The following is a 72,089-nucleotide window of genomic DNA, read 5'->3' on the forward strand; positions in this document are numbered from 1 at the left end:
ATGAAAATTAACGGAAAATATGACTTTTTTAATTCGATAAGTTCCGCAGGTGCGTACAGAATTCAGAAAGGCTCACAAAAAGCGGCCACCAAGGCATTTCATTCTTCAAGAAACTCAACATCTTGCAATGATTTCCACCTAAGATTAGCCTCAATAAAACAGTGAGCAAGTATTGCTTTTATTATATAATTCCTTGCAAAACTATTAATTTTGGACCGATAGAACTAGTTAAACTCGGACTTTTAAAAATAAAAGTCCGGAAATAAAAGTTAAATCCGGACTTTTATTCTTTAAGGTCAAAATAAAAGTTCGCTTGATAACAAAGAAACGGCTTATCCGAAATAAATTTTTTTTAAATTTACATACCATCACTTCAGCTCAATTCCTATTGAATTGCTCTATATTTCGGAGAGTCACATCAATAGTGACGATAGGCCACCATATGGAGTTCCACACCCCTTATTCACAGTATGGCGCTTATGATTGTTGGCGGCATAATCCACCCATCACCCTATCTAGTTCAAAATTTGGTCCTTAATATCGACGCCTGCTGTTTCCAGTTTAACATTATTAAAGGTTCCCTCCATATCCAGAAAAGTAGCTAGGATATTTTGCTTGCACTCATGTGTTTTCCCAACCCAAAGGACCGTTTCATGTAACGTAGTCTCGGCTGACCACACTTTGGAAGATCTATTAGTCCTCTTATTTTGAAGATAACATGAGAGGAACATGTTGATGAACTCTGACATCTGAAACTTCTCCAACCACGTCACAATATGGCACATACTTGATTTCTTATCAAACATTTTATGCACGATTTTTATCAAACAGAAACACTGTTCGACTAGTTCAGGCATTGTTTCAATCAAGTTGACCATTAAGAGTACAGATTACGAAGGAGTTTATATTCACAACATTTTAAATTTGATAACACAGATTGTACCCTGTAGCCTGTTCATTGCACACGTGTGGATGTACACGCTTATGTATTTATATTTTTTTGTGAGAGAGAAATACAATATTTATGTATGTATCTCACACAGCTTGTATGTGCATAAAAAAGTCCTGCAGGAAAACCATTTGGAACCCTCAATTCTATGACAAACATATTTTAAAGTCTTCTGATGTCACAGTTCTTCGAGCTTTGCTATGTATCAAACACAATTTGTTCTTTCCGGTATTTCGCCTCATTTCCCTTCGCAAACTGCTTAATCTTAAGCTTCAAACCTGGCACAGTTTGCCCTGCCCCAAAACTGACTTTTCTACATTTAAAGAATTCACTCTCAATTTTTCAGCGCTGTTTTAATCTTCCTATACAGAACTTTGCTCGCCTATAAAAGATCTACTTGATATCTAGGATCACATACCCAAATCTTAATCTAGACTGGAAGGTTCATAGAAATGATATATTTAAACGTATCTGACTCGATTTTACATCTTTAAATTTTCCCTCCAGGGCACTCATGTAAAAGTATTTTACATACACGCCGGCATTTCCCTACATCCAAGCGGATTAATATCGAAAAGCTACACTTCACCGCATTGCACGTAAATTCTGGCCAAGAGAAAATCCTTCAACTAGCCGTTAATGCAACTGAAGGCATTTAAATGAATTAACAGCGCTTAAGGTCTGAGTGCGATGATGATGATGGTGGTGATGGAAATAAATCAAAATATGGCTGAAACTGTGGTGGGGAAAGCAGAAGAGCCCCATCGAACCAATGATGTGGTTGTAGTAATCAAAAAGATCGACAAAACAGTATACCAAAGCTTAAGAAGTCGACCCTGGCAGTCCTATAAAGACCCACTGTGCACATACACATTACTACTACTTTTACTGGTTCCCATCTATCTGATTCTGTTTCTTAGCACACAAATACGAATATTACATAATGTAATTTCTATGTAAATTGTGAACTCATGCACCTGCAGGCGACTCCAAAATCATTACAATGAATTCAGACAATGTTATTAAAAAATGCAAAAGGAAAAAAAATTTGACACCAACTGCTGCCGTTGCTGCTTTAAAATGCAATTAATTCTCTCACCTTTTCGCATCACTACGAGTATTCACTAACGCTTTGCCGCCTAAAAGTATACCTCGCAAAATTAAAATTCTCAAAGAAGGCTAAAAATAAAAAATTTAATTCATCCAAATGTATACAAATGTTAAACGTACTGTAAGATAAAATAAGAATCGAAAAAATAGTATCAGCTCACGCTGTTTCCATATCAAAGCAAACTTTTAGCTCCAACTAACGCACGTGGAAGGCGAATCTCGAGTAGATTGTGCAAAGGAGCTTTTTCATCTTTTTAGATTTGAAACGGACCAATGCGTTGAACCATACAAGTAATTCCCGCATATTACCGCGTGCGCCTTAGAATATGCTGCAAAGGCAGTATGCGAGATAACATTGCATTGAATTTTGCATATTTATAGGAGTTAAGAATTGCAAAGTACGATTCGGCAAATTGAAAGCGAATGCTTAAACAAATAGTATGGGTCTGGGTATTTGACTGAAAAACCAACAGTAAGCAAGAGGTGTGTGTAATGCTGCAGGGTTAAAAGCAGTAAGGTGATGGTGAACTGTAGAATTGCAAAATTGGCGATAAGCTCTTGCTAAGTACAAAATACAGGATCAGTGTAAAATATAAAAAATGAATGTGGAATTCTTAGGGCCGTTTTCACCAACACTAATGAAGTTGGAAATTAACACGAAGATTGAAATCCTTTAGATAACTTTATTTGAAATTTTCGTATTGACCAACACAGGGTGACAAACTTCCAAATAAATCGATAATTGTGAATATTTGTTAGAAAAAATCTTAAATAACCCAACAAAGCATCTGACATTTGCTTAAACCTTTTCCGTATACTTACATATTTGACAGTCAATGCTTCATTTACCCTGGAGAAGTATACCCTGCAAAAATCGTTGGATCATGTGGTCCACTGGAGTACTTACCATTGTACTCCACTGTAATGCAGCAATGGGCCAACTCACATTTCTTCACGAACATATTGTAAGCCGATCATTGCTCGTTTTTAACGATTGTAATCACTACACGATGTTTATTGGACTGTGGGTACTCAATGGATTACTCTGATGTAATGCGGAGCTGGAGTATATGGTCCCATCCTAGGACATCGAAATGTTAATTGGACCATATTTTTTGTATGAATTGTGGTTAATTTTGGAGCACTCGGTTGGTCCATAGCGAGTACTCCATACATGCATGCATGGAGTACTCGCGATTTTTGCAGGGTATGTTATCGAAATTATCGTTTTCTCCATGCTGACTGCAGCTTCGCGTTTCAGTGAAGTGCAAGAAAAAGTTAGCTCTTTGGCTAGTTTTATTGTATTCATAATAGATTTTTCCGATTTGACCTACAAAATAATTAAAGTTAACGATTTAACCGGGTGTTGGTAAAAACGAAAATGGCAAATGAAGCTATCTGATAGATTGCTATCCTCCAGGTAAAGTCGACTCTAACTGGAGATGGTGAAAACGGACCTTAGTGGTAAACATTTTCATTTGTAAGAAGATTGCGCTGCTAACTATCGATAGTCTGATAGAACTCAGAACTTTTGAGTTTCCGACACAGAATTAGAAGATGTGCAATCACAAATGCCTTAAAAAACGTAAACGGTATCTTAACCCAGTTTATGAAAAGATAGGTGTACGACCAATGGCTTGAAAAATACAAAAGGGGCTCTAAACGTAGTTTGTTACAAATATAGAAATCCTCTTTAGTTCTGGGAGCGGATTTCAAGTGTAAAGTGATTTCATGAAAACATTTAAACACTCCCTCCGGTATTTGACTTGAAGTGATATGCGTAAGCGTTAAAAATCTCGACTGCGAGACCGTTAAAAAAGTTAGTGAATCACGCTACTGAAAAGGCACCCTGTAGTAAACGTTCATCCTCTATCGCTAAAGTGCAATAGTTCAAGGTGGTATTGTTGGAAATTTTTAATTTTGCCACTGCCTGTAACCAGTGTTGCCAGGTGATGAAAAAAAGAAGCTAGATTAGCAAAAAAAAAAGGTTAGAAAAAGCTAAAATTAGAAAAAAAAGAAACTAAAAAAAGGCCAGAAATTTTTTTGGTTAATTCATAAATTTTTTTTTTATATTTTAGTTTAAATAAAAACTTATAAACATAACTTAAACATAACTTCTTGTTTCAAAACATATCAGGCACATTTTCCTTGACTAGCACATGGAATTACTTTAAATGATTGCATATGTGTATATACACAAAAAAATATTACAAATTAATTATTTATATAAAATATTCCCCGTCTGAAAATTCAGAAGAGCTTAAGTCTGCGTATAAAGTTTGGCTATTTACCATAGATATGAGATCATCGGTAATTTCAAAATCATTACAAAATTTCGATAAGCGTTTTAACGAGCATCTAATATTAAGCAGCGCATTAAGCATTTTAATTTTTAGTTTGTTCCTTAATTTAGTTTTCAGAATTTTCATGCCACTAAAAACTCTTTCAACCTCCGCGTTACTGAGTGGTAATACTAAAAAACTAAATATGAATTCGACAAGTTCTAAAAAGGGAGGTTCGTTTAATGCATTTTTACATTCTCGCGACCAAAATTCCATGGTGGAGTGTACATTTTTCCATTGTATAGTTATAAGTTTTCGCCACTGCAGCTCTTCGAATTTCAGCAGCTTTCAACGAATTTTCAGCAGAAGAAGAATTAATCTTTTGTAGAGAACTCATATTATTAGGTATTAGGTGTTCACATGAACTATTGAAATTATTTTATTTTAGAAATTATTAAAAATACATTCGGATTAAAAAAGGCTAGAAAAAAGTCACGAAGCTAAACCCAAAATTTCGAGGCTAAAGGCAAAAATTAAAGGCTAAATCTAGCCTCGAAAAGGCTAACCTGGCAACACTGCCTGTAACTACTTTATCCAGCACACCTTACTTACTTACATTTATACAAAAAAGATTTAGCATACCATCAGGCGCAAGAACGCGTAATCCCTAAATAGCATACATACATAGGTAGTAAAAGAGCGGTGGTAGAAATGCCACCTAAAACTTTTACGCCAACTTTCACATTACTGCCGCAGTTTTTCATTTACAGCACTTCCTACATCTGTATCATCTCGCCTTGCTCTATCCACCAAGTGAGTTAATTCTTTGTGCAAATCCAGGTGTGCATTGTACAAACGCTAAGCTCTGTCTGAAAGTCAAACTTGACTTGCTTGCTTTAATTTCGCTTTCTTTAGCTATTTTTACATTTCATTGTTTGTGTATTTGCTTGCAGCGTAAGTTTTAAGCGTTTCAGTAGCACTTTTTTATGCTGCGCTGCAATTTTTCCTTCATTCTTGCGACGGAGTCGAAATAATCGCAATTCTGCAAGTTTCGCTGGAAAAACTTTGCGAATAGGTTCCAACTACAATAAAGTGCTAAGGTAAAATTACATGTAGCAGAGGTTGTAAGAAAATGCATGCAGTGGCGTAGCAAAGGGGGGAGGGGTGGCGGGGGCGGGCCGCACCGGGTGCCACCTTTTTTGGGGTGACACCCACCCGGTCTCTCAACTTTAAGAACAATGTACAAAAAAATCGTTAGCACAAACATTTCTTTTTCTAGGATTCCCTCACTAGCTCATCTCTTTGTATAATTAGCGGATTTCCGAAACTGAGTCTGACGCTGTCTTGGGGGATTCCCCGTCCCAAACTCGCGATCTTTGACGTCTCATTGCAACATTTCTCATTTGTTTCGTGAAGTGTGTTGCTTGTTTGGTTGGCGTGAATTGTTAAATTGTCTTTTCAACATCGTACAAACTAATGCTTTGCTTTTGGCGAATACTGAAGAACTGAAATTAGCTACATCTAAATTTCCTGATTTTTATGATGACGTCTCAGAAACCGAATTAGTTTTGGAGATACCAAGACTGCGGCGTGACATTTAAAACCCGCTAATGTTACGGAGATTTTTTAAAGTTTATTGTAGAATGGGATTTTACAGAATCTCTTCCTAATCTTATGATTGCACTGAAATTGTTCATGACGGTTTGCGTGTCCATAGCTTCATGTGAGAAAAGTTTCAGTAAATTAAAATTAATAAAAAACTATTTGCGGGCAACAATGACCGAATAGCGGCTTAGCAATTTTGGTATACTAGCCATCGAACACGAGGCAATACAAAATATAAATTTCGATGAAGTAATTGCAGCTGTCAAAGCTAGAAAGAAGAAATTTTAATTGTATAACAATTCCTTTTCTGTCTTAGTTATTATTGTGTTTTGTTATTTCTTCAATATTATAAATAATAAATGATCCATGACCTTTATCATATACAATTTATTGCTTTTTACTTTCGATGGGGTGACACCACCAACTTCCGCACCGGGTGCCACCCAAGGTAGCTACGCCACTGAGTGCGTGATAAGCAGCAAAGCTGCCGCTTCAAGAATTGGCTATTTTCGTCCATCGTCAGCAAGATAAATTCAACGAAAGCCTAATAAATTTGCCTTCTTAGCCGATTAAGGCATGAAATAGAGCGCATGCAAATATCCAATGCAAATGTACTAGGTACGCGGGGGTTGGTGGCTCACGCCTGCTTTCTTGATATACTTTCGCCTAATTAACAATGTGAGAGTAGTAAGCCATGCAAAATACGCCGTCAGTTGCATACTCGTACTTGCTTCATATGCATTTTGCGCTCTTTTTATTTAGGCACTTCGCCTCTGTGTCCTTTGCGTTCTCAATAAATTTCCATTGTGCACGCGAAACTGCCAAATAAACTACAATCAAAAGCGGTATTTACCAAGAAAAACAAACTCATCAGCCCATTTTCCATTATCCACAATACAAGTGCAGCAGCCTTTGCCTCCCTCGCGATCTTGTTAGCATGTTGAAGGTGCTGGCGACATCACCTGGCCACATGGAATTTTAAGTTGCAGACAAATGATTCAAATATAAAATACAGCAAATTCCCAAGAAGATTGTAGCTCTACGGTATTTTGACTGAAGTTACTCCTTCGCTTCTGACTTCATGTCATTAGCTCGCTGTTCATAAACTTGCATCAGTAGCTAGGTTTAAGTTGGTCTGAATTTTATTATACATTTTTTTTTTTTGATTCTTTTAACACCTGTGTGCCTACCGTTCATCTTGCTGCAAAAATTAGTGAATTTAAGCTTGCCGTCAGTTGCGTTTTACCTAGCGCAAAAATTGTGTTCCGAAAGCGCCAGCTGCTCGCCGTTTCTATTGTCTTGGTTGCAACAACAATTATTTTTTCTAAACAACTTAATATTTCGACTGCAGCATAATTATGAAGTCCAAACCGTAGAAATGTTTAAAAACTACTTTTTGGTTGGAAGCTATTTATATTTTTGGACGAACATCGAGATGTTGTAGCAATTAGGGGATTACATATTTAATATACATGAAGATTCTCCGCAATGAATGCACGAAAGAGAACGGCGCGTTCATCGCACTTTCTTTTTTGCATACTGAATCCGGTCACTGTACCTGCTTTCAATGAAAAATTCAATTTTTTGTCGGCCATGTAAAATTTATTTTATGTCGGTTAGCAGTTTGTTTTCTTTCTAAGCAAGCGATGTATAAAGGGATTGATAAAAATTTATTAAAATAAAATTTTAACAAAAATAGGTACATCATTGACTTTGAAAACTCCCCGACGGGGAATTGAACCCCGGTCTCCCGCGTGACAGGCGGGGATACTAACCACTATACTATCGAGGATGGCGATTAATTGATGTCAATTAACGCATTTAAATAGAGAGCAATAATTATAGATACTGACTACTCTACTGGATTGAATTTAAGATTTTAGAGTACGTATCATTGTAAACTTTACCAAGTAGCGCAACTAACAGCTGATCACTCAAAATTAGCACACACGCACAAACATGACTAATGGCAATATTACGGAAATCTTTAGGGAAATTCAAGTTAAATTTTTAAACAGACATAAAATGTTATAATTTTGGAATATACAGCGTCTAGGACACCTTAATTGCAGTAATTGAAAGAAAATGTTTGCTTATACTCAAGTATTTAATTATTTTTTCTAAATTTATCTTTAATATTGATACAATGATTCAAGCATGCTTAACCAACGAAACGATATCATTTCGTTACGATAATTAACTTTAATAAACGAAACAAAGTCATTTCGTTTCGTTTATTAACGTTAAGAACGTCAAATTAACGAAATAATTTTGTTTCGTTTTCTGCCATATCAAAACGAAATCAAATCGTATTGCCAGCACAATTCAAACACAAAGTATCTCGTTTTTGTTAACGTTTTTAACGTTAACGAAAGCTTTTCGTTTCGGTTAAAAACGAGATACAATTTATCTTGATAATTTCTTTATCGATAATATTTCGAAGTGTTTCAACGGAAACGGTGGAAATTTTTTAATAAACGATTAGCTTAACGTTAAGGTGCATCCCTGCAATGATTGAAGGTATATTAATCGAATGCAACTCTGCTCTTCCTACTGTTCTTCATTCCACTCCATTCGAGTGCCTTCTTTCACTGAATTCGAGTGCTTTCCACTCTATTCGCAACATAACCTCAATTCAAGCTGCCAAACTATATAGTAAATAATGGTACGTATGATTTTAAAGATACCCTTGTAGTTTAATGAGAAAAACTTACAAAAATGTAGCAACTGGTATTAGAAACCAAAACTGTTAATCAAAGTCAATTAGAATAAAATGAAACAAGATACCACTAATATACAAACATACCTACATAGATAGTCAATCAAAACGTGATGGGGTAAGTAATATCCTAACCATGACGCAATAAAACCAGGCAGTTGATATCAACAGTACAATAAAAATTTGACGCCCCTCATAATCCGGTCATGAATTTTAAAGGAGTAGAAAGGCAAAATTGTTGGTACCATTTTGTTACTTTTTTTAAGTACTTTAGCAATATAATGTTCCGAATAGAGCCAAACTCGATATATCTCATACAGTAGAAACGGGAACATGACAGAAGTGATTGGAAAACAGAGACAATAGGAAGAAAAGATAGAGAAAGTTGCAGATAAGTGGGAAAAGTAAAGAGGAAGATTGAAAGTTAGAATAAGGGTAATGGTTTGAGAGAAATTAGTAAAAAGAGGTTTACAGGAAGAGTAAAAATATTACACGGATAAGATTAAGTGTAACAGTGATAGTTAGACTTGTATAAGAGCAAGAGCAGGAAGAGTAAGGGACAAAAACCAACCTGTTAACGCTTCGTTTACATAGATAAATGTTGAGTCTCGTGGCCGTGTACCGCCGATCCCTAGCTTTGGTATTTCAAGCCTCCCAGATACTCTTCCGCGGTTTCATGACATTGCTCCACGTCGACAATCACCTCATTGAGGCCAAAAGTATGTTTCCATATTCCTTAGTTTTGGACAATGGTATACTCTGAAGATACAGCCATTCAGCTGCGTTGACTAAAACCTTTCCATTTCCACTAAGAAAAAGAAAATAAACCCTCCCACAAAAGGAAATACAGGCTGCAGTCATTGTTTTCCTGCACGTTACTTCAAATATCAGAGAGGCATTAATGTAGTATTTTTTATAATACTGAAAAAATCAATAATACTGATAGTCAACAAGCAACGCTTAGAATTAGAAGGGCGAGTATTGTTAAACGCTACTCCATTTTGTAATAATGTCTTCACCATTCTGGTTTTATTGCGTCATAATCCAAACCAAAACAATATTTTATTAAAAGGAAAATTATGCACATTAAATAGATAAAATACAAGAAGATAAAACGGAAAAAGTTACCAATACAATGAAGAGGTCTACACCAAAACGCAACATTTACATATCTTGAAAAAAAAAAAAAAAATCGACCTTTCGAAGCAGAGCTCTTCTTCCACTTGCAGACTTCTACCGAAATTTCGGATAGCGACGACTTGAAACCAGCATGCAGGACTATCTCTCACCAGTTTCTAATTAAAGTAAGCATTAAAACTATTTTTTAACAAGGTTTTAATCCCCTTACTACCCAAGTCGCTAATCTGGAGATTATATAATTTTTGCAAAAGGCTTATTTTTTTCCTATTTGTTTGAAGATTAACATTAAAACAACATATATGACATTAATACAGGTAAACAGCAAATCAAGTATGAAGAGAGGAATAAAAATCCAATTTAAAAAATGTTTGCGGCTGATAGAGTTATTCACTTCGTGCATAGTTTTTGTAGTTGTAATGCATATACCTATTACTTGTAACGAATTTAGGGAAATTCCGCTTATTTTCAACCTTCTGCAAACGTTCGAACCTCTAAATTGTTGAATAAATAACTCCAATATTAAATAATGCAAAATGGTCTTTATTATACTGCTTTGAAAGTACTTCACAATAACTCCTACTTCACAACCAATCGCGTGTTTAAATGAAACTGCTTAGTCATGCCTCAGCTTACGCTGCTTTTAGACGCTCGGTTTCCTCGTTCAACCATTTCTGGTAAGGTCTAGTAATTTCGTGAACTTCATGCTTGGTTACCAAGCATATACATGTATATTTGTAGTTTGTAGCTATATGCGTGTGTATTTGTGAGTACTACGTCGGCTGATGATGACATGCGTGTGTGAGTATCTCTCCGCAGCCCTGTAAGCATGTGTGTAAATGGTGATTGATTTGTTTACATACATACGAATGGCTGCTTTGTATCAGCTTAGTGATGATAGTATCGCTTAGTGATGGTAATATTCGTCACAATACCAATTGTTTAATATTGGATTGAGAAGCCTAGAAGGAATGACCGATCTGTTCAATTATGTGTTCTATACTCACTCATCATACCAATAAACTTTTCATCACCGATTGCGCTTTTTTTTCTACCCTTCGATTAAGGTTTCTATGATTTTTCCAAATATTTTTCTCAAGACGATCGGTAGATATGTATAAAGTTTTGAGAGCTTCTGGGTTTTTTAAAATTTTTCATGCATAACCTAGGTATCTCGATTTGGGATTTTTTTAAAAGAATCTTAATTTTAGTGTGAAGATTGTATGTTTTTTATGATAGTTTATAAGCCCGAAAAATCAAGTGAACATAAGCGTGCTGAAAATTGTGTCATGCGAACACACTCATTTTGATGCACCTATGTCAATAAAATCTTATAAATAGCTTTTTTTAGTATATATTTCCTGGTGTGAAAAACTCAGGGACTTTCTCACTCGAATAAGGAAAAAAATGGGGAAATAGATACAGTTTCGGGGAATTTTTCTCTCAATTAAATAGCGTCACTGATCCTGCACTGTTCGGTAACCGAACCCGAATAAGTCCAATATTAGCTATGATAATAACTTCGAAGAGCAGTAAAATAAAAAAAATAAAATATAATATTTACAAAAGATATGCTCAGATGCTTAAACTAACTCCCCGACGGGGAATTGAACCCCGGTCTCCCGCGTGACAGGCGGGGATACTAACCACTATACTATCGAGGATTTGCGAATAATGTGTCAAATAACAGAATTAAGCATAAATTAGAAATAATAGAAAAACATGCAATGAAAACAGTGGGGGATTCTAGTATATCACCGCCAACCACTCAAAAATTGTAACAAAATTATGCGCTAAATTTAATTCAAATATTTATTGTATATAGGTATGTAGGTATTTCCTGATTTACTTATTAAATGGAAATAATAAAAATTTATTTAAAAATATGGCTGCTGCAGCAACCATTTTGTTTAAAATTGTATTTAAAAACTGAAAATCGTTCAATCAATACAGTAAAATACCAGGCAAACAAAAATACCCGATAAGCATCTCACGGATTTCGTTCAGTTAAAAATGTAATAAGCTAAATGCATACTCATATGGTGGGACATATAATAATGTATATATATGTATTAGGGCGGGTCGATTTAAAAATCGCTCATTGCTCTGTGAAAATCGTATTCTAGGGATCAAAAAAAGAAACTTTGCCGAAGGAACCATACCTGTAAAACGAATTCTGGTGTACCCAATTTTGGTCGAACTTTTGGGTAGGGGCAAATTTTGAAAAATCCCACTTTGACCCATTTAGAGTGCTCCAATCGAGTCCAAATGTATGACCGACCCCCACTTACTTTGGAGGCCCGACCCACCAATGCCAGTGGCACAGCCCCTGGAACCCCCCTGGGGGTTCAGCATACAAACATTTCAAAAAATCGCCGATTTTGCACTTTACATGAAAAATCAGCTAAATGGCTATGTTTTTGCTTTTTGGAGTTTATTTTTCTCTTTAGAAATTTATTTAGTCATATGTAAATGAAAAAATGAATTTAACTTAGTAATAGAAAATAAATTTAAAAAAATTATTAGAAATTAGCGTTTTTACAACCCTTTTAAAACCAAGGCATCACTGTGATGCATTTGCATGTCGTAAACATAGTTGCGTGTGTTTTTTATTCAACCGTTTGCCCAAAGGCAAAGTTTCTTATTTTGATCCCTAGAAGATGATTTTCACAGAGAATTGGGCGGTTTTTTTGCCTCCCCACAAATCGACCCGGCCTAATATGTATATATGTATGTACATAGCAGCTGGCTCAACAAAATTCACAATGAGTTGAATTATTAGCAGTGCTAGACCAAACGCTAAATGTTGTATATGGCAATAATGTACATTTTATATAAACATTAATTTAGTACTAAATTTTATGGATGCCTTGTTTTGAAAAATAAAGTTTTAATTCAACAGTATTTTTAGTGGCACAACTTTCCGATGCCTATTTGTAACAAGAATAATCGTATATGCTATGATTTTTAAATATGCTTTGCTGTTTTTTTCTCATATGAAATTCGAGTATATCAGATCCTTTGTATATCAGATGTGTTATGTTATAATCAAATAATTTATTGAATTATTTTAAAAAGTTTGAAAAAGGATTTTCAGAAAAAAATTGGAAAATAACAACGCAAGAATGGTAGATATCAATAACAAAAAATTTGCCGCTTCATAAATGTCGAGTTTTGAACATAGCTCCATGTAGTCATTATTAAAAAAAATGCTACATAATACTATGTTCAAAAAGAAAAATAAATTGAAGCAATTTCGATTTAAATTGAGTGGTACTCATACAACTGTATTTAGCTTACACAATAGTATTTTGATAGCTGGTTGGCGTATCTCTACAGCAACAACGTACCTTTGTTCAGACTGTCAAAATGTGCGTGTTGGTATTAGGCGAATGGAATGGAATGAAACCATAAAACTTTGAAATTTTTGTGTGTTGTAAGAAAATGTGTTCAATGTTTTGGTTTGATTTTGAGTTTGCCATCTTCTATTGACGATCCCCAGTCCAGTGAAATGAAAAAGAGAAAATAAGTTGATGAGTTGAGCCAACCTTATAGATGAGCCATGCGTAAAACTGACATTGAAATCTACTCAATAAGCACACTTTTCAAGGTTGCATTTGCAGTTTGAAACAATTTATTAAGAAATTTTATTTAAATTGGTAATTTATTATTACGATTTATTGTATGATAAATTGCGTAATAAATTGCCCAAATGGTATAAATTTCCAATTTGATGTGTGTTTGTACCTAGTATAAGACTCTAAGGGACTGTATAATAACACCTTATGATTTCCATAAGGCTGGTTATATCAGCCGTTTTATACGGACATGGATATGGCTGGCATACAAGACCTTAAAGTATACTAAATTGAGTGAAACATCGTAGTGGACTGAAGTGGAATAGTGGATTTGTAAACTTTTTCAAAAAACGTATTAAATTTACTACGATCGCTGTAAGCTTCCAACGCTGACCAGCAACAGTAACGTAACAAGAACAAGTTAGAAAGTCGTAATTTCGGGTGAAACCGAACATTACATACCCAGCTGTGCACTTGAAACACTGTTGTTGTTTGCCTTCTGTGGATAACAGTGTTGTAAGGCTGCTTTATAAGATCTTAAGGAAAAGTGGCCAAGTTTAAACAAAATTTCAATGTAATATCTTAAAGGGCTTTATTTTACGGCGTGTTAAACTTCCAAATTTTCTTATCCTAAATGCTGGTGGTGCCACGCCCATATGCCAACATTTTTTGGAATTTATGTTTTGCGCCATAAAACCAATCCACCTTCTAAATTTCATTAGCTTAGCGGTTTCCGTTTTCTAAATTTTCGATATCGAAAAAGTGAACGTGGTTACTGTCTGATTTCGCTCATTTTGAATAATAACCTATTCTGGGCCCAGATAAGCCCGTATACCGAATTCGATGAAAATATCTCAATATTTGCTCAAGTTATCGTGTTAATGGACGGATGGATTAATCAATTTTTTTCGATACCTATGATTTTGATATATGGAAGTCTATATCTATCTCGATTCCTTTATACCTCTACAACCAACAGTTATTCAATCAAAGTAATGATACCTTGTGTACAAGTACAGCTGAGTATAAAAATCAGCATGTGTGGTTTCTACATACATATTGTAACGAATGTTAGCAGCACTGAGCGATGGTATCGTCTCTAAGCCGATGCTAAGCAGTGACGTGAATGCACATCAATAATTCAATCATTATGTATCTACATAAACGAAACAATAATTGCGTCTACATATATGTACCATGTACGTATACGAGCAGCGGAGAGTCAATGCACAAACACAAGCATATATCTGAGATACTCCTATAAGTATGCAATGAGAAAAACTATAAAATTGTGCAATTGTAGTTACAGCTGAGAAGTGTGAGAGATGCTGGACTAATAGATTCTGGAAGCGCCTAGAATAAGCGAAGGTTGAAATCAAAGAGTATAAAAGGCGGCAATTGTAGAGGCACTGGAATTCAGTTTGATTTGAGATTTCGATTAAGACGCTATCTAGCGAGCAAGAGCAGTATTATTTTGAATAGTAGAGTTTCATTTGCGCTATCAATCAGTTTGGTTATTAAGCAAGCTATTCGTTGCACAGTTTGAGTGTTATTGTGAAGTACTTTAATAAAGGCCATTTTGCATTATTTCATATTGGAGTTATTTATCCAACAGTTTAGTGATTCGAACTTAGCAGAGGGTTGCAAATAAGAGGATTTGCAAGTAAATTCGTAACAATATATAGATATGTATGTACATACATTGATACATATGTATATGCTTAACAAATTTTTTTTCGCATAGCTATAGTTTTAGATTCTGAGGATTTCTGTAGGCAAATGGCTATTTCGATTGGATACAGGGTTCAAGCTTAAATAAATTGATCGTCTAATAAATGTGAAAAATTCAAAGCAGTCCTCTCTTTACAAAATTTTTTTTTTTATTTGTACTATTTTGTTTTAATTCAAAGCCTGATATACCTCCTTCTTCTCTTCCAATTTACGTCGAGCTGTTTTTAATTTTTCCTACGTGCTACATATATAATAAAAAGGGAAGAATTATTATTATTCAACTAAACATACATACATACATGCAAAAACATATTTTAGGCTTGGGTTCCAAGCCTAGAGACAGTATACCTATATATTTAAAATTTTGAGTAGAGAGGTAATCGATCTGGAATTTTTGTTTTATACGAGTTGAAATCCACTACACTGAAATAAATACCGCACCCTGTACACATTTGGAGCAACATTTTTATGTAGACTATCGCTCTCGATCAGATTTTAAACTGTATTGCTTTGTTCCTAAAACGAATACATACATACTTCAACTAGCTACAGAATACAGCTGCTTTTGAAAGATCTGCTGTTCAAAATTTCTGTTTGCTTGATAGCTACGTGAATCAATTTATCGATCGCCGGCGAGCATGCAGCCGGCATGCATTTCTATTGTGTGTGTATTATGGCGTTATTCAGTCATATATGTAGCTATAGCGATAGTTTACTCAACAAAATAAAATTATGCAATGAATTTAAAACAATTGTACATTTACCACATTTTTGGCTAATATTTCCCCTTCTACCTCATCTGCCTTCTATGAGAAATTATCAGAACAGACTATTATCTTCCACACGCATTTCATAACAGGGCAGTTCACGATTACCATACCATAGGCAAAGCACATAACAACAAAATACCTACATGCTAATGAATCGGTCAAAAATCTTTCATAACGGAATACTAAATATCCATTGCAATCCTGATCTGATATTCCCTGCAATAACTCTTTCGGTTAGATTGGCAATGGTCTCAACTTACGTTGTTTTCTTGTGCGTGTGTATGTATATGATTTTCCAATATTGTGCAAAATTTTGTTTCAGTTAATTCGCAACTTGCTTTTAAATCTCTTTTTTTACTTTACAGAAAACACCTCATGGCGACCTCGGTTTAAATTTCCGGGGTACAATGAAAATTATTTTAACTCTACCACCAAATTGATTTTGGAAGTGGCAACATTTATCACTGCTATCTTTTGTTGGGTTAAACAAATAAGGAGTTGGATTTGTATGCGTACAACTTAGTCCCACTTGATAATTTTTTTCAGAAAATATTCTCGAACTTTTCTGGAAGCGATTCCACAGAGTCATAGTAATAAGGTACTAGGTAGAAATGTATAAAAGGAAACAAATATTGAAATAATTTCTCGAAAAAAAAAAATGTTTAAATATGTTTGCCATTTTTTTCGCTCTAAAGCAACGAAAACCGTTAACCCTATGTAATTTGACAAAATCTCAAACTTTTCTTGGCTTTATATTCCATAACCCTTGTGCAGAATGTAATATGTGCCGTCATACGTTGAACTCATCTTAATGCGTTCAATGTAATTACGCCATGATTTAGAGACACGGGGTTAAAATTGAGAAATTCCGTGCGAAAATTTGCCAAAGGTCGATGTTCCCTTTTTGCCTTCCAATAGGAAGAATAGGCCCAGCTTTATACGCACACCAAATATTATTATTTTTTTACCTCTGAAGCTTACTTAGTGACATAAAAAAATGTAACGCCCTTTAACAGCTTTTTGCTTTGTTTAAAAAAAAAAAATTGATTCACTGATACCCCAAACAGTTTACGCTATAAAAAGTTGTTAAACGTCTCACGATTTCGTTGATATATCATATATACCCTTTTTATTTCGGAAGTGAGATAAATAAACATTTCAATTCTGTTATATGAAATATACTATATATTAAGAAAATGTTTGAAATATTACAACAACAAAAATGCTATAGAACCATTAATGTTTCAAAGACAAATATTTCAAAAGGTAATTTTCAAAGAAGCTCTCTTTATAAACGCAGCTCCTCATATTTTCGGTTAACTATCATTTTGGAGCCTTGAATATCAGTTTTTCTAGTTTTTGTTATCTTATGTTACTCTGTGTTTCAGTTTCTTGCTTTCTCTATAACGTTTGTTATTTTATGACATACGTACAAGTACGCCCTTTGCTATGCTTATGCTTGTATAGCTGATTTGACACCTATTTAGTTCATAGCAGAGTGGCGCAGTGGAAGCGTGCTGGGCCCATAACCCAGAGGTCCGAGGATCGAAACCTTGCTCTGCTAACGTGTAATTGAATATTTTTTAAATTTATTTTTTATACTTTTTACGATGTTTTTTATTCCTTGCTTGTTTTGTGTTACTTAATATAACTAAGAACTTATTTATTAAGGTTCATATCCATTGTACATTGCTATCGTTTTAAGGATTTGCTCTGTAACCCGACATTGGTGATAAATATACCTATATTTTTTTTAAACCTATCTCAGGTTCGATTATAAGGGCCGTTTTCTCCTGAGAGCTTTAAAATTTATCTACCCTACAAAAACAAAATTCAAATGTTCATAAAAATTGTTTTAATCGGACAGATAATCCCTAAAATTTAATTGAGAAAATGGAAAATGCTAAATGTAACAGTTGGTTGTAGCTTGGCTGCCTGAGTAAATTTGATTTCCTCGTTGACCAAGCATTTACAACGCTTAACGATATCTTCTTTTCTTAAGAATGGTGCAACGAACAGGCATTTTGAAGGCATGGAGGGTACTTTACCAGAAATTCGTCCTCTTACCTTCCGATAAAGCTTCATCCGTACTCGTAGTGGCTTACTGTTGATCTTGTATTCACAGGCTCATACAAGAAAGCTGAGTAAAAGATTTTTGCTGCAGCTCGCGTGAAATGGAATCAACTTTTTCCTCGTGTTCCACGGCCGTGAGGGTGACGGACTTGGTCGACATTATATTCGCAATAAATAAATAAATATGATTTATAGTCACATTTTTTAAAGATGTGACACCAAATGCTAGTCGATAGACACTGAACTGCATCGGGAGGTATAAAAATATATAAAAGCTTCGTTCGGCTGCTTGCTAAGTTGCAGGAAGATTACTTCACAATGAGGACGAAATCGATAAATCAGGGGCACGCAGGGCGGGGCACTATCACCTCTGTTGTCGACGCTTGCCATCAACAGACGGTTGAGGAGGTACGTGTCAAACTCATACCACAAGCAGATGACGTTTTAGCGGTGATTGCTTGCTCACAATTAGCTCTCTCATATATTGAGCGCCTAGGGCTATACATGCCTGAGCATATGGTCGAGTTAACCACCAAAGAAAACGGATCTGCGCCCATATTCCAGCTTTCGGTAACGCTAAAACTCCATCACCAATAATATCTAAAACAGTGCAACATTTAGCACCAAAAGGCCATAATGAAAATCATAGTTAGGTTGTTATTCCTTCGGATCCCCGTTGGACAAGGTGGCCCCAATTGATAACACCAAGGGAATTCAAACCGTTTTCCCGCTGGACTATCCAGCGTAGCCGCTGCGTTTTAATTCGCTGGACTATGTTGATGTCTGCGTATAGCTCGTACAGCCCATTATTAAGGGCCAGATTACGTAGGATGGCGTGACACTTGGCGTCGTTCCCTCTATATAATACCAACAACGTCATAACAGCATTCAGGTTTACTGTCACTCACTGAAGTGAATGAACGTCCTATATGATAGGATATTTGGTTCACACGAGAAAAAATGACTCGTTGCGTTACACATAATTCGCCCCTTAATCTTCTTCGGTACTCGCCGTCTCCAATGTCGTCCTTCGAAAGGCCGCCGCAACATATTTTGGTCTATATCTTAGAAATTGGGCGACATATGGAACTAAAACTCACTTAAAAACCATATACGAAACCAACGTAGCTGTAATTTTTATAATTGGTTCATCCGATCTTTAGTTATAAAGTTACCAACAGATTTTGCATTCGTCTTTATATATAAGAATAACCTTTTCGAAAGGCTACCTAAATAATAAATTTAAGACGAATCGCGTCATAAATACGATTTATTAACATATCTAGTGTCCTAGTCTACTTATCCGGCTCTTGTAAAGCTGCAAAAATTATCGATCGGCATTCGATGTTTTCGATAGTTTGAAAATTGCTATCCATAGTTTTGATACAACCGTATTCTATAGCATTGTGATTTTAATATATTTTTTAATATATACATTAGGGTGGTTCTTATAAATCACATAAACGTTTGTCACTAGTCTCCACACTTTATAAGGTAATACCAGTCAAAAATATCACATATATACTTTGGTGCCGATTTGAGACATGTTATGGTCCACTTGGGAGATTCACGCTTTTGAACGTACTTGTGGCCAGTGATAGTTGAAAAGGTTAGGATTCACCCTAACTCATGGTCGCCTGGGGTGGTTGAACACTATCTGTGCTAATTTCGTGCGGGTGGCATCGCCAAGAATTCCATCTCATCAGCTGACTTTGGTCTTCTTCCAATTCACTGGCATTTGAATTTTCAAAAGGAGATGACAAAGGCAAAACGTAATCAACACAATGCGCATAATTCTCTCACGACACAAAAGTTGCCTCTGAATCCCATACGCTTATCATCAACCCGACGACTTTGAAATCTGAACAGGACATGCGTGGCCGGGACATGAGCCAACCATGGGGTTGAACAAAACGATATAGCGATCATAATTGGAGTCGCTTCAACAGAATATCGGAGTATCGATTTATCGGTGGGATCCAGATAGCGGAAGCCATGCACGGAAGCTGGGTACTTGGTCTTTTTTTCCATTTTTGGTGAGTCACGAGGAAAGTCGTTTTGGTGTTGGATTGCTGGCTTTTTTTGCTGCTTTCGTCTGCGTGGTGACGTCCAACTTTTTCGATAATTACAGTTTGTACGTAAATTTGGTGGCAATATACTAAAGCACCCACGTGGTGTTATAGTTGATAATAAAGGGCGTGTTATTGTGTTGAATGCAAGGTGATGCGTGTCATTATATTCGATCAAAATGGCAATGGTATACACAATTTTGTTTGTAGTAACCATTTAGAATTTCCAAATGGTATTGCGTTAATGAAAAACAAGAGATATTCATATGAGATAATCGTGCACCTTGCCCTAAGGTTCTAAATTAGGAAGGGCAGTATTAGCGGTAAGGGCGTGACAGATTATCCCATTGGTCTGGGAATAAGTGCAAATGAACTGTTTGTGATCGCGCAACAATGCGTACCATCATTAACAACACCATCCCCACGCACAACCACCACCATCACCACCAATATCTAACTACCACCAGCAGCGCCAATATTGCGCTCCAAAACTGCCATTATTAACAGCGCAACCACCATCGCCAGTGCCACCACAACCACTTCGGCGCGCCAACCACGAGCGCAACCACATCGGCAGCGCCAGCCAAAACCGCGCGATATCATCACCAATAGCGCATCATCTCGTCACCAGACTTACCACTACCACCAGCTACACCAACAACAACAGGACCGCCGAACATAGGCCTGCTGCAACAGCACCAGCTACAACAAAAACAGCAGGGCCGCGAACATAGGCCTGCTGCAACAGCACCAGCTCCAACAACAACAGCAGGGCCGCGAACATAGGCCTGCTGCTACCACCACCGACAGCAACAAAAGGCGGCACAACAGGAACATTTACCAGCTACAACAACCACAGCAGGGCCGTCGAACATAGGCCCGCTGATACAGCCACCAACTACAACAATAACTACATTTAAAACGGGGTGAGTTCGATCCGAGAAACGGAAAGCCAATATTTTTTTTATATATACAATTCTGAGCTCTCCTGTAATTACATTAGCGTAAACCTAGAAATTCTGAAAACTATTGGCATTTTCTTTTCTGAAAATAATGTCGCCCTCTTGGTACTTCTCAGCTCTCTCGTGAGTTTGCGCGTTCCTTTCATAAAATATTGTTTACTAAATAAGAAAAGGAATCGCATTACCTATAAATAGAGCCATTTTGCTTAGCGCCAGGTGACTCTGTTCAAAAGTTATAGTTTAAAAGTGCAGCATGAGGGTAGCATTTTTTCCAGAAAATAAAACGACATATGTCTACATAAAGTTCCAGATTACAAATAGCATAATCCAAATTGTAAACCTTTACGCGCGCAATGAATACTGTCTATCGTTATATTTAGATATTCGGCGCCAGTTTTTCAGGCTGACTTTAGCATTTTATTGTATGTAAAAAGGAAGACAAGCACATTTCAGTATACGCGTGGGATACATTTAACATTTTAGACTCGTACATGGCAGACCATTAAATTTCGAAAATTTTCAAGAAAAGTAACACACTTCGGCTTATTTCAGGGTAGAATAACACATTTCGTTATTTTTGTTCAACTTGAATAGACGTCGATACGAAAATTTGCTAGTCTTCCCAAGATTGGACATGTTCGAGTGTATTTTAACGAACTATGCCAAATTTTCACGTGAATAGTGAAGAGACTTAGTCTCCTGCGGTAATTGGAACAACGGTAGTTTCATTATTTGCCGTGTGGTTGTTGTTGTACTTCATTAACGCAGAAATTTCATCTTTTTGTGAAAAATCTATCGCTCACTCAGATAAATGAACCCCACCATCTTAACTTATTTATGTAACATTTGATTTCACAGATATTAGTTACCAGAGTATACGAACAATCAGAGCAATACTTTCATCATATTACTATAATATATGTATACAATATAAAACGGTCCTTTGAATTTATTAGTTTTCATCATCGGCTTTTCGACATTCAGTTAATTTCAAAAGTATTCACCTGGTGATTAATGCATAGCTATTTCCCGGAAATTTTTCCAGGACTAGTTTATATCTTATCGGAAGGTTTAGTTTTCTGGACTCAGTTTAGAATGCTCTTTTGTGGGTGTATTTTCGCCATGAATTGAGCGAAAAGACAGAAGGGTTTTTTTGATTCGTCCGTGGAGGATGTATTGGTTGCATCATCTTCCATTTCCTGCAAAGCTAATTCAAATCTACTTCGGATTCCAAACTTCGGACATTTTGACTACTACAGGTTTACTATGTAATTATGCTGCTCACTAACTCAGAATATTCATGTTAAGCACCAGAGCTTTATAGTTTGGTTACAGAGGCAGGTGCCACCTAGAATTTGATTTATAAGAAAAGAATTTCACAGTTGTAATATTTTAATTTGTAATGAATAAGTTATAGGTCTAGTTATTGTAAAGCCTATTAAAAAGAAAATAAGGAGAAATGAACATTTCCTAGATTAGAGGTAAGGAAAAGGGAAAGGGAAGATATAGAAAGTTAAAATTACTATTATACTAAATAACATTACAATTAAACTAAATAAAATAAAAGTTAAATTAAAATAAAATTAAATTAAGATAAAATTACCTTAAATTAAATAAATCTAACAAATAAATGAACAAAACCAATAAACCCAATAAACGAAATAAATAAACATAAGAAGGGAATACCATAAAGAAATAAAAAGCGTAACTACAACAAACACAACAAATAACTTATAAAATTCATTCCGGAAGTAGATAAAACTTTACGTCCTGCTTTTGCTTTGACACAATGTTAAAAAACAAAACAATCAGTTAAATTTGTACTGCGTTTATTTGTGATAATGGAAGTACGGCGTAAAATTTTAATTGAGACCGCCCTTATACCTTATGTTATTTTGGGAACTTTTAAAGTATCACATATGAAGGGAAATTGTCATAAGATGAATTTCTCGCATCATTTTTTTTCTTTTTATGAATTGTTAGTTTGTAGGCTGGGAAATTTGAAAATAACTGTAGTTCTCCCTAAACAATTTATTACACTTAGAAAATAAGAGCATTAAAAGATATACCGCCTAAATTTGTAAAAACTTCAAACCCTTTTTCAAATTCTGTTTTGTCAATACACCTTTTTGTTTGCTTTTAAGTTAGGCATACTCTATAACAATTGCGCTTAAATATAAGTTACGTGCATAATGTACCGTAAATAAAGGTTTGTAATAATGGGAATGTTGATGTCCTTATTTATTTAGAAGGCATAGGTAATGCAGGTAAGGGCCCATTGAGAATTAGATGCGTCGGTGGCCATGTTTCTTGAGGGTGGGACAAAGCACCGGGCGTCGAAACACCACCCGCGGCGCCCCTATGTATATTTGGCCTTTCTTGTTTGTTTTACTTTTCAGCTGTTTTTTTCATTTTGATTTTCTGCGTTTGGTAACCGTTTATTTCCGGTTAGGTAAACATTTTTTTTTGCGTCTAGATTTCTCGTTTTTATTTTTGAATTTGGTTTTTGAATGTTTAACGGTCGGTCCATGACATCCGGTTCGACCGGAAATTGTTTTACAATAATTTGCAGCGTTTTGAATGAGTTCTGCGCTTTTTTACAGTTTGTACTGAAGAGGCTTGACAGGAATTTTTTCTGTTTATGGCGCAGGACAGCAGGGTTGGCAAGAACCTCGCCCAGCCGACATGACTAGCCACAGTGCATCACTAGATCATGCCGACTGCCTTCCTTGCTGCTTCCATTGAAAATGCGTACACATAACAGATGGTTTAACAAAAAGTTAGAAGAAAAAATAAACTTCGAGAAATGCAAGAAGTTGAATGGAAATTTACAGCCTCATTCTGTTTAGCGAACAAGACTGCGTTGGCAATATCGTCTGCTAATGGTACTCTGAAGCTCACGTTGTCGTTTATCATCTAGCTCTACGTTATTTGTCAACTTTACGAAAGCAATTGTCAAATTTTTTTTCGTCCTTTGTTTCCGACACATTGTTTTCGCTTTCTCAGCAGCTGTTCGTGATAGAGAATGCCGAGATCGTGTTATTGTTTTGATTATAATTTTGTTTATTGTATTGCTAATCGTGCCATAGATGAACGACGATAGTTTTGGACACGATAGCGTCAAATGTAATGAGGCTGTTAAAGACCTTTTCAAGCAAATCGCATCATAGCTCGATCCCTGGTCGATACACGCAGTCGAAACGAACTCTTTTATTATTTCGAAATTATGGCTGCCATAAGTAGTATGTTTGTTTGCTAAGGCGGAAATGCGCTGACTCTTTGCTTGATGACTGCAGGTACTTCGTTTTGTCCTCATTCACTATCAAACACATCTTCCGTTTTTTTTGTTTTGAAGGGGTTATACGGCATAAAATTGTTTGTTTAATTAATGAGGACCACCTTAATGTAATTGCGGCGGCGGCGTAGCCAGCGCGCCGACAAGGTGATCGGCGTAAACCTCTGAATTGAATCGCTGGACTTCAAAGTATCCCATTGCCCAGAACTAATGAATGGCTTGTAAAGCGGAAATTTAAAAAAAATAATATTGGGAAAGGTTTTGTTTATATGTATATAAGGAAATCGACGTTTCGGCCATTTCGGAAAGATCCGCGGTTTTTGCCGCAAAATCTCGTGGATCGTTCAAAAAACTTCGAGAGTAGCTCCTTGCGGAGAGAGGGAGAAATACTTTAAATGGTCACAGTTTTTTAGCGTAGTTTCACCGAAGGAGATGCTCTGGACTCTAATATCCGTCGTCGGCACGATTTCTTTAAATCATTTGTGGCTACATGCTGGTCACGCACAAAGGCGACTTACGGTTGCTATAAATTATCTACTAATAGTTTTAACGATTAGCATCAATGCTGACTTATTGTTGATCGCGCCAGAAGGGTTTTTTCGGCTGTTTTTAAGAGCTACAATTCCCGACGTGCGAACAGTAGCAATACCGACCACCAGTCGCTACCATGCATCCTGGTCCTTATACCATATGCCAGCACAGAATCCATAGGACTGCGACTTCGAACTCATACCTTCGTCGACGATTTTTTCCTAGAAGCTCTGGGTGTAGCTCCGAAAACTTTCTGACGGATGTTTTTGTTGCGCTAGTACACCTAAAAAAACGCATTGAAGCGTTACGGAGTAACTATTCGGCCAAGGATGCCGCCCTCGAAATCATAAGCAGTCTAAGTGGATATCATTGCGAAACACATGGGTGAAAATCGTATAATCCTTGGCGCATCTACATAATTTAAACTTTACAAAGACAGTGGATTAAAGTCTTAAAATGTAGGCCAAAATTTGCAGACGTTTGTGTTCGATATATTGACATCAATACTCTCCGTTTCCAGCCTTATGATATAAGAGCTCATTATGGATGACCGCCTTCAGTGTTCAGACTAGTTCGACTATCCCCTACGTTAGGCTAGTAGAACACCCGGTCATTTGTACGACTGTCTTGAGAAAGCTTTTGCTTCACCATTTTGACTGTTCTTGCGAAGAAAAAGCCTAATCTGGTTAAAAATTTTCCTACGTATTCACATTTGTAACAGAAGCCGTCACGTGTTGGTCATATTTAAACATGGTTGATAGGCTATATCCAATGTGATTCACTCCAAGGGACTAGTTGGGGATAGGGCCGCCAACTTTAGGAAATGTCAAACCGAGAGACTTGAGTGTTGAATGATGAAGTGTGAAAATAAAAATTAAGATTTCAGACGCTATTTTATAGCTCAGCTAATAAAGTGTTTTTTCAACCCCTTCTCATACGTGTTGAAGATATGTATATGCAACTTAAGTATGAGCTGAGAATCATTTCAAAGGAGAATTTAAACCACTGGAGCCTACTAAAGGATTTTGCATCACTGATTTCGCTTATTCTTTCAGCCAATCGGGATATAAAATTCGGCACCTTTTTCGAAAATTTGCTTTTTTACCAACTTGAGGACAATTTGAAAATATGTTCGACTTGGGTCATTTTATTTGAATTCATTGTTCCTTATTAATTTTTTGAAAAAATTATGCAAAGTGAGCATTTAAATTTTTTAAAAAACTTTTCTTTTAGTGTTTTGTTTTAATAACTTGGTGAATTCGGAGATGCGAAATCCGTGTTAAGCTGGCGTTGAAAGCGCCTGTTTTCTCAAATAACTTTTGAACGGTTAGAAAGTGTTAAATTTCGCAATTGGATTTTTATAACTGGCAGTGATGCGCATCCCTTGATACCCCTTTCGACCATATCGAGATGAACTATAAATGGCCTAGACAGTCTCAAAAGAGTAGAAAATATAGTAACGCGCCGAATGCCGCCAAAGTCAAAAATATCGGCGCGGCGGCGGCGTGCCAAAAACGTCACTAATCGGCGGCGTATATCTCTAATATGCATGCGTTCAAGCCATGAAAGAAGCATTCAGGCATTTGAATTGATTGTTGGTTCGAAAGTGAAGTGCGGTTATGGCCGAGCGAATTGTTTGTTTTTCATTCATTAGATATACATAGTGATAGAACGATACGGGTACTGAGTGAGTCGTATCGATATTTTCCCAAAAAATACTAGAGTATTTCGTATTTCGTATTTTCCGAATAAATGAAATGAAATGAAATGAGTAAAGTATCGATACTTTTTCCCGATACTTTACCAAGAGCCGATGGCCTACATGTTTAAGATGAACACAGTTCAGTCCACTTACACCATAACTTGAGCATAAATTGAGTCCGTCAACGATGTGTTTAAAGCTTCGCATTTAACTTAAACCGACTTTTTGATAATGGTGAAATGGAAGACGATTTCTGCATAGGAATTACGGCAAAAACATAAAAAAGGTCCTCAGTGATATCCACAAGTATTCAGCGAACCCCGTTCTTATAGTTAAATACCTTGAGATGACAGAAGGGGAAAACGATCTCCCTAAGGAGACGCGCGTCACTCTACTTCAAGTTTGAATTCGATACTGAAACTGGCTAAACTCTTACCTATCCAGAATCAACACATGACACCAACCATCTTTTCAATTGAAATGTGGAATCAACGCCTCTAACACCCCTTTCTCTGTGGTTCACCCCTGTTGAAACTGCAGGTTTCTTTGGAATCCCGTTATTGATGACAATTTGTGAGTGGTCGCACCTATTGGATGGGGCGAAGCATTGCAAGGCAGATGAATTTTCACTGGGAAGCGTTTCATGGGAGAAATACACTCGGAGTGCTGGCCAAACTACTGCCGAGAGCGACGTTTTTTAGAAAAAATTTTCCAACTGAAAGTTTTTTTTTTAAACGGTATAAGTCGATCAAAAAACTTTAAATCATTTAATGTTCGTGACGTTCCTCTTTAAAGGTATTCTTAAAATATATGTAAGAGCAAGCAAATGGATATATAATGTTCGGTTTCGTCCAAACCTTGACTTCCTTATTTGTTTTATATTAAATTCAAAACATACGATCTCATTTAAAAAAAATTATTTTGGTAAAAACAAAGCGTAAACTTAGTTAGTTTTTTTTACTCGACCTCGAGTAAATTTTTGGCTTGAATTGCCTAATTAAAATTTCAATGGCCTTAATGATGAAAAATACAAAATATTTATACAGCTTTTTAAAACGGCATTTCTATAGAAATATCTTATTATGTATATTAGCTTTATATTTTTATTAAAAGAACAAAGCGTATACTTCATTAGTTTTATTTGTTTCCAAACTCTTATTATGTTTCTTTTTACTCGACCTCGAGTAAATTTTTGGCTCGAAGTGCCTAATTAAAATTTCAATGGCCTTAATGATGAAAAATACAAAATATTTATAAATATTGATGGCCTTACCACAGTAAGGGGCGCTGCTGTGGCGGACGGTTCTTTCCCCGTATATAATACTGGGCAGCTGAGCCGCCTTGTTGGGTAGGTGGTCGTACGACCAAAATGAACGACTCATTACCTAATTGTAATAAGGATGATGATAAGAGGAATGAGTCGCAAGCCAAGGATGGCAAATACGCATTAAGCGATGCGTCGGACTCTGGGAGCGAGAGTAACGCTGATTCAATGAACTCCATGTTGGAAAAGCACACAAATTAAAACGGAGTAGAAGAGTGGAGAAGAGGAAGTAAAAGAGCTCTCTTGCAGTACCGTGCAGCACTAAGAATTGTCCAACGCCTGGGAGAAGTGGTCGCCCCAACAGAAGTGGAGATCGAGCGCTTGGAATGGGCCCATGAGGCGATAGAAGTAGGTTGAAGGCATTTGAAAATGTTTGCTGCGAGAAACCCTCGGTTCTGCAACTGGCACGAGGAGGAAGAAGTGTCGAATGGCAGAATGAAGAGGCAACGTTTGGCAGAAGGCGACAAGAGGCAGAAAGGACCCAGTCCCAGAGGCGTGAGGCAGGGCAGTCACATAGACAATACAAGTAGGCCTAAAGCTATAAGACAGGTAGGCCCCAATAGTGAGGTAGCAAATACCTCGAAAGCTGCGAATCAGAGGGAAGTTCCAACTACGGAAGTAGGAGATAAGCCAAATGGAGATAACGCTAAGACTCCGGCTTTCTCTTAGGTGCCAAACGGAGATAACACTACGATTCCGGCCCTTCCAGAGAAGATGAGTTATGTGGCAAAGCAGTCAGTGACTGTGGCGCTGGTTGATCATAACAGTCCTTTCGGACAGTTGACTACTGAAAAGTGGATATCTGTAAAAAGGGAACTTATTAGCTTAATGCATTAGATGACGCGGGAGCAACAAAGTAAGCCCTTACAACCTTTGATTGTGGGGGGGGGGGGGGGGGGGGTGGTATAATGGTGTGAAGATGATAGCGTGCGACAACATCGCAAGCTTGCGGTGGCTGGAGGAAGTAGTTCCAAACATCCAGAGGCAAGGCAAGAACGAGCGGTTTGAGGTGGTGGATAAAGCGCAAATCCCCATGGTACCAAAAGTTAAGGTATGGATACCATGCGTGATGAATTCGTAGGATACATTGCGACTTCTGCAGAATCAGAATCCGAACATACCGACACATGATTGGAAGGTATCTCGGCCTACGGAGGATGGTCAGTTATACATCTTGCAAGTAAACAAGCAGGCGGAGGATATACGCAGCTTGGAAAAATGTCATTTGGTACAGGCAAAATTTATATGCGACTCAGGAAAAAAGTCCCGAGGATAAAAATCTTAACACGCTTGAAGTGGGCGAAGTCGAAAAGGACCTCAAAAGCCTGAGAGAAAAAAGAGAGGTGGAGGTTAGCCGACGTCACCACGAAGGTGTTACAAGAGGACCAACCGCCAAATCATGCTGTGACTCGCACAGAAGAACACCCGGCACAACAGTTACGAGAGGCTGAAGAGGGCCTCGAATACTCCAAACAAAAAGTGCAAGGGGAGGACGACGACGTCACGACGAAGGTGCTGGAGGGGGACAAACAGCCTAATGGTGCCGCGAGTCCTACAGATAAACCTCCAACACAGTAAAGTGGCGTCGAGCGAACTACTCCTAACCCTTGAGGAGGGTTCCTTTGACGTGGCGCTGATCCAGGAGCCGTGGCTCTCATCGGGACGAACGGTTTTTGGACTAAGCGCGCGCGGGTTTGGCGTTTACTACGCGCAAACGGAAGGACGGGTGCGAGCTGTAGTAATGATAAGGAAACAGCTGCATTCATATATGCTGCGTAATTACACTACTGAGGACCTCGTAGTGGTGGCCGTTGAGCAAAAGAATAAGTAGGCATTTATCCTGGCATCCTGCTACATGGCCCATGCTGCGGAGGTTCCACCGATGGAGTGCAAGAGGCTAGTACAGGACGAAGGGTGCGGTTGGTCATTGGCGCGGATGCAAATGCGCACCACAATGCGTGGCGACGAGCAGATACGAACGAGAGAGGCGAATCTCTATTTTGTTACATCCTGCAAACCAATTTGCAGATAGCCAACAGGGAAAATGTCCCTACATACATTGGTCCAACATCCAGCAATGTTCTGGATATTACATTGAGCTCCGAGCGCGATACATCAAGGTATGATTGGATTGTTCTTGATAGACCATCCTTCTCCGACCATGCGTATATCAGCTTCAGCATCCCTCTAAAGAGGGTAGAGAAGGGAGGAACCTTTAGAAACCCTAGGTGAACGAACTGGACTAAATTCCAGAAACAGTTAGAATTAAACTGGGACAACCCAAAGAGGTTGCCAATGTGGAGGAACTGGAGGAGTCTAATGAATTCCTAATAAGGACGCTTATGACTGCGTATAACAAAGCTTGCCCTCTAAGAAGATTCAGAGGAAAAGCAAAGCCGCCATGGTGGAGCAACGAGCTGAGTCTTCTCAGAAGACAGGTAAAAGAAATGTTTAAGCTAGCAGAGATCGCGGAAAGCGAAGCGTCTCGGGTACAGGGAGTACAGGGATCTATTAAGGATCTATAAGCGTAAAATTTTCACGGCGAAGAGAATCCCATGGATAAGTTTCTGTACGGACATAGAGTGCTCCAGCGAAACAGCACAGATGGTTCCAAAGTAGTGGAAGGAGTAGGGTCTGCGGTATACTGTGCTGATCCGGAAATAAACAGATCCTACAGGCTGCCGGATTACTGTAGCGTTTTCCAAGCAGAAATAGTAGCCTTAACCCAAGCAGTAGAAACTTTTATGTTGACAGTCAAGCAGCAATTAAGGCAATAATCTCGCATACCACAGCATCTAAATGCGTGTTAGAGTGCAAGCAGTCCCTGGAGAGAATCGGGACAGGGAGAAGCATACATGTTTATTGAGTCCCAGGGCATATGGGAATAGATGGGAATGAAAAAGCGGATGAACTACCTAAAAAGGGTGCATCCCTTGAAGCTTGCTCCGTAGACGTCCCAATTAGACAGGGCATGATCGACCAAGCAGGAAAGGTGTGGATTCAAGCGCGGGGCTGTAAAGTGTCGAAGATTATGAGTAGGTCTTACAACCTTAGACTAACAAAGTTGCTTCCATCATTAAAAAGAGGGGACTGTAGACTCACGACGGGTATTCTGACTGGACACTGCCTTCTGGCGTCACATGCATTTAAATTAGGCTTGGTCAGTGATAGCAGATGTAGGAAGTGCGGGCTGGTGGAGGAAACGATCGAGCACGTTCTGTGCTCGTGCCCTGCGCTTGCCAGGCTAAGACCTCACCTATTAGGAGTGCTACAGCTGTCAGAACTAGAAGCAGCAAGTGGCTTAAGTCCTAAGAAGCTTCTAGTATTTGCCAAGAGGACGGAGTTATTTTATAACATAGGTCCTGGTTTTTGATATGGATTTTCAGTTTGGTCGTTAACACAAACTTTTGGTAACACTATGAACTTATTCAGTCTATGTCAGGTCCTCATGGACCGGCCAGTTGAACCTAACCTAAGCTAACCGGTGTCGATACTTTTTCTAAAAGTTCTATCACTAGGTATGTATTCATTGTGCTGTAGGATTTCTCTACTCCTACAAAATGTTCTTCTGTTTCTTCTTCTTCGTTGTCTTCCTTGTATTGTACTTGTACTTCATTATTATGCCTTTTGTCAACTAGTCATTCTCGAATTTTCAGTAACCTTATTATTTGGTCTTTGCTTTGGTATAAGCTTGAATGTGGTTGTTTTTGTTCGCATTTTCTTCGGGTTGTTTTTTATCGTTTGTTAATTCAACTGTACTTGCTTGTATTTAATATCACTCTTTCAAGCATTCTGTTTCAATATTTTGTTGTTGTTGTTGCTATTTTATCGTCTACAGTTTTCTGATCTGGCATCATTTGCTGAACAATTACATTTATCGCATTATGTGAATAGTTTTGTTGGTAACGTAGTTGTTCTTCGTATGTATTGTTATAGCTGTTGTAGTTGTTGTTACTGTTATTAATGTTATTGTCTGCAGTAATCTCGTGTTGGCGCCAATTGTTTTTGTACCTAATTAATGCAATTATTGGTAATTTGTTAACTGTATTCACAGCTCACACAGTACAAACAAACTCAAATTCATCGCAACACTTTAGTCAACGGGCTTGTGATTTTGTGTTGTTGTTAGCATTTGCCACACTGATATTTTGCCTGAAGCTGGTTTACTATATATGTATCAGGAAGGAAATAAGGAAGTTTACAATTTGTACGTTGGCTTGGAATTGATATGCAAACAATAATACAATCAGTCTGTTCTGCTATGTGAATTTTGCTAAAACTTATTTTTTTTTGTTGTAAAGTATTTGACATTTTTCAGGGAAGTCGTTACTCATACCGTAGAGGATAGATAGAATAAGAGACGCCATTTCAATTTTTATTTGTAATGTACCTGATTGGCGGGTATTAGAAAATTGCCTTCTACACAATTTTAAGAAGTTTATATTAATATTTATTGTGATTGTTGGAAAGAGGATGAATTGCTTAATTAATACGATCCTTTAAAACAATCAAATATACCTCATGAAAATGTGTAGAAGCAATTTAAAATTACCCCTCAAATGGGACATTACAAATAAATTTCGCAAAAAGTGTGAAATGGCGTATCTTATTCTCTATCTATCCTCTCTGCTCATACCCAAGGCGAATCTAAGGGTATGGAAATTCTAGCAACTCCTATCGAAGATTTAAAGATACCTCTCCAACGCTTTCTATAACTCATTAAATGATCACGCAGACAGCGATTCGAGAGAGCTTTGGAAGAAATTATATCATTTTACGATCATCGCCAAGAAAAAAACGACACCGATATCGCATTCTAATGGGCAATCATCCAATTAAAGAGCATACCTGAGAGCTGCATACTGCATTTAAAGCACAGGCAATTGTTCATAATATGACAGTGTGATCTGGAATTGGTCATATGTTTAGACGTAGAAAATCCCATATTGCAACTTCGTGATTCTAAGTCCCCTACGCTCAGAATCTCACTGATGTCTGGGCTTCTCCTTGTGGGAAGAACTCTTCAGGAAACAGGACATCCATATACTGACGCTGACTTAGAAACCTGATTCACGGGTGGATCGAAATTTGATGACCGAAAAACGGGGGCTGGTATCTATTGGCCGAACTTCAAGAAATATACACCAATGCTACCCCACTATATCCCAGGCAGACATACATGCAATAGAAGTTTGCGGTAGATAATGTCTGTGGAGAGACTTATCTTTGAGAAATCATCATTATGTTAGACACTATGCTGTCTTGCGTGCCTACTCCTTACCTAGTGGACTCGCAAAGGCGCACATTAGGAAAACCAAAAGTAAACGGGAATCAAAGCAATTCAGACCGCACAGAGCAAATATATGCCAAATTGTTTATACACCCAACAACGATAGTCTCAGAAAAACTCTATATGGGACACTGTAGTCTACTATATCACCGTACCAAGTTGAATCTATCCGATACACAAATATGTCGCTTTTGAGAGCTGGCGGATGAAATGCCTGTTCACATTCTCTGCGAATACCTCACTCTGGCAAGGTGTTCTTATACAAAATATTTTTTATTTAACAAGTGTTCCCATCAAAGCCTTCAGTAAAACCGTAAAGGAAGTTATGTCTTATAGTCCGGAAGATACATATATCATATATCTCTGCAGCACTAATCTCTAGAAGTGAACTTCTTTTAGATTTTATGTTGCTTACTATTTTAACTACTCTGTTAGCAATTTGAAAACAGGTCCTAGATAAGCGCTGGTCTCTGCTTGCTTGTCGCGTGTAACAAGTGACAGGCATGCGAACAAGAACTACGCCCTTGGTCATAGATATATATGGTCCTGTATCCTCTATTCTTGAACCTGTAATGAAACAGGAACATACTACCTGCTACTCGGTCAAGGAAAAATTGAAGACCAGCGTGGTGGAGCTCCGCAATATTTTCGCTCAAGGAAAATATGCGAAAGCATGCTAATAAAGAAAGTCGTCGACATCTTGGAAAGCTTTACAAAGGCGACCTTAAAATCTTTAAGGTCGACAGACTATTGAAGCAGTCATGCAATTGATTCTTAATCCTGGCGTGTGTCAAATCGATACCGGAACATATAGAGTAGCTAAATGCAGAAGAGGATAGCTGCGTCTGCGCTGTTTAAACAGAAGACTTCTTATTAGAACAAAATGTAAAAAGGCTGAACGTTCCTTTCCAAGATGTTTAAGCAGCTAAATATACGATGAGGGGAAGTAAAAATAATCCATTTTAGCTGCGTTAAATGTTTACGAACTTGAAGGAGTTCTCTAGCTTCCTATGCTGCCGAATCCGAGTGTCGAAAGGAATACTTTCCTGTCCGTAGTATCACACATCTTCCGGAGAACTCACATCCCGCATCTTGAAAGACCTTAATACCCTATTTGAAAGATGACTTAGTTTAATTTCATAAGCGGGAGTGTGCGCGATATCAAAGCTAATTGAATTCGAAAAACACTCGTCTCATTTCATGACAAATTGAATAAAATCTCACTTTTCATCTTCTACTACCACAAGAAACTCGATGAGGCAGTGCGCAAAATTGAGACAATCACAAACTTTGAAACAAAACAACAAAAACATATCAACTGCCTACAGTTAGCAAAGTTCCCCTTACACAACTTACCCAAATGTTACCGAAATCTGTTGAAATTGCTTGCCGGAGTCGAATCGATGTGCGTGTATTGTTAAGTGTCACAATGCAATTGACCGAGAGTGCCAAATGAATGGATAAAATTGAAAATTGAAACAAAAAACTCAAACCAGACAATTGCTGTGCATACAATGACAATGTACAAGGCAAAGCTCCGTCAATGAGTCAAAGTCAAAAAGCGTTTCACAAAAAAAAAGAAGCAAACAATGAATTTGCTTAAACTTCGCATACGTTTAGCCTCAAAATATAGGCGCTTTCATTGCCCCGTCCCCTAACGCCGTCCGCACCCAAACGCCCCTCGTGCAGTGGCCACACGTTTCAGGTATAATTAATCTTGTTTAGGTTTTTGTTTATAAGAAGTCTATCATCAACATGTGTGCTTGCCTCGACTGTTATGTTGATCTCTGCTCTTGTATGTGTGTGTTTGTATATAGAGTGGCTTAACTTTTTAGCCAAAGCATTTGAGCCAGTTGGAGATTTCATGCTGGGCAAGCAGTTTAATTTGCACAGCAGGACACTTTTTTACTATTTTGCCCAAACTCGAATAGTCTGACCTCCTTTACCCTCTTACATTTTATCTCCCGCGTATTTCTCGAAATATAAGCTGCAGACTTTTGTAATTGAGTTGCAAAAAGGTAATGAACGGATTTTTTTAAAAACCTGCTTCTAACATAACCCTGTGGGGAACGTATGCATGGTGATGGCACCCTATTGACAGACAAACCAGGGTATGTCCAGTTTTTTATATCTATGCCGTCGGACAATAATTTACGCCTTAATATAAAGAAATGTTTCTTTAAGGGGCCTTCGAAAAACCTCAATACGGTTAATACCGCGTATTCCATTGCTGATGATAATCTCTCTAGCGTCAGGGAATTCGTTGATCTTGGAGTAATGTTTGACTCTGGTTTTACCCTCGCGAATCATATTAGCTCCATTCTGCCTAATGCCTATTCTAATTTGGCTTTCCTGCGGCGATATGGGCGAGCTTTCAAAGATCCATAAACCAGACAACTTTTATATAATTCTTTAGTTCTCTCATAGCTGGAATATGCTTCCATAATTTGGAACCCAATTTATTCCTCTCATTCTTAAAGACTGGAAAGAGTACAGAAAAGTTTCACCCGATTCGCACTCCAACCGCTTAATTTACTAGAACCATTACCTTCTTACCGCGCCAACTGTGCCCTCTTAAACATGCAGTCGCTTGCGGCCAGACGTTCTATACAGTCTCTGCTGTTTGTGTATGATCTTATATGTGGTTGGGTTGCCTGCCCGGAACTACTAGCGCAAATTGGCTTCAATGTCCCGGGCAGAACGATTCGTGCCCAATATCCAGTAATTACACAATTTTGATCCTATCTCTAGGGCCCTCAATGAATACAAAAGGGTTATTTTTAGCCTTGAGCTTGACTTCGCACTCCCGACAGCGTCTTTTAGCTCTAAACTTGACTCTTATTATGTATAAAATAAATCTATTAGCATTTAAGATTTTTGAATGTAAATCTAGTCTATAAGATTTATGAAATCATAGACTAATAAAGTAAATGAAATGAAATGAAAGAAGATCTCCACGGTAACTAGACTAGATATATGAGATGCGGGTCAAAAAAGCAGGGTGGTAGTGGCAATGATTTACATTTGTACTGGCCTAAGGGCCAAGCAAGCACCACTATCTGTTATACACGTCGAGTAGCGGAGCGGGATGATGATATGACACCACAGTAATTGAACTAAGTTTACGCACTGAAGCACTACGAGTCACATCTGAGTTATCTAGTTGTTGAGAAAGAAGTATCTGCCAAACTAATTGGCCATCTTTCACGATTCGCATCAATAACAGAAAAAAGAGAGCGTGGTGTCCAAATTGCGTGTTATAAGTCAAGAGACCGTGAATGTTGCCAGACATATGGGTCTGCAGAGGTCACCTCGATAGTAAAAATTGACCTAAAGAAATGGCATCCCAAAGTTGGGGGAAGAACCCAAAAATTGAGGATGGAGAGTTTCAATATTAGATATTCCATAACCAATTTATAACGGAGGTCTCGGTTATTTGAGGCTTCTATTCAATTGTTGAGGAATTCACGCGAGGGCTTATATTTATAATTTGAACTAGAGAAGAAGGAATGAAAGAAGGACCTGTAGTGGAGTTGAAGAAAGAATACATACCGAGATTGTTACCAAATGAGTTATTTTAGCCTTAACTCTTCAAGCCAAGAACTAATCTACCCGAAAATAATAAAAGCAAAGCGTTGATGACATGGTCAGAGAAGGCCGCCTTTTGGTAAATTGAGGCGATCACTATTAAAACACCGAACTTGCTATCGACAAAGCGCTTCCATTGAGTATATTTGGACTGGAAAACATCGAGATTTCTTCTAAATCTTATCACAGACACTTTACTAATGTACGTGGCTTTTGAAACGAAGCTCCTTTTGCAGAAGCTAGAAGAATGAGTGGGGAAAGGAGTTGATTCTTCAAATATTTTAACAATGTTCGGCTTTGCAGAAAACGAGGAAGACGTCCTTTCGATGGCTTGTTGGAGGGGAAGAAAGTAAACTTTCGCTTCTTATCTCATGTTTTTTTTTGTTGTTTTACATTTATGTTAGAATGCGACCGGGTATTCTTTAGCAACCTGGTGCCAAAAAATATATTGAAGTCTCAATTTTCATGCTACATCCTCTTTTTACTCTGTTGCTTTTTCATTGTTAATTTTTGTTGTTGTTCAAATTGTTTTTGTTGGTAACATTAAAACTGCTGTGTCATGACAGTCGGTAGCGGTAGCCTCAGGTTTTCCAACTATTAATTTTACTCAAGGCAAGATTAACGAGTGGATGATTGCTTGAAATTGTTCAAAAAATCTTTAGCAAATAAATTCAAAATGCCAAGCACTTAGGCACACACTCATACATACATAAATCTGAACATATGTATAAGAAGATTGTTAGCGAAACTTTCTCAGGATAGTTTTGGGCTGTAACTTTTAGCGCCGTAGCAAATTCGCCTAACTCCTTGACGCCTTAGAGCAACTTTCGCTTTGTTGTTTCTGCCAAAAAAGTTCAGCTCGTTGAAGTTTAAGCATGTTTGCATGGACTATACTATAAAAATGTAATATTTAAAAGAAATTTTCTAATTTTTGATATAAGCTCTCTTTCGCATTTGATGTTTGATTCGGAGGATTGAGATATTCAAAATTGATTATCTCTTAATTTAGGCATTAACTTTTGAGCCTTATACTATTTTCACACACACCGCTTATTGAATAATAAAGTCAGTTTTCTACATTAAGGCGCTTATTGAGCTCAATCTTCCCTACAAAATTCGAATCTATAATTAGTTCATTAGTGACTAATCGAATGCCTAATGAAATCAAAAGCCCAATACAACTCTGTTGGCAGCGTTCCGCTTCTTAGTTTTTGGTGTGTTCAGTGCTTAAAAATGTAATTTGTCAAAGTAAATGTCATTGTCTGTCATATAGCATTGTCATTTTATTCGGTTGACATTTCATCCTTCATACTAATCGAGCAACTACTTCTGTGTGAAAGCAAAAAATTTACGATTTCATTAGAAGGTGAAATGAGATCATTAAGTTTCTGTGTGAAAACAGTATTACCAATTTTTCAGATGAGCTTTTGAAGTATCTTGTGCATTTTAGAGTTATCGATATTTGGATAAAAGCTATTTAAATTAAATGACCTTGAACCTATCGCCGTACCCGCAAAATATTTCTTCAAGGGTTAGAGGATATTTACTCAACGGGTGCTTCTTTTCGAATCCAGTACATTTCAGTACTAGGGGCTAATAGTAACGGAGCAATAGCGGAAGTAAATGGCGTCATGATTTTCTCCTGCTTATCGCATGGTTACTGTAAAAGCTCGCTCGCTCGTTTCGCGAATCATATCGATATATCTTTTCGCTGTCACAGGAAAAGGAATTTACGAGCTCTGCGCAGCAGTAAGTACGGATGTTGCCGCAGTGCAGTCTTGATAAAAACTGGTCTGCCGCTGGCAACATCAATGGAACAGCGGTACTGCAGGAAAGTAGACAGCGAATTAAACTATATTTCTAGCTTTACATTTCAAAAAGTCGACTTCAACATTTTCTAATTCTTAACAAGCTCCGTAAATTTCCCCCACAGAATTTGTAAGTTTAGGAACCGGAATGGGTGTACTTTGGACAACAACGATGAATAGTAGAAGACACACTTAACGGTCTATAAATTTTATGTTAAGTTATGTTTGTTTGGCGGCCACCGTGGTGTGATGGTAGCGTGCTCCGCCTACCACACCGTATGCCCTGGGTTCGAACCCCGGGCAAAGCAACATCAAAATTTTAGAAATAAGGTTTTTCAATTAGAAGACATTTTTTCTAAGCGGGGTCGCCCCTCGGCAGTGTTTGGTGGCAAGCGCTCCGATTATATTTGTGCCATGAAAAGCTCTCAGTGAAAACTCATCTGCCTTGCAGATGCCGTTCGGAGTCGGTAGGTTCCGTCCGGCCAATTTGTAGGGAAAATCAAGAGGAGCACGACGCAAATTGGAAGAGAAGCTCGGCCTTAGATCTCTTCGGAGGTTATCGCGCCTTACATTTATATTTTTTTATTTTATGTTTTGTTATCATATTTTATGCCGTGTTATGTTATGTAAATTTATGTTATTATTTGCTATGTTACGTTGTTTTAAGTTACCGTATGTCATTCTATGGTATATTATTCCGTGTTACGTCAAGTTATGTTATATAAGTAATGTACATATGTATATTTTACGTCGAAGTTTAAAGTAATGCTTTTATTTTATGGTTTGTTGTCTTAAATTTTGTTATATCATTTTAAGTTATGTTTTATTTTTATCCCTTGTTACGTTGTGTTATGTTATGCTTTGTTATGCTGTGTTATGTTATTTATATTATGGTTTGCTGTGTTAATTTATGGTATGCTAGTTTATGTTGCATTATACCATGTTATAATTATGGTATGTCAAGTTATCTTATGTTATGTTGGGTTTTGCTATGTAATACATTAATGACAGCAAATTTAATAATTTAAGTCCCTACCTCACGAAATATTTTCAAATTTGCATGCAAAAAACAACCAGAAACTTTCCTCTAATGGACATTTATTTAAGTCACGCTCAAATGGTGCAAAAACTACACTCGTATTTTTTTATTTTTTTTATATTTTTTGTCATTTTATCATTTCAATTTATAAAAATGTATATTGTAGCTTGTTTTAAAAAAAAAATTATAAAACCAATAAAAGCGGAAACACAAAAAAATATCAAAATGCAACATTTTCATTTTCATTTACAAAGGAATTTATTTTCATTCATTTCCTCAAACTTGCTCAGTGAACAGCATCATCAACAACAATAAAAGCAACAACTGGAACAACAACAATAATAATAATTGTTAAAACAGCAAAACGATATACGCTCCGCCCCCCTCCCACCCTAATCGATTACCATTCCTATTACCCATTAGCTTTACAACAATATTCACGCTACAAGTGAGCTCAGCGGCAGATTGCTCTCCAACTGAGTAATTTAATTACCGTTTTAATCTGGGCAACTTCCGTTGTATCCGTTAGCAAGTTGTTGATAGTAGAATGGCATAACGAAAATTTTAAAACGTATTTTAAAGGGAAACAAATGCAAAAAAGAGACAGCAAAATGTGCGGAGGATATTTAAGAGTTACAAAAAATAGAATCTTAAGTGATAAATATTTGGTTTAGTTTTTTGTAAATAAGGTTATTAGTTCTAATATGAACTACTTTATCCTTAGTGACCAAGCTTTAATTCGGAGTGATTCCACTCGGCGCTAGAATGGTAGACCGTTATTCCCAGCAGCTACCATCTAAAGCTCCTCATACTTATGACTTTCTGCCTCCAGTTTCTTTCTTTAAAGTAGACACCTCTCTTTTTCGCGTCACCTTAACTATGCCTGCATGTACAGTGGCCTTGTAGGCAGAATCCTTTTTTTCAGAGGCAGCGCGATTAGTACATATCTTACCATTTACTGGAGAAACGTGCTCCCACTGCTCAGCCAAATCGTCAAGTTGAAGATTGTTTTCAGTGAGCAGGTGTGAGCTTCCAGGAATCATCAGCTGCCTGTTTCGTGGGTAGCTTTCCTTGGCAACCTTGGGTTTGTGCATGCACTTCTTTCGTATTCGTATCTTGGCTGCTCTCAGAAGATACTGGTCCGACTGGTACTATATTTGCTGTGAGCCACAGCGTGACCGATTTGATGCCTTGTGTCACGATATGGAGACAGCCAAGAAGCTTGGCGCTCGTTCTTTTTAGTGGAACTTGGTACTGCAAATGACCGAGCTGCGACGAAGTCAGTCAACCACAACGCGTTGGGATATGTTACATCGTGGAGACCGTTTTCTTCGACTGTAGGGCATCAGACGTCGTTCTGGCACAAAAGTTGCCAAGTTGCATGATTTTGATGTAGGTATTTTCTAATTTTTTATAAAAAGTGGACGGACGTATCATCGACTGGGGTTTAGGCGAAACAATTTATTACACGCTCGTTTACAATCTTGGACGACAGTGCGGCGAAGTATGTTTTCACCCAAAAAACAAAAATCCTGCCTTGGAATAATGCTATAGTTGTCCATCGTGTTTCCTAAATGGCGATGATGTTAGTTTTGGCTTGCTTCATAAGGACATAGACCAGCAGCAGGGCAGCTGTAATTCTCCTCAAGTGCTAGGAGATTGTAGGCACATGCCTCAAATCCTAGCGCTTAAAAATTTTTCGTGATACGACATGTTTTCCGAAGGTAATGCTGATTCTGGATTAATTAAACATGTTTTTTATTAAGGTTATAATTAAAAAGTCCCCTATGTAAACCATGGGCAGAAATATGTCATTCTAAAAATTTTTGGCCGTTTTGCTCTAAGCTCTATAGGGTCTTTAATTTTTACACATATCTAGTAAAGACTAGCAAACTCGGCAGAGGTTGTTCTGTCCTAACTTTAGTAAATCTGCATAAGTTTTTACTTCTTACTCTACCTCCCCTTTCCCTTATCATTTTATTCACTCTTTGCTCTGCCTTTCTCTTTCTTTGCGTCTCTTTCTTCCTCTCCATCTTTTCACTCACTTTTTTCCGCTGCCTCTATCCCTCTATCTCTATCTACCTTTTCTCCTCCAACTCTATCTCTCTCGCAGTCATTCTTCTTCCCAGTACCAACTCTAGTTACAGTCCCAGCCAAATTCCAAGTCATATATTCAGCCGCAGTCCTAGTCTCTTTCCCAATCCCAGTCGGTCCTTGGTCCATTTCCCGGAAAAAAATTGTGGTAAAACCAATATAGGCAAGGTGTGACCTATATACCAAATTTCGGGCATTCTTAGTTCACTTCCTGGGAGGAAACTTTACAGGAACACTCTTCTGGTTGCTGTGAAATGACCATGCAAATTTGAATAAAATAAATAAAATTCTTTACCATTTATGTTGCATTAGCTTGGTAACACGAATAAATGTGTATATATGTAGATATGTCAAGCTGATATGAAATGGAAATACATACATACACATCTATATATACCTTTAAATGTACTCCAGAACACGGTTGCCACTTCGATCCATTTGGACCAAAAATGGTACCTTCCAACCACATTTGGTACGCTGGTCCCTTTTTCTGAATTTTGGTCCTTTTTCGGAACGGTTTTGGTACTTTTATTTACTTTTTTTTCACTGAAACAAAAACTCAAAATACTACTAATAAAATTTGCAACACATTTATTAACCCACATATAATTTTCAATTTACTTCAATGGAATTCTTACCACGAATATTGCTCGTGTCAATAAAATGTAGCAGAACAATGACATTTCACCTGGGAGATAATTTAGCCGAGGCATTAAAAAGAGAAGTGTTGAATGTTCGGGCAAACACATTGTCATTAATTTTTGATGAAGCAACGGACGTGTCAGAAAAAATAGTTGTTTTAGTGGTTACATATTTCGATCGGTTATCAAACACTTTTCGTGATATATTTTTGTGACTAGTCGAGCAAAAAAAAAAATGTATCTCAAATACACGTGTGTCCCTACGAAATATGACAATGAACTGAAAACTAAGTAAAAGAATGGAACTAATTTGTCCCAAACAAACAGTTATACCTTTAAAATTTTTTACAAAAAATTCTATTTATTATTAAGAATTCATGAGCTTAACACCGGCTTATAATAATTGAATATCCAATTATTATGTTTTTCTAAGAGAAACTGGAAAGAAAGAAAGAAACATTTACTGGCTTATTGCGATGGTACCATTTCGAAAACCGCCACGAATTCATCGTCAGGCAATTTCGTAATGTTATCAAAGGTTTCACCGAGATTCGAACCGCGAATCACACGGTGAAACTGCAGTTGCCTTAACCACTAGGCTATCCTGCTTATATTTGTCTCCTTGCTTAATTCAGTTTATCTTATTTCTACACTAACAATACAACTGAGACATTCTGCCTCTTTGATTTGTGTGTATGTAGATTTGTTTTTGTAGAGTTTCTTTTTCGTTGCGAATGAGAGGTTTTGTAAGCACGGGCTCAGTTTTACATATTTATGTTTGTTTGTTTTAATGGTGTGTTCAATTTATACTTATTATTAAGAATTCATGCTGAACACCGGCTTATAATAATTGAATATCCAGTTATTATGTTTTTCTAGGAGAAACTTAAAAGAAAGAAAGAAACATTTACTGGCTTATTGCGATGGTACCATTTCGAAAACTGCCACGAATTCATCGTCAGCCAATGAATTCTTAATCTTAATATATAAATAAAAAAAACACGTGTCACCAAATTTTTTGCCGCGATGGACTCCTAAGCTACTGAATCGATTTTGAATTTGTTTTGCACCCCGTGTGTAGTTTGACCTAACTTGAAAGATAGGATAGGTTACATCTCAGTTTATAGTCGCAATATTATTTTATTACAATTTTTTTTATTTGTTTATACGTAATAATAAAATGTTAGGTATACGCAGTGGCAGTCTTATTTTCAAGGGGGTGCGGATATACTTCCGTGTAATTGCTTGATGTTTGATTAAACAACCTGTTTATCAATATAAAATATTATAGCGAATGATATCAAGTAGAGCACATCATTAGGCCCCCCGAGAGGGTGGGGGGGGCGGGGGTTTCTGAGGGGGCTTATACAAAATGGATATCAAATGAAAGGTGTTATGAGTGCTTTAGTACAGGGTAATATATTGTCACGGATATTAGCATCACTAAGCTATACCATCACTAAGGCGATGCTAAGGCCATGCTAAGCGGTATTTGCGTCAATAATCAAATCATGTATGCACATATATAAGGCCGAGAGATGTCACACACAGATGCATTTACTTATACTCCTATGTGTGTGCGAGAGACTGTAAACTACAAACTCACATACATCTGAGAGACGCTGAAAAGTAGAAAATTGTAAACAAGAAGAAACTATATGAGAACTATAAACACTCGAAATAGTTGGTAAGTTCTGGAAATAGAAGAGCCTAGATGTATGCAGCGTAAGCTATAAAAGCGGCACAAGCGAGTAAAAAGTAATTCAGCTTGAGTTGAGCTATCAATCAGTTTGATTAAGCACGCGATCTGGCGGCCAATAGTAGAGTTTCATTTGAGTTATCAATCAGTTTGGTTATTAAGCCAGCGAGTAGCAAAGTATAAGTGTTATTGTGAAGTACTTTAATAAAGGCCATTTTTCCATTATTCAATATTGGAGTTATTTATTCAACAGTTTAGTGATTCGAACTTAGCAGAGGATTGCAAATAAAAGGATTTGCAGCAAATTCGTTACAATATTATCAAGAGACGGACTGGGACTGGGATTAGGACTAGGACTGAGACTGAGACTCGGAGTGGGACTGGGACTGGAATAAAATACATACCACCCTCTGGGACAGGCAATAAGGGAAGCAGAAGAATGAGAAGGAATTGAGAGAAGAGAAAAGAGAGAAGGAGATTGAGAAAGAGATAGAATGAGACGAAGATGGAGATAGATGAAGCGAAAAAGGAGGGGGGGGGGGGGGGGGAGTGAATAAAAGGATTAGGAAAAAGTGAAGAGGGAGGGAGGGCAGAGTCAGGCGGAAAAAGCTTTTTAAAATGTATGCAGATAGGCCAAATTTAGGGCAGGACAACGTCTGCCGGGTGTTCTAGTAATAAGTACAAATTGAACACACCATTAAAACAAACAAACATAAATATTAGAGCTTACGATTTCTCGAACTTGTTCGAAATGAGATTTCTCGCGAGTCTCGCCTTCTCGTGAGATTCTCGAATCTCGAAATACTCGTAAGGCTCGCGAGATTCCGGAATTCAGTTTATTTGCTGAATTGATAGTATTATATGATTTTTTCTCGAACTAACGAATCGAGAATTTCGGTAGTCGGGAGCTCGAATCTCGCGAGAAAAGAGAAGAAGTTTTAGACTCGAGGTATCGTTATTCTCGCAAGCATTTCCGAGACAAGCAATAAGCAGAATTCATTTATTTATCAATTAAAAAATAGAATGCCACACATAACATTGGATAATATGCATACATATGTATATGTATAAAGTTTTTGTCTAGAGAACAGTAATATTGGTTATTAATTTTAGATTATTAATATGTATGTAATTTGTATTAAATTTTAGTCAATATATTTTTTGTAGCTGGGCACCGCCACTTCCATAAATTTTTCAAATCCTTTGCTCGATCCAAATGAATTAGGCAGTTGGTTACGTACTATAAGCTTAGCTTCTGCACCGTATATATGCTCCATTTTTTCACTGGGAATGTCTTCTTTTGCTGTTTTTTTTTGTAAGGCACTGCTCTGGTATTCGAATTGTGGCTAGTGATAATAAAAATATGTACTATGTATGTACATATTATAATCAAGAGTTCCAACAACACCCTTTCTAGAAAACTTACCCATGTCGGCTAAAATCGCTTGAAGTTTTGTGAATACTTTGAATATGCCGTATAATTCCTTCCTACTTCCTACTTCCTTTACAGGCAATGGATACATTGCACAGACAGCAATTTTCCCCGGTATTCCGTTTTGTTGCATACTGCCATACCCAGTTTCTTACTGGAGGCATTGTAAATATTATTAAATATTTTACGTGTTGTTTTAAAAAATGGATATGTATGAATTATGCCTCTGAGTTGGAAAATAAAAATGTTATAAAAAAAATTTACACGTACGAGTTGATTAAAATGTAAAGCCAACGCAATAAAGTGAAAAAAATCCCAAGTAAAAAAAAACAGAGTACATATAATGCTACTACAGCGGCTAAATTATATGTCGAGAAGCTCTCGAGCTTAACGAGTATTTCGAGATTCGAGAATCTCGCGAGCTTTACGGGAATTTCGAGATTCGAGAATCTCGTGATCCTTACGAGATCCGAGAATCTCGCGAGAAGCCGAGATCTCGATTTCTCGAGTCTCGAATTTCTCGCTTGTGTTCGAGAAGAAATCGCAAGCTCTAATGAATATGTTAAACAAAGCTTCTCATTCGCAACGAAAAAGAAACTTTACAAAAACAAATTTACATACACACAAATTAATAGAGGCAGACGGTCTCAGTTGTGTTGTTAGTGTAGAAATAAGATAAACTGAATTAATCAAGGAGACAAATACAAGCATGATAGCCTAGTGGTTAAGGCAAATCACTGTGTGATTCGCGGTTCGAATCTCGGGGAAACCTTTGATAACATTACGACATTGCCTGACGATGAATTCGTGGCAGTTTTTGAAATGTTACCATCGCAATATGCCAGCAAATGTTTCTTTCTTTCTTTTCAGTTTCTCTTAGAAAAACATAATAATTGAATATTCAATTATTATAAGCAGGTGTTCAGCTCATGAATTCTTAATAATAAGTGTAAATCGAACACACGATTGGAACGTTGGAACATTGATATTTAAGTCTTTCTCACCCTGTTCAAATCAGCTCAGTGAGTTCAAGGAATTTCAGGACTATTGTGGTGTAAAGCCACTTAAGATACTTGAAAACTTAGTACTTGTGCCAAGAAATATTTTACCTGGAATTAAGGCAGAAATACTTTTTGAAAGTGATAGCTTCATAAATGTGGAAGGAATTGCGATTAAAAAATTTATTTTTATATTCAGCTTTCGAAGCAAATGCAAATGAGGTTTGATTTCCGAAGAAGTGTTTTGTGTAAAATTATACCCGTAGGTGCTTGCAAAACCCCATAACCTTCAATCACAACACTGTAAACTAGTTTTTTGTACCTAATTGTGACACGTAATCATCCGGTTCAGTTATTACACAGTTGAAGCTTTTGAGACGCTTGATTTTTAGTCTGCGTTCAAAACTCACACTTATTGAATCTAGGGTCTGGTATGAAGTTTAAACTGTTAGTGAAAAATTAAGCATCTATAAAAATAGCATTAACACAATTGCTTAGTTTCATTTACGATTTACTGAGTTTGCCACAACGCACATTTTTTTGCCGTTCCTTGCTAAAACCTAACTGCGCTATACATTTTATTTCATTGCAATCAGGCAAAACTAGGTTCACAAGGTTTGGTTGTTGAAAGACATAGACTTATCCCAGAAATGTGAAAATGTAATACCTGAAGGTACACTTTATTTTTGTTTTTGCAGTTTTAATTAAAGCCAAGGTCTCCACTTATTAAAATGTTATATAGGGAACCACGGAAACATCCTAACATTTTTGCTTTTTACAACAAATACTACACTCTAGTAATTTGCCGAATTGTTTGTATACCAATAAAATAAAACTAATTTTTTTTTTTTTTTTAGGTCCGTTCCTTTTTATACTCAGCTGAGCAGAGCTCACAGAGTATATTAATTTTGTTCGCATAACGGTAATCCGTAACGGCATAAACTAATAGAGATAGATATAGACTTCTATAAATCAAAATGATCTGGGCGAAAAAAGAAATTCATTTAGACATGTCCGTCCGTCCGTCTGTCTGTCAGTTGACACGATAACTTGAGTAAATTTTGAGGTATCTTGATGAAATTTGGTATGTAGGTTCCTGGGCACTCATCTCAGACCGCTATTTAAAATGAAAGAAATCGGACTACAACCACACCCACTTTTTCGATATCGAAAATTTCGAAAAACCGAAAAAGTGCGATAATTCATTTCGAATGACGGATAAGGCGGTGAAACTTGGTAGGTGGGTTGACCTTATGACGCAAAATAGAAAATTAGTAAAAGTTTGCACAATGGGCGTAGCACCGCCCACTTTTAAAAGAAGGCAATTTAAAAGTTTTGCAAGCTGTAATTTGGCAGTCGTTGAAGATGTCATGATGAAATTTGGCAGGAACGTTACTCACATTACTATATGTGTGCTAAATAAAAATTAGCAAAATCGGACAACGAACACGCAGACTTAAAAAAAAATTTTAAAGTCAAATTTTAACGAAAAATTTAATATCTTTACAGTATATAAGTAAATTATGTCAACATTCAGCTCCAGTAATGATATGGTACAACAAAATACAAAAATAAAAGAAAGTTTCAAAATGGGGTGGCTCCGCCCTTTTTAATTTAACTTGTCTAGAATACTTTTAATGCCATAATTCGAACAAAAATTTACCAAATCTTGTGAAATTTGGTAGTGGCATAAATTCTATGACGATAACCCTTTTCTATGAAAATGGGCGAAATCGGTTGAAGCCACGCCCATTTTTTATACACAGTCGATCGTCTGTCCTTCCGCTCGGCCGTTAACACAATAACATGAGCAAAAATCGATATATCTTTACTAAACTCAGTTCACGTGCTCACTTTATCTTGGTATAAAAAATGGCCGAAATCCGACTATCACCACGACCACTTTTTCGATATCGCAAATAACGAAAAATGAAAAAAATGCCATAATTCTTTACCAAATATGAAAAAAGGGATGAAACATGGTGATTGGATTTGTATTTTGACGCAAAATATAACTTCAGAAAAAACTTCGTAAAATTGGTGTGACACCTACCATATCAAGTAGAAGAAAATGAAAAAGTTCTGCAGGGCGAAATAAAAAACCCTCGAAATTTTGACAGGAATACTGCTCATGGTATTACATATATAAATAAATTAGCGGTATCCGACAGATACCTTAAATTTGATACCCATATCGAGTCACCCTTGGTCCACCTTTATGGCGATATCTCGAAAATGCGTTCACCTATAGAACTAAAGCCCACTCCCTTTTAAAATACTCATTAACACCTTCCATTTGATACCCATGTCATACAAACACATTACAGGGTTACCCTAGGTTTATTTTCCTACATGGTGATTTTCCCTTATTTTGTCCCCAAAGCTCCCAGCTGAGTACGTACTGTTCGGTTACACCCGAACTTAGCCTTCCTTACTTGTTTTACCATAGCTTTGTTCCTTGTAACAAAGACGTTCAATGCACAATATTGCTCCAGCTTGTCAAAGTTTTTCCTTCTAAAACCAATTTTAAAAGCAGCAAATATTCCAAACATCTTTTGATATTCGACCTATTTTAAGCGATTTATTGAGTTTTGAAATAAATAAATAAATTAATGATGAACCGCTAGGCTAGGCTCAGCTACGTACTTCAACTAAAAACAAATTGCTGAGCTACCGTATGGTTATCACTGAGACGTTATGTTATGGTTTCAATAATATTGATTTCCATAAGATTGATTCTATCAGCTGTTTTTTTTACGGAGTTTTTCAGGGCCTTAAAGTAATTATTCCGCAATTTTCTTTTTCCTCATGTTCTATTCATTAAAGAGGGAACTTGAAATCTAAGAATAAATTTTGATCTCACATCCTAAGGCATTTACATGTGACACACTTTCGTTGCATACAATAAAAACATTTATTTATTTTTTTTTTTAAATCGCAATTATAAATATTTATTTCTAGACAACACAAAAAGAAATATCGTCATTTCGACTGCTGATTGAAATATCACCATATCTCAGCTACCGTTTCGGAAAAGCTCTATCTTAGCATAAATTCTTTATGTTTTGACAAAAGAGTTCTGAAATGGGCGTTCATCCGTGTTAAGGTGATTTTCCACTCAGGAGTCAATTTATAACAACACCCTGCAATTCTGAACCCATTATCCTTTTTATAAAACGTTGAGCTTTATGATGACTTAAAATTGTAAAAACAGTCGGATGCTCGCTGTTCAAACAACCATTATTATGTGATACTACTGCACAAAGTTTTTCATTCACAACGCCCGGTCCCCCAAAATCTTCATTGCACGCATCACCACCTTTCGCAGCACAAGTCATTGATTTTTTTATACTTAACCCTGCCTTCCTATAACGCTTCACACATGTCGACAATGAAAATGTAGTCAAGATAGTAGATTGGAGTATATCCGTAGTCGCCCCATTTTCTGGAGTTTTCCAACCCCATCCACTAATTTGTATACGCGTGCCCGCTCTAAAAGGATCTTCGCCAAAACGTATTGTTTTTATTGTACTACTCTCGATAAACGCCGAACACAATATCATGAAAGCTAGATTAATTTCTTTTGTAAGCTCATCATAATCATCTGCAACAATTATTTCGGTCACACTGCGAGTTTTTCCAGCTGAGAATATATCACTTAATTTCGTTACACCAGCTAGAACAACAAATTGGCTCTGATGTTTCTCTTCCACGCAAGTCGCAGCTGTTAACACCTTGTTCAAAGAGACCAATGAACCAACACAATGATTTTTGTTCATATGTCGTATTGATACCAAGTAAGGGCTCCACTCTATGGTCCAAGGAGAGCCCCCTGCAATGCGAAATTTCGAACTCGTCAAATTGCAGCTAAATACGATAGCCAAAAGCGCGAAGTAACTGCGTAAATACATTTTATTTTAAAACTATTTCCACCGATTCTTAAGTATGAAGTATACCGATATCAATTTTGTGGGCGCTATTTATACTTAATTGGATCGTGTGAATAAAAAATAAGCAAAAATGTTTCCTTCTAGATTTGAACAATAAAAATACTTGTATATTTAAGTTAATGCCTAATTAAAATTTCAATTGCCTTAATGATGAACATATTTATACAGCTTTTTAAAACGGCATTTCTATAGAAATTTCTTATTATGTATATTACCTTTTTATTTTTATGAAAAGTACAAAGCGTCAACTTAATTAGTTTTAATTGTTTTCAAACTACTATTATGTTTTTTTTTACTCGACCTCGAGTAAATTTTTGGCTTGAAGTGCCTAATTAAAATTTCAATGGCCTTAATAATGAAAAATATTTATACAGCTTTTTAAAACGCCATTTCTATAGAAATTTCTTATTACCTCTATTACCTTTATATTTTTATGAAAAGAGCAAAGTGTCAACTTAATTAGTTTTATTTGTTTTCAATCTGCTATTATATTTTTTTATAAAAAATAGCCGAAATCTGACTTCGCCCACTTTTTCGATATCGAAAATTACGAAAAATGAAAAAAGGAATGAAACACGGTAATTGGATTGGTTTATTGAAAAAACTTTGTAAAATAAGTGTGACACCTACCATATTAAATAGAAGAAAATGAAAAGTTCTGCAGGGCGAAATCAAGAGCCCTTGGAATCTTGGCAGGAATACTGTGGTATTACATATTGTGACGAACATTACCATCTCTAAGGTTATTAAATAAAGGCACAACAACATTTAAGCAAGCTACACAAACACATTAATCATCATTTACACACATACACACAAGCAGGAGAGAGAAACTCTCAAACGCATGTCATCATCAGCTACTTTCATTAGTATACCCTGTCCGACCTAAAAACGTTGGTATACTTGAAAATTATACAATCAAATGAAAATTTTTTAGCAGGTCATGAAAAAAACCTTAAAAATCAAAGTCGAAAAAAGGTAAAAAAAAATGAAATTTCGCAGGCTCGAAAATTATTTTTATGGGTGTGCGTAGTGGAACTTTTTTTCCTGAGGCCAAATCCTATCGAAAAAACGATGGTGCGATATGGGTTAATAAATCGACCCAGTCTAATATATATATTCTAAGTATTACATTGAAATACAATATACAATGAAACACAAGTAAGGATGGGACTGTCTTCGGCTGTGCCGAAGACTTCATACCTTTCATGAATGGGGCTGATTAATAATCTTATCCAGTTCGTAATCTCCAAATAATCGGATGTATAAGATAAGAAATATATAGTGAACAGATGTACATACCTAAACGATTTTTAAGATAAATATAATATACAAAATGGCAAAAAACCCCCTTATATGAACGATCGGTTGTATTATATATAGCTCCGATGAAAATGATTTTTACAGGAAATCTTCTATGATATATGGAATATATATCACCAAGTTTCACGTTTTTATATTAGAAACTAAGGGAGCAATGGCCAAAATTGTTTCTATCTGAAGGATCGGTTGTATGGGATAGGTATATACTATATACATATAGCTCCGATCAAAGTGATTTTTTCAGGAAATCTTTTATGATATATTAGAATAAATATCACCAAGTTTAACGTTTTTATATTGGAAATTAAGGGAGAAATGGCTAAAAATCTTTCTATCTGAACGATCGGTTGTACGGGATATATATTATATATAGCCCCGATCGAAATGATTTTTCATGAAATCTTCTATGATATATTAGAATAATTATCCCCAAGTTTAACGTTTTTATATTGGAAATTAAGGGAGAAACTGCCAAAAATCTTTCTATCTGAACGATCGGTTGTATGGGATGTATACTATATATAGCTCCGAGCAAAGTGATTTTTTCAAGAAATCTTCTATGATATATTAGAATATATATCACCGAGTTTCACGTTTCTACTTTCTAAATTAAGGGAGAAATGGCCAAAAATGTTTCTATCTGAACGATCGGTTGTATGGGATATAACTATATATAGCTCCGATCAAAGTGATTTTTTCAAGAAATCTTCTATGATATTTTAGAATATATTTCACCTAGTTTCACGTTTACACTTTCTAAATTGCGGTAGGAATGACCAAAATCGTCTTATCTGAACGATCGGTTGTATGGGAGATATATGTTATAGTGATGCGATCCTACCGGATCCGACAAATGTCTAATATAATACAAAAATACATCCTTGTGTCAAATTGAGATACCTCAAAATTTGAGGGACTAGTTTGCGTTCAAACAGACAGACGAACGGACAGACGGACGGACAGACGGACATGGCTATATCAACTCAGTTCGTCGCCCTGATCAATTCGGTATACTTAATGGTGAGTCTATCTTCTATATTTCTCAGCGTTACAAACATCGGACCAAAGTTAATATACCATTTCATGTTCATGAATGGTATAATAATGGAATATTTGTTTTTGTTTTCAAAGGCCCAAACGAGTAAAGTGCAATGTGACTGCGCCACAGAGTAGAAAAGATCACTTTTTACGGTTATGTTTTTCAGCATAGTTAAAAAAGATCTCTCCACAGTCCACATGCTCTACTAATATATAGTTGGTAAAAGTCATGTTTCTCCCAATACCTTGATATCGTTCTATGTTGTTTATTAAGTCGTTGGTCAAAGAGCAAAGCATAATACAGAGGTTTCAACCGATGTGTTAGCTGGTGTCAGACAGTGAATAGGAAATACGCTCACACCATGGCTCTTTGGTTCCTTATCTTTGTTCTCTACGTTAAGAACGAAGTATATGTAGAAGAAGAATGTGCTTTATATATAAGAGGAGTAAATACAAGTAAAAACAAGTAAGAACGGGACTGTCTTTTAAAATACTCTTTAATACCTTCCATTTGATACCCATGTCATACAAACACATTCCAGGGTTACCCTAGGTTAATTTTCCTACATGGTGATTTTCCCTTATTTTGTCTCCAAAGCTGAGTATGCAATGTTCGGTTACACCCGAACTTAGCTTTCCTTACTTGTTTTCGATGAATTTTGGTCCCAAATAAAAACATTGTGTGGCAACTGTGCACCCGAAGTTAAATAACGCTAGCGAATGCTTTGTATATATATAACGCACAATGTGATGTTAATGTCCCATTGAAAGCAAGTTTGTCGCACAGATCACAGCGAACAAACATACGTAATGTTTGACATATATATGTACATATTTATGCGTGTTGCCAAGCTTATGCAACATAAATGATGAAGAATTTTATTAATTTTATAAATTTTTTGGAAAAATGTTTTTTTGCTTAAACAATTTTGCTTATATTTTAGAAAGGAATCAACTATTTTTTTTTTTAATGCAGAGCGATGTTTTACTGCAAAGAATAAATATTAAAATCCTTCCATTCGTTTATGAGTTATAGCTGTGTAAACAAAAAGTTTATTATATTTTACTACGTTTTAGCAATTTGCCACACCCCTATAATATATACCTTCAAATTATATTGAAAATGTGCATATCACGAAGCAAAGCTTTCAAATGCAGAAAAACTGCATTAAAATCGGAGCAATTCTGTGTGAAGTGATGGGCGTACAATAACATTTAGCGACTTTATATTATAAGTTTTAAGATAAGATTTATATAGAAAGATATAGATAAATAAAATTTTGTTACTTATAAGCACCGGTACTGTCGTTTAAGATGCTTGTTATTACGAATTTTCTTTCGTATTTAAAATTCCTGTAACAATAAAAAATCCTTTTTCTTGCTCATAAAAACCAACAACAGTAACAACTTTTCCTAAACGCGTTGCAAATACTTTTAATATTTTTTTGCCGTAATAATCGAATGCACACAAATACGAGTATCAATGTCATGTAGCGTGCTGCAATTTCTGTTGTTGCAACAAATAACAAATGCAATAGCAATCGATTCGAAATAGTCATAGTTGTCAAAAATATAAGCAAACAAACAAATGCATTTATGAACAAGCCAATCTGTGTGAACAAATGTCAATGTATTTGTTGGTTATCGCAGCAAAATGAAATTGTAATAATAAAATAGCAATAACAACTATAAAAAATACTACATAAATACAAAATCAACTTTCAACTGCAATCAGAACAACAACAACCATAAAACAATAGCAACAGGGATATCTTCAAACAAGAAAATTTAGATTGCAAGCATTTTTGTTGCTGACCAAATGTAAATACACATACATACAAGCATGTGTATATGGATACGAATTAGGGTGGGAGACATTTTTGAATATAATATTGTCGAGAAATCATACGGTATTTACGGTTTCTATTGAAAATTTTATGAAAAAAAGGGAAAAGAAAGAGAAAAAAATTTTAATTTAGGTCTTATATCTCATCAGCAAAATAAAATAGATAGTTAAGATAGTATGTTCTCCAACTCCTTAGACTTCAGGGAATTGAGCTAATGGCCAAATGGTATACATCCGGATTTATTAAGACTCACGAGCGTTGTTGTTGATGTTGTTTCAGTTGCAAAAGCACACCAAGAAGGTTGACGAGAATGTTGGTGATGTGGGCAGTCCTTAGCCGGCTTCAATTCGATACTAGCATCTTCTGGTACTAGCTCGACCGCCTCGGAAACGATTTTTTACCACGTGAACCATCCGGTCTATAGATTTTAGTTGTCTCTTATGACAGGTGGCCGCTTATCACACCGCAAATCCTGGGTTCACGCCCCGGGCAAAGCAACATCAACATTTTTGAAACAAGTTTTTTAAATTACTGATTTGGCAAGCATTTCTGTCATGAAAAGCTTCTCAGTGAAAACTCATCTGCTTTGCAGACGCCGTTCGGAGTCGGCATAAACATCTAGGTCCCGTCCCGACAATTTGTAGGAAACACTAAAAGGAGCACGAAGCAAATTGGAAGAGAAGCTCAGCCTAAAATCACTTCGAGGCTATCGCGCCATACATTTATTTATTTATTCATGACAAGCGTACCCAACGTCGCGAGTATTCTATGAATCTGCACCTTCTGGAGCTCCGAATCTGAAGGGCCACCAAGTAAAAGCTAACCTCTCAAAGCCCACGCAGCTTTCCTAACAGGGACCGAATTCGGTTTTACTTCGTGAACTCCATGACTACTCTTACGCTAATGCAATAGGCAACCATATTCCCGTTTGGTGGGTATTTTATCGATGACAGTGATCTGCGGTAAATCGCTTAGTTTTACTTCCACCCTCATTTGCTGTTGGGCGAAAAATTCGCTTGAGAAGAAGGAGTGGCGTGCATTTTCTGTATTTTCGCTGTAGGAACAGGCAGGTTTTTCAACCTGTAGAGACATTGGAAAAAGCAACAATGTTGGCAAAAATAGGGTTAGGTAGAGTGCTGATCGGCATAACTCTTTCTCATACTAGAAGTAGGTAGAGGTGGCCATGCTAGATTTGTGTAACATAGAGAGAGTGAGTTTGTTGTGGCTTTCGGATTTATTTGAAGGCGTCTACGTTTACAGGTGTTAATAATGTGCCATTAGTTGTGAACAATAATTGGCCACAAGACTAAGAAAGAAAAATAGGAGTTCAGGAAGTGTTTGTTTGTTTAATGGTGTGTTAAATTTGTACTTATTATTAAGAACTCACCGTGTGATTCGCGGTTCGCATCTCGGTGAAACCTTTGATAACATTACGAAATTGCCTGATGATGATTACGTTGGCGGTTTTCGAAATGGTACCATCGAAATATGCCAGTAAATGTTTCTTTCTTTCTTTTCAGGTTTCTCTTAGAAAAACATAATAATTGAATATTCAATTATTATAAGCCGGAGTTAAGCTAATGAATTCTTAATAATAAGTTCAGGGAATGTTTATATAAAACCGTTAAATCTGGGATTCGTTTGCGTTCCTTCACGCAGCAGAAGAGTAAGCTTCTCTTTGCATGAAAACTTGGACAATTTGAGATCACAATGCGATGACATAGCAACAAGGCCCTTAGATAGAAAAGTAGTCACTAAGTTTGTTCGCGTACTCGTCACATAATGAGCACAAAATTATTAAATAGGAATGGTATAGGCCACTAGCTTGCTGAGATTTAAATTTGCGATATCAAAATGTGACCGTGAATATTAGAGCTTACGAATTTTGGAGTTTGTTCGAGAGAAAATTTCAGCTCCTCGCGAGATTCTTAATCGCAGCACTGGCGGTTTTATGTAGAGCTTACGATTTCTACTGGAGCACAAGCGAAAATTTACACAGAACTACAAATAAAAGACACAGGCATGCATGGAATACAATTAATATAGGGACTAGAATCTCGCGAGAAGACGATTTCTCAGGTCTCCAAATTGCGCTTGTTTTCGAGAAGAAATCTTAAGCTCTAGTGTTATGTAAATTTTTAACTGCGATCTATTTTATAAAAATAAAATAATTAGTTTTAATTTTCCTGTTGTTCCAGCTGTGGCAACATACAAAATGCGACAAGCGCTTTCTAATAGCCTTATGACCATGCCCGTTATCAAGCCTTTTTTGTGTATATTTCTCAAGCGATTCAGTCTACAGTGTCGAGTAAATTGAGAAAAAAGTTACTAAAAATTCTACAGTGTGTGGTAGGATACTTTTGCCCCTGACCTGTCAGTAAGATATTTTGCAAGGTCTTAAGTATGCCCTGCTACAACGTATATAAGACTTGTCATGCCCATAGTACAGGTCTACAAGTAGGATATGTAGCAGCGCGCACATACACAGCCACGCTCACCTCATAAAATGCTTGTTCTTGTTCGTTTTTTGTGTGGATGCTATATGGCACTGTTGTACTTCTTAGGTCCAAGAAAAGTGTAGTAGCTGCTAACAAAAACTGTATAAAAATTTTTATTGCAAAATTACAAAGAAATATTATTATTTACTTTCAAATAAGCACTTAATTACATCTCTCTTTAAAATCCATATGTTTTGGACTAGTTTAATTAGCAAATTGTGATACTTTGTTACCGGGGACGATTGCTAAAACACGACCAAAACCGTCGGGGGAGGTATTAATAGACGCGTTTTTGCCTCCCTTCCAATAATTCGAATACTTTTTCGCCTTTGAACTATAGATAACAGGACAAAACGCGTCTTTTCATTTCTCTTTCCACATTTTTGACGGGTTATTGCAGTCGACCTCGGTTTCAAACTGTTTTTCGCGGAGAACTTTTGAAAGGGTAGAAAACCTTAGCACTCGTGTTTCTATTCTTAATGCTGCAATAACTACGTGTCCTCAGATATCCCAATTCAAGACTTGTATAATTTTCTGTAGGACGCGTATAGGTGCAATACATTTTCATATTAAATTCGTAAAAAAAAATTTACCATCACGGTAACTCATATCTGATATTCCGCTCCTTTTTTTGTTTCCCTGCGTCTATTCCACGACAACAACCCCGGTAATTTTGACACTTCGTTCAGTGTCAAACGCATGTTTCACGCAGGTTCCACTGAGATCCACACTAGTTTGACACTGACCGAAGTGTCAAACGGCAGTGTGTTAGAAAGAGAAAGGAATTGTTTCCTTCTCATACATATCATACTTGTAAACCTGTACTATGGTCATGCCTAGTGGTACAACTGCAGAACTATAGGGTTAAAAACGGTTGATATCTAAACTTGTTTCCGACTTATAGTTGCACCTTTATTAGTATTTAAAAACACCACAAAATATTAGTGAAACAAATTTGACCCACACTTATATGCATGCAATGAATCTAAGAATGAGTTCAGTGCTGCAGCAAGTCACAAAGTGGATTGAGTGCGTATCGGATAGCAAGTGGAACATATGAATATACATCAAATATGTATATTGTATTCATCTATGTATGTACATTTGTATTTGGTATTATCAAACAATTTTTGTTTTAGTCACACTAATAATTATTGCAAAATCATGCCGCAAGCGGATGTGTGGTATCATGACGCATATACAAACTGTGTGCAACATAAGCACTTACGCACATATATACATACATATGTGTTATTGTAAAAAGCATGCTTGCGTACATACATATATAATTTGTTAATCAAACATTCTATGTATTTATGTATGACGTAATTTCATGATTCAACCTATGTTATGCATCAACAAATTGCTACTAAACAGATGCCACATGCCACATGTGCGACAATGTTGCATAAATTTGTGTGTTCAACTTGCAAGTAGTGTATTGATAGCACAATTTTAAAAGTTACATAAATATCTATTACAGTGTGAAAAATTTATTAAAATAAATGTAAATCGAAAGAGTTTAAGAATAAAGGCCACACTTCTAAATGGATGTATTGATGACATATACATTAGGGTGGTCTTTGAAATTTTCCAAACAAAGGTGTACTGACAATAAGCTAAATATCTTATTCCGTAATGCTGCATGTAGCATCTTTCTGCAATACTTACATCTCACGCCATTATCGCTTCGTTATTGTCTGATAATCTCCTTTCCACCCTTTGGGGTTTCACTTCTATTTCTATTAATTCCGTTTGGAAGGTAGGAAGAAAGTTTGGAAGTTGGATGGAAAGTACATCCTTAAGTTGTTCAGACAAAATTCTGCTACGACAACATAATCTATTTTCAACTACTGAGCTTCCAGACCTCTAGCAAAACTCCATTCCTCGCTTGAGTGAAAACTCCAAATTCCCTCCCACTGCAATATTCAGTCCCTCTGAGCTGAACTAACTGTACCACATTTCAACTTTAGATAAATACTTAAGGTACTCGGCGATCCTCAATATGAAGTTCTTTCGCCATCAGCGTATAGGCTGACAGCGATAAACAAAATGTCTAGACGATTAAACTTCGTTGTCTTCTAATAAATTTGGAGGATGCCACATAAATTCCCCAATCACCAAAATCCAAGAAGTTCTGCTTCATGCCTGCTTTCAATATTTTACCAGAAGCATCTCGGCACATTAAAAGTGGATGAGTAATATGGGCACAGAACGAGTCGGGCTTTTCCAAAATTTCTCAAATATTAAAAACCCGTGAGAGGGTCCTAATAAAGTTTATTTAGAAGCTTATGACACTAGATTTATGACCAAAGTCTTCCAGAAGTTACTATCAACTTACCAAAAATGAAGCTTTGACTCTTAAAGTTGAAAGCTTTTCCTAAAAAATTTCAGCTGAAATCTTTGCCGAGATTTTTAATGATAACCTAACCTTGGGTGTTTTTGCATGTTACCATAAAAAACAAAGCTTTTCTTAATACAATTTTTAAAAATATTTAAAACTAGCTCGAAAACAAATTTCAACATACCAATTGCTGGAAAAATGTCTCTTTAAAGTTTAAAAAGCTCCTTTTTTAAAGCAAATACTAATCCATAAGCTTTTGGTTCAAATTTGGTTAAAATCTGTAATTAATACTTTCATCCAAATTTGTTGTTAAATATAAATCGAGCTGAAAATAACTCTCGGCAGAAATTTGACTTGAAGTACCTTCTTTTCTTTAAGCTTTTAGCTTTGAGCTTTTCAATAACATCTTAATCATACATTTTTGCTAAGTTGGTCTTCCACAGTTCAATGAGTTTTTTTTAGAGCGGCTTTGACTTAAACTTGTCCACAAAAGGAAATGCATTTTTAATTTGATATTCATACCTTTTTCAACGAAAATTTATCTAAAAACATACAAGATTACATTGTGAGTCTTTATAGCTTATATAGCTTTTATTATAGATAATTCCACAATCATTTGATTTTCTTGCACTGAGCTGCTTTTTTTTGTAGTACACAAATCAAAATTAGAGTATTAATGAATCGTAAGCTTTATATATTAACTAAGCTTATATGAAAATTTAATAAACCTAAACTCTACCTCTTCCAAATATTTATCATATTTGATTAACACTACCCTCGCACACATACTTCTTCAACACTGGACTTACCCTCTTCGGCCACAACCACAATTGCCTTTTCATTTGTAACAATTGCATGTAGCACTGGCAATTTCAATGACGGCAAATCCCCTTTTAATCATATTAAAAATATTTAAAATTCTCTTTCACAGAGAAGCACAAACACATATGCACACACACTACCATAGCAGCAAATTTACTTTAAACCTCATACTCATAGTTTTCCATCAGGCCAATGACTAGCGCCTAGTGATAGGCAATAGAAATTTGTAACTTACGATTATTGTGGTATGAAATGCATCTGTGTGAGTGACTTTGAGCGTGTGTGCAACTGTGCTTGTTTATATGAATGCATTACAAATATTATTCATAATTGAAATTGCAAAATGCACTCAATATCATAATCGACGCCAAATAAAATGGTTAAGGGAAAGTAATGCAAAGTGAATAAGTATTAAGAACTGAAAGTGAGTAGAAAAAGCAAAGTAAAAGGTTATACATATATACAAATTGGTAGGACTAAGAGAGTAAGCAGAGAAAGTGAGAGACAGAGAGAGAGAGTGAAAGCCCGGTTCATTTGAATTGCAATAAAAGTAAGCCGAATTGCATTTCTATTTTATTTACAAATTTATTTATAACTAAAATATGCGTTTACATACATACATGTATACATATATGTATATATATATTTGTGAGCGTATGTGTGTCTGTGTGTGTGCTGCAAGGGGGGAGAAAAGTACGCATTAAATTTCAATTCAAATTCAATATTCGTTGCATTTGCGTGCAAATTCAATTCTCAAAAGCCCAAAAGCATAAAGTAAATTACATCAATTTAAATATAATACACACAAATGTCCAACAATAGTGATGTACGTATGTTGATTGGTTTCAAAAAAGAGGGTTAGTGATATGAAGAAAATTATAAATGCATAACAAATTTGTCCTTTTAATTCCGTAAACGAATGCATTGCAGCAAAATATAAATTATTGTAAGTATTTACAGGGAAAAACTTTGCCTTAGGCAATACACACCAGCTCGATGCACTGCGGTCTCTTATTGAGAGTGGAAAGATATTTATACGAATTTAATATTTAATATTGATATTTACCTATAAATGAACAAATGTATGTAAATGGAACATGACCAATAAATCACACCAAACTATTTGACATGAAAAAAAAGAAGATGAATAAAAATATAATATTGTCTATAAGGCATTCAATAAAGCAATAATAAGATGGTTAAGAATTTGTATTTTGTATGAAAGATTGAGTTCAATAGAGGCTTGAATGTAGAGAACTTGATTTATTATTTCATTAAGCCTCTGTGTGAAGTTGGCATACAAATTTTTTTATGTAAACAAAGTTAAAATATTTTAAATAAGCAAAAAAAAAAAAGAAGAGCCGAATTTTTCCTAAGTCCGAGGACAAAAATAAAGTATTGTGCTGAAAAAAATCTCAACTCATTATTAAAGAACTAAAAAATTTCAAAAAAAGAGTGACGAACATAAGAAGTCAATGGCCTGTTTAGTAAGGAAATCTAACATTTGAGTTCCGAGAAAACAATCGCAGGATTTCTACTCTGGCAGTGCAAGTGGTGGTTGTTCACGCCAGAGTAGGTATTACCCCGTTTCTGCCGCACCTACATATGTTTGGCTTCGAAATGAGGTATTGTATTTCAGTTCCCCGTATGTCGCGGAACATCAAAAGTTCAATGCATCCATGTGCTACAATCGCAGAGGATCTTATTTAATTACATAAGGTAACTGACTGCCACAGTTTCCGCGAGGCTGAAATATATTCCACTTATTACTAGATTACTAGTCTCATGAAGAAAGAGCTGAGTGATGCCATCTTTGTTAATACCGAGCGAGCTCATCAGTTATCTCGTTTCCCTGTATGTTCCGATATAATTTTTCTACAATAGTGTATCAACGATGTTGTCGGTACGCCGATGAGCTATAACTTCGTTCTTTTTGAGAATGATTCGGAAGAGTCTTATTAATTTTGTCCTTTTATTCAAATGTTGACGCTAAAAATTTTTTGCAGTTGCAGCCCATTGGAGAGTGAAAAAAATTAACAACTAGATATATCAATATGGCTTTCAAATAAAAGCCGCTTCAGAGGGCATTCGAAAAATATCTTTGTTTTTTAGGTCGGGTTTGTGACCTAAATATAGATATGAATATTTTACAGTGCAGTTTGAAAATAGCTTAGCCGATTCCGATGAAAGTGAAAATGCAGCAACAAAAGCGTCACATTTTTAGCTCTTTTACCTAGGTTTTGGCACTCCTAACGTTTTTTTTTACAGAGTTTCCACTTATTTAAAATTTAAAAAATACTTAGCTCAACATTCCAATATGGTTGTAAAAAAAAGTGGGTTTATGTGGAATTAAACAAATTATTTTAGAAAGGGCTGCCACCTAACGATAATTATATCTCACATTGAATTTATAACTTTGTAAATCGGTTATAACCTCCGCTTCTTCTTCTGGTAGCGGTAAGGCGTCTCTCCTAAGGCTTAGGGGAAGTTTCGGCGATGACCAAAATTCATTGCTGGGTATTGGTCTGGTACGCTCGGGAAAATAGCACTAATAAAGTAAAAGCCCGAGCATAGCAGAAACGACTGCCATGTGGAAATTGGAGTGGCCTGAGCCTCAATTGCTAAATAAACAGGGTTCGCCACGGAAGTTGACAGTTGGGTTGGGAAAGCTACAAACTGCGCTGTCAACGCATTGAAACTTAATGCTTCTAAATGCTTTCGGATACTACCTCGAAACGGATTAGCCGGTTAAGATGAAATTGAAAATGTTGCTGGCTCAGCTAAATTTTCAAAAATTGTCATCTGTATGAAAAAAGATGCCAATATTATTTTTATATATTTTGCTGTATATGGGACACGCGCTCTTAAATGAGTTCATATCTCAATTAAATTAAATTTTAATGCTCATATTTAGCTCACTTGCAGTTGTATACCTACACCTTATACGTAGTTGAGACATCACACATCCCATCTTGGTGAAATTTGTATGTTTGAGTTTTACAAATTAATTAAAAACCGTATCATTAATTCACTACGAATTCAGGTAGAAATAGATAAACAAAGCTCTAAAGCTTTATGCCCACGATTTGGCGCTAGGCATTTTTTTTTCGGTAATCGACTTAGTACCTGTGCATGTATTAGTATATTAATTTCAATCAAATCAATTAGTAAAATGCTTCAAAATTGAATGACTGACAAAGCTGCCATTACCTTACCTCCATACATACAATATTAGCTCAATAGCGAAAATTAATAAATATGAAGTATACGTAGCGGTGGCTTACAGGGAAATCCAAGCCACATGCATATGGGGCCAGGCAATTTCACATACATTCACCGATACATGAATATATCCACACAAATTAATTATATGCCTTAACTATATTCGTATTAGAAATGAATTGAAAATGTGGCAGCAATAATGAGCAATCAAAAGGACCACATGCGGAGCGCTAGAACATTGGATATGCATTAAATTTATATATATAATAACAACAACAACGAGCATACCCAGCATCGAACAAAGAATGTTGGGGCAATCTGCTAGACTTTTTGAATTGTCAAAATTATGCTCAGCTCGAGCATTATTCAATAACAAGGGGTTTCGGATGAGATTTTTTTTAAATGTGGTTCTTTTCAAGAAGGAGTAGAAAATGAGAAATAATTTAATCCCGTTTTTAAAAAGGCATACAAATTCTTATAAGAAGTATATGCATATTATATTTAATCTTCATTAACCACTTGTAAATGAGCAAGAAAAACAAACACTTCGCTTTCCCGAACATGAGAGTATGCAATATTTAGTACCATATGATCATAAGGAATAACCGCCTAAGTCCCATGTAAGAGTATTAGAGTTATACTGTTTTCACACAGAAACTTAATGATCTCATTTCACCCTCTAATGAAATCGGAAATTTTTTGCTTTCACACAGAAGTAACTGCTCGATTAGTATGAAGGATGAAATGTCAAGCGAATAAAATGACAATGCTATATGACAGACAATCATGGCGGAACGATACAAGGTGGCAGCATGGTGGCATACCTACAAACAAAAAAATTCCATGTACTTGTAAATTCGATGGACAAATGTCAAAATCGTACTGCGTCGGTAGTTGATGTATCAAATCAAATAAAAAAGGTTATAATCAGCTGTTCGATGGGGCCACCTTTTATCGTTCCGCCATGCAGACAATGACATTTACTTTGACAAATGACATTTTTAAGCAATGAACACACCAAAAACTAATAAGCGGAACGCTGCCAACAGAGTTGCATTGTGCTTTTGACTTCATTAGGCATTCGATTAGCTACTAATGAAATAATTATAGATTCGAATTTTGTAGGGAAGATTGAGCTCAATAAGCGTCTTAATGTAGAAAACTGCCTTTATTATTCAATAAGCCGTCTGTGTGAAAACAGTATTATGCTGTAATTCTTTGTAATCATATGCTACTCAATGTTCCATGCTTTTCTGCGCACTTGTTACTGTTTTCGGTATTTTTAGCGATGGAGTTTTGGAGTTAAAATCTCGATCATGCAGCCCTCGATCACCTGACCACCGAAATTCCCTGTTGGGAGAGTGTGTAGTTTCCGCTTTCTTTAACATAGAGGACCCTTTCGGCAATAGGACGAACAACTGTGCCAGTGGATCGTTGGAGGGAAGAGAAGTGAGTTGGCTTTTTAGAAATTGAGTAAAAATTCTACTCTGGCTTTCCGTGTGCAATTTGTAAATCCCTTGGCATAACTTAGGACTACAAAAAATAGCCTAATGGGCCCTATCGCCTCTCCAGTTGAGCATTGAATGAAAGAACTCTTGAAGTCAAGTATCTCAGGCAACTGAATGTGTGAGGGGTACGCTGACGAAATTTTTCTGTACTATGAAATTATGAGGTAACAGTGTGATACAGCTAAGACGGTAATTATTCTTTCCATAGGAGAAAATCAATCTTGGATGTGAAGAAATTGCCGAAAGAGCATTGCTGTAGAATGCTGCCGAAGTAAAGAATCTGATATGCGCAATAGACTACAAACTACTATAGATGAGATATGATAGTATGCACGACCCATCTAAGCTGAATCCTGTGATTGCAGCCCCATGATCATAAGAGATATGTATATACACTGTGATATTGACATACATTATTGGTCCTCCCGCTCGCATTCCATAGAACAATTGTGCACGCTATGCGTATGCGAAAGTGAAATTACTTAAAAGTATTGCAGACTTATGATATGGATTGATTGTGTATGCAACCTGAGGAACTCCCATGACTGATAAAGCTCAATTTAATTTAATTTGATAAAATTTTTGGGAGTGAATTGGGAGTTTTGAATTGAAAAGTATAGGGTGGCCTAGTTCTACATGGGTAACCTTTTATAATTAAACCATGAGCCCGAGATTAGTACTTACCACATATTTTCGCATTTTTCCCCAAAATGCGTCATTAAGTTTTCCAACAAAACGCGACTTAATGGGGCCACATTTTGTCTTTAGCATTATAAATGCGGAAATGAGTAGTAGTAGATTAAAACATCAGTTACGCATGGCTCAACTATATGGTTGGCTCATCTCATCAGCTGATTTTATTTTTTTCATTTCACTGGAGTAGGGATTGTCAAGAGAAGATGGCAAACTCAAAATGAAACCAAAACATTGAACACATTTTCTTACAACACACAAAAGTTTCAAATTTTTATGTTTTCATTCCATTCCATTCGCCTAATACCAACACTCATATTTTGACAGTCTGAACAAAGGTATGCTGTTGCTGTAGAGATGAGCCAACCAGCTATCAAATTACTATTGTGCAAGCTAAATAGAGTTGGTGAACAACACTCAATTTAAATCGAAATTGCCTTAATTTATTTTTCTGTTTGAACATAGTATAAGATTATTACTAAGAAAAGACAGTAGAACTAAAAAGAGCCACGCAGAAACATAAAGATGCGGTCTTCAATGGGTCGACTATAAACAAAGGCGCCGCATGCGTTTATATACACACAAATAGGGTATACTCAGCTCAGGGATGATAAATAGATTTTTTCATTTTGTACCAAACGAGGAAAAAAATTTACCAAATCATCCAAAAATGTACCAAAAGTCTGCGGATGCGAATTTGAACCAAACTAGAGTTTATTTTGCTTCTGTATCCAAAAACTGTTTTTAGTCAGGAAACTTTCTAACCAAATTAAAGGTAGTATAAGAGGGAAATATGATTTATGAAGAAATATTTACTTTTCCAGTAAAAATAATAAAAGAAGTTTATCGATTGAAGCGTACAATTATGTACATATATAAAAACATTTCTTTATTGAGTACCAGTAAGGAACATAAAATTAATATTTAAAAAAAAATAACAGCTGCATTCAATGCAAAAACATTTCTGTGGCAATTTGAAAAACAACCTAATTCGAATTAGTATAAAAGGTATATTCTGGCTTCATAACAGAAATCCGTTACAGATCTTCCTGTGTTACTTACTCATAGCCCTAGCGCCGAATGGCTGCTAAAACCTATAGGAAGTTACAATGGTGAATTGTGGCTAGCTTTTCAGATAAAGGTCTATGTATCGCCATTATCCTAACTCGAATTAGGTTGTTTTTCAAATTGCCACAGATTTCGTAAAAACATTTTAGGTACAAAAGATTTAGAATCAGGTATAAAAGTTGACAAATTGTCGCCTACATCTATAATAATAACTCATGTTTCAATCACTACATTAACATTTCTTCTTCTTTGGGTTCGTTAAATACCTCAGCTGACAAAAAGCTTTTCTTCGTATCTATATTATGACAACTATTCTTAGTTGATTTCATCAAGTCTTCAGTTTTTATTAAATTCGAAACTGTGTTTATTTAAAATCTATTTCTACACTTAATTTTAATTAAATTTTGTACAGAAAATATCCTTTCTACGTTCGCGGATGAATGTGGAATCGACAATATGCCTTATCAAATTCAGATTTCGGAAACAAGTCCATAACTAAAGGCACAATACTATTTGTTTCACCGCTTAAAATATTTTCTGGTGAAAGCTTTGCAGCCCACAACAAAGTTTTATCATTTAAATTACTTTAATAAAGTACTACAAAATTGTTTAGCCCAGGTTTTAAATATGTGTACGTCATCTTTATCGAAAAGGGTGTTTCATAGAATAATATCCACATCAACACCCAAGTAAACTTCATCTGGCGTTAAGTGATTTTCGTCTGAATAAATATTTAACATCCAAATAGGACTGGTATCTAAATAAGATTCTTTTATTAAATTTTTAATTTGGTAATAAGTAAATGTATGCGAATATCTTCAGACTGCATTTCCATATTAACATTATTTATTTCACTTTTTATCAAAAATTCGAATCGAAACTGCCAAATTTTTAATATAAGTATATCAGTCGTTTCATATATTATTAGAGGGTATTAATTCTTCTGACAAAATGGAGTTGTGGATTTATAATTTTCTGCCCCTGTTATTTGAGTTATTATTTTCTATGCTTTAATTTTATTGATGCAAAATTTGTTCACAATTTTAGAATCAGTTATGCTATTTTTCATAATTCATTTAAATGATTCATAATTGCAAATGGCAAATGTGCTCGGCAACAAAACAACTTAACTATATATTTTCTTCGAAAACTTTAAAATTTTTTTGTACACTGAGAGCTGCTTTGCAAATGACTTGAATTGTATTGTACAAAAATGTAGCAAATATGTCAATGTAGTACCAACGTACTTTCGGGAAGCGAAATGTACCAAAAAAAGTACAAATGTACCAAGATTATTATCACTGACTCAGCTAAATCATGTTTCATGAGTGTGAGTTTAATGTGCAAAGGCATAATTTGTATTTTTGAGTAAAATTCATTTACAATAAACCAGCTAAATACTGCCACAAGCTGATTATGTTTGATAAATATTTTATATTAATTTGAATCTTTGTGAGCAAAAGTATTCGTGCACTTATGTAGGTGTGTTTGTATAAATGTGCGTGTATGTGTTCACATTCATTGGGTTTGGGTCATATTTGTCCGAATAATAATAATTACAAAATTGTATTAAGATTACCATTCTACACTTCATAATATATTCTATATTATAATTGAAGGGCTTAGAACCAAAAGGATCTAAGTAAAATCGACGTTGAATTGAGATAATTAAGGTTAATGTAAATTACTTATTGTAAATTCTGGGTAAATGCGTTTGAAATGATTCCTGTCTAAATGAATGCAGGTTAGTCAACTAATTCAAAGGATGTTTACTGCAGATGGAAAATAACTGTAAATTTCCAAAAATTTCCAAAATTATTGCAATAAAATTTCGAACGTTGATTGCTCGGCCAAAAGAACATGTAGAATTTTTTCGAGTATGCAAGTGTATGCGAGTATATCCCGTTTAATTTTAGTATAATAAAGTGCTAAACTTAAGTTCGTAGAATGTATCGCTGATTTTTTGGCAATTTTTTTTTTCTTACGAGGATAAGGACTTTTTTCCATATAAAAAAAATTACGTTAAAAAATTCCTATGGGGTATAACTCAAGAACAAAATTGCCAAAAATTAGGGAAATTTTTTACAAAACTAAGATTAACTTACTTACTGGCTTCAAAACTGCTTACTCAAAGGAGTTCCAAAAATCTTGAGAAAAAAGTTGAAAATTCGGCAAATTTTCGCGAATTTGGCATACATTAGACATTATATTAATTATTAACAGAAAATATACAACGTACAGTTCTTGTTGAAATTTGTATTTTTCATGGTGGACGATTTGGGCTGTGAACCACCGTCTGCGGCACAGACGAGAGAGGGGAGAGGCTTCTCACCTCTTTCAAATCAGCGAGACTTCCTACGAACTTAAGTTTAGCACTTCATTATACTAGAATTAAACGGGCTACAAAACTGCATACATGAAAAAATTCTGCATGTTCTTTTGGCCGAGCAATTAAATTTTATTGCTTGGAGGAGCGCACTTAGATCCTTTTGGCTCCAATCATTAATGCAATAAAATTTAGTACGTTTTTGGCCTGGCAAATATATGACACTAAAATGTCCAAAATGGCTTGGATCGCATTGTCAACAAATAGACACTATATTAAATATACAAATATGGGTATAACTCAATTTAAAAAAAATGTCACTTAGATCCTTTTGGTTCTGAGCCCTTAAATTCTATTAGTTAAGCTGGCTTTGACACATGACACACAAAATACACATACGCACATAGCCAAATACATATATGTATGTACATAAAAGCATACAAGATTAATGCTTAAGAAAATTGAAAGGTTGTAATAAGATTATATACTTATTATGTATAATAATTTATATAAATACCAAAATAGTAAGCGCTCAAATGTAGGCAATTATTGTATAATTCAATTACTTATTGATTGCTTTTGGCAAAACATTTCAAATGGATAAACCAATCGATGTGTCAACTAAATATAAATATGTGTAAATGCTTTTACGTGAAATTAACGTTTGTGAATTCATTACGTTAATGTTTGTAAAAGGTGGGAAAATTTCGGTTTTGAAGGAACAAAATTTAAAAATTAGTTAGTGAAATTGCCAAAAAAAAAAAAAATGATCGGAGTCGCAAACTTGTGAGCAACTTTTTATTAAATACAGCAGAGTACGATAAGAAAAAATTTTGGGGTCCAAAACGAAGGCTTTTGGATCGCGAAAGACGAAAAATAATAACAAGCGCCAACAACTCCTCGCTGAGGTGTTCAAAATTGGCAACGCTTTTTTGAAAAAGCGATATAAAAATGTTCGCATTGAGTTTGCCAAGAAACCTATGAAAATGGATTGGTCTGATGTAGGGAAATTCATTGTTTTCGAGCCCATATTTATGTATCGCTTTTTGTTGCAGGTTATATTTTCAGATGAGCAAAAATGGAACTTAGACGGACCGGATAAAAATAGAGGATGTTGGAGAGATTTGGAGAAGGACCCTCAATTTTTTTAAGCGAAATTTCGGAGGTGGGTCGTTGATAGTTTGGGGAGCATTTATAGGCGACGCCGTACTGGAGCTGCAGTTTGTGAGCTCAAATGAAGAGTTCACATTACGTTAATGTACTTCAATGTACTCTTGTTCCCTTTTTACGAGCAAATAGTGGAAAATGGTGGACTTTTCAGCAGAATGCATCCGTGTATGTCAGTCGCGAGACAAACAAATTTGTTTCTGAAAATAGAGTTAATGTTTTGGATTGGCCAGCTTGTTCGACCTTAATCCCATGGAGAATATATCGGGATTATTAGCCTGTAGAGTTTATACCGAAAACCACTAATATAGCTCCAAAAACGCCATGAAGTGTGCCATAGTGGATAAATAGACCCAATTTTTACATTTAGTAAATTCTATGTATAATAGAATTTTTAAATGTATTAAACAAAATGGAAATCTAATAAATTAAACTTACCTGAAAAAACTCAAATTTTAGACAATTCTTTAAATGTGCTATAGTTCTGGAACGATTTCTAATACCCAACTCGCAGACCCGGCAGCCGCTTTTTCCGTCTAACTCTGCCCTCCTCCCCTCTTCACTTTTTCCTAACCCTTTTATTCAATCCTCGCTCTGTCTTTTTCGCTTCATATATCTCCATCTTCGTCTCATTCTATCTCTTTCTTGGTCTCCTTCTCTCTCTTCTCTTCTCTTCTCTCAAGTTCTTCTTATTCTTCTTCATCCCTTGTTGCCAGTCCCAGAGGGTGGTATGTATTTTGTTCCAGTCCCATTCCGAGTCCCAGTCCCCGTCTTACTAGGAGTCTCAGTCCCATTCCTGGTCTTAATCCCAGTCCCAGTCCGCCTCTGGTCTACTTCCCGGAAAAAAATATCGTAAATACTAATATAGCCAAATCGAATATCACAATGAAAATTACTTTAAAGCTCTCAGAAAAAGCTTTCATTTGATATCCATAATACACACACATTCTCGGTGTATCCGGGTCCACGTTTTGGCCTATATCCCGAGACCCTAGTCACCCAGTGACATAAAACTTACTCTGTACACACATCAACAGCTTCAATTTGATACCCATAATGTAAAAACACTGTCTAGGCGTTCACCCAGGGGTATGAAATTTACACTCTACTAAAGCACTCATCAACAGCTTTCATTTGTTATTCATATTCTATAAACACATTCTATAGGTACCCGGGTCCACGTTTTGGCCTATATCTCGAGACCCTAGTCACCCAGGGGTATGAAAATTACCGTCTACTAAAGCACTCATGAACAGCTTTCATTTGATATCCATATTACATATAAACATATTCTAGGGGTACCCTGGTCCACGTTTTGGCCTATATCTCGAGACCCTGCGCGTCGATCGTAACCAAACCTATGTGCAAACCACCGCGTGAGGTATACGCAACTCGTGTGAAAGTTTGAACAAAATTGACCGACGCACCGGCGACCAACTAACACACATTTTAGCATTTCTTTTTATATATATACATAAGAGCACTCTTTTGCTTTTGTATGTACTTTTCCACATTTTTTTTTTCTATTGCGTATCCCAAAAATTTCCCAGCAGTTAGTTCTGTAAGGAAAAATGTGTGCAATAGTCATGAGACGCATTTTACATATCTAATAAGAACACACATTGACTAACAATCTCAGCTTGCTCTCGAAAGTCCAAGCCCAAGCGTAGTTTATATTCTGAATTAAATACAATAAATCCGCCTTTAGTGTCCGCAACTCTACTGTCATAACCCTTACCAACTTTCTTTACGCTTATAATTTTGCAATACATAACAACCTACATACATCTGCAATTATTACTGCTTCTTCTGTGTAGCTTTCTTCAGCACAATCTTCTATTTCTTCCGTGTGTATTT

At 36.2% G+C, this 72,089-nt stretch overlaps 3 non-coding genes across 3 annotated transcripts; 1 reads left to right on the forward strand and 2 right to left on the reverse strand.

The window, feature by feature from the left end:
- Positions 1 to 7,666: 7,666 nt before the first annotated feature.
- On the reverse strand, positions 7,667 to 7,738 carry TRNAD-GUC (transfer RNA aspartic acid (anticodon GUC)). Its single transcript has one exon. It is a non-coding gene; the product is annotated as a tRNA-Asp (tRNA).
- A 3,656-nt stretch (positions 7,739 to 11,394) lies between these two features.
- Positions 11,395 to 11,466, reverse strand: TRNAD-GUC (transfer RNA aspartic acid (anticodon GUC)). Its single transcript has one exon. It is a non-coding gene; the product is annotated as a tRNA-Asp (tRNA).
- Positions 11,467 to 17,373: 5,907 nt separating this feature from the next.
- On the forward strand, positions 17,374 to 17,445 carry TRNAM-CAU (transfer RNA methionine (anticodon CAU)). Its single transcript has one exon. It is a non-coding gene; the product is annotated as a tRNA-Met (tRNA).
- Positions 17,446 to 72,089: the final 54,644 nt, after the last annotated feature.

This window comes from Eurosta solidaginis, chromosome 3, assembly GCF_040869045.1.
Source record: "Eurosta solidaginis isolate ZX-2024a chromosome 3, ASM4086904v1, whole genome shotgun sequence".
NCBI lineage: Eukaryota > Metazoa > Arthropoda > Insecta > Diptera > Tephritidae > Eurosta > Eurosta solidaginis.